General features: G+C 44.9%; 3 protein-coding genes across 3 annotated transcripts; 1 reads left to right on the top strand and 2 right to left on the bottom strand.

Annotated features, from left to right (window-relative positions):
• Positions 1-1,084: 1,084 nt before the first annotated feature.
• Positions 1,085-11,182, bottom strand: ngs (notochord granular surface). The gene is made up of 11 exons (XM_079525827.1): positions 11,097-11,182; positions 7,891-8,403; positions 6,964-7,126; positions 5,860-6,009; positions 5,370-5,489; positions 4,807-4,902; positions 3,633-3,767; positions 3,358-3,468; positions 3,012-3,122; positions 1,813-1,937; positions 1,085-1,618 (listed from the first exon to the last, which is right to left on the bottom strand). The coding sequence occupies exons 2-11, from the start codon at positions 8,106-8,108 to the stop codon at positions 1,444-1,446; spliced, it is 1,404 nt and encodes a 467-aa protein (XP_079381953.1). The 5' UTR covers positions 8,109-8,403; positions 11,097-11,182; the 3' UTR covers positions 1,085-1,443.
• A 10,769-nt stretch (positions 11,183-21,951) lies between these two features.
• Positions 21,952-22,521, bottom strand: LOC306940844 (phosphatidylethanolamine-binding protein 1-like; the record flags this gene model as incomplete). The annotated part of the gene is made up of 1 exon (XM_079526070.1): positions 21,952-22,521. One exon carries the CDS (start codon positions 22,519-22,521, stop codon positions 21,952-21,954), a length of 570 nt encoding a protein of 189 aa, XP_079382196.1.
• A 1,169-nt stretch (positions 22,522-23,690) lies between these two features.
• On the top strand, positions 23,691-47,073 carry ccnc (cyclin C). Its single transcript, XM_079525945.1, has 12 exons — positions 23,691-23,868; positions 26,390-26,496; positions 31,319-31,403; positions 31,918-31,987; positions 33,261-33,312; positions 33,723-33,778; positions 35,809-35,844; positions 37,611-37,702; positions 40,102-40,169; positions 40,471-40,550; positions 42,513-42,631; positions 43,207-47,073. Exons 1-12 carry the CDS (start codon positions 23,837-23,839, stop codon positions 43,259-43,261), a joined length of 852 nt encoding a protein of 283 aa, XP_079382071.1. The 5' UTR covers positions 23,691-23,836; the 3' UTR covers positions 43,262-47,073.
• The last annotated feature ends 25,016 nt before the right edge of the window (positions 47,074-72,089 follow it).

The following is a 72,089-nucleotide window of genomic DNA, read 5'->3' on the forward strand; positions in this document are numbered from 1 at the left end:
GGGAGGAAGGTGTGAACAGCACGGCTTGTGGGGGAGAAAGGGTGAGGGCTCTAAGAGCGGTCCCACGGACCGCAAAAGAGCAGACATTTTAGTAGAATTATGTCTAAAATCATATTTCCAAAACGTTTCAGATGAAAAAAAAAACAGAGATGGTTTGAATCGAACATTTAGAAAAAGTCATGCAAGGGGAACTTTCTCAGGACTTCATGGGCAAAGAAAATCCACTTCAAAATTTCAAAATCGGTCAGCCTGACCGCTCCGACGCGCTAGTGTTAAAACCATACAAATACAATAAGGGCTTGACCCCTTAAAAAACATACAAATAGAATAAGGGACCATAGGCCCTACAGGCCTTCCCCTTAAAACCATACAAATACAATAAGGGACCATAGCCCCTACAGGCCTTCCCCTTAAAACCATACAAATACAATAAGGGACCATATCCCCTACAGGCCTTCCCCTTAAAACCATACAAATACAATAAGGGACCATATCCCCTACAGGCCTTCCCCTTAAAACCATACAAATACAATAAGGGACCATAGCCCCTACAGGCCTTCCCCTTAAAACCATACAAATACAATAAGGGCTTGATCCCTTAAAAAGAAACATTGAAGTATGGACACCCAAGGTTTGTGCCGAACATGCAGCAACGACATACAGATTAATTCGATGCATGGACTTGTATTTTCTTTTCCGTTTTGTGTTATGTCAAATGTGTGTATATGCGTTGCATAGTACAAGGCTGCAAGACAATAAAACAGTCAAAGTACCATATCATATCATATCATAATGTGTCATTACTCATTTTCAAAGACACATTGGCAGCCCCTTCTTAGAGAGCTGTGTGTGTGTGTTGTCATGCACCAAAAAGAACCAATCTACAAGATCACAATGCATCGCACTGCGAAGCGGTGTGAGCTTGTAGATTGGCTGTTTTCAGTACAAATCAAGTAACCAAATCACCCACTTGATACTTTCATTCAAATGAAGACCACCACACTGACATCACGTTTGCTTGCAAGTTTATTGTTATTAAATGGCTTTCAAATATAATGCTTCTGACACACAGGAGGATTAAGAGGGCTAACGGAGAGGTGATAGGCTGGGAGGGAGAGGGTTAAATGCAGGCACTTGAGGATGACCTCGGAAAACATAAAAAATGTAACGTGATCTTCAGATTTTGAATTCCAAACGAAACATTGTAATAATTACGTATATAATTACGTATATGACCCCATACCATTGGAATCAAAATATAAAAGAAAGGCATCGTGACTTGCGATGTAGAGTCCGCGGCCAATTGCAAATCAAATTGGGGGTCGTTGGCATGACAAGGTTAAGGAACCACTGCGTTACAGTGAAGATGTGTTGAATTTGGGGGATGGATGGGTTGTGTGTTGGTGGTCTCCGTCGCCCGTCTGCCCGATGCCCGGGTGTCCTCTAGTCCTGTGGAGGAGGGTCGGTCTGGGCCGACGCCACCGCCGTGCCCGGTGCCAGCGGGGCGGCCTCTGCCTCGGCCGGGGGAGGAGGGGCAGCAGATCTGGGTGGTCCCTGCATCAGAGACATGACGCGCACCATGGTGCTGAGGCGGCTGTCCTCGCTGTCGATCAGCATCCTGCATGGATGGAAACACGCTTGAGCTCGAATTCTAATTACAATTTGTATATTGAAAGCGACTTTGAGTACCTGGAAATGTGCTATAAATATCTGAACTTAGCTGGGTGACCCAAAAATAAAATCCCTCAAGGACCGCTGTGTGTGTGTGCGCGTGTGCGTGCGTGCGTGCGTGCGTGCGTGCGTCGTCCTCACCTGTAGGTGGTGATCTCGATCTCCAGGGACATCTTGATGTTCAGCAGCTCCTGGTATTCCTTCAGCAGCAGAGCGATCTTCCCCTTGATGACCTTCAGGTCCACTTGGATGGTGTCGATACGCTCCTGTGGCAATACAACACTTATTATATCTAATACAACACAGTACGATACCATTATGGATGTGGTTCCATCTGTACACTCTCAGAGTTATAGAGCGTCCCAGTTCCGCCCCCGACGAGCGGCCCTGAAGAGAATTTCCCATTTATTTTTTCCAATAGACGTTTCAGAAAGTATTTATTTAAAGACCCGTAAGCCTCGGACAAAGCCAACTCGGATGGTGACAACAATAACACTTAAAGGACCACTTCACCACTTTTCAACATCTCTTCATATAATTGGTCCTCACTAATGAACTGGTGGACGGGTTTCTGAACTGCCCACAGCCTTCCTATGAGATACAGACTGAGTAGGAAAGAATGGTGGTATTTTATCATGAACATTAGTTAGGATCAATTATAGGAAGAGAAGTTGAAAATTGGTGAAGTGGTCCTTAACACTTTTTTTTGTTGTTTTTCTTCTTTCTAATTTATTTGTTCACTTTATTGTCATGGCTTACAGGTCTTTAAATAAATACTTTTTGAAAAGTCTATGGGAAAAATGAATGAGAAATTCTCTTCCGGGCCGCTTATGAAAGGGTCACGTGACGCTCTATGGGGGTCTTAAAAGGTTTAATTCAGTCTGACCAGCTAAGCAGTCATAAAAACATATCCCCCTCCAGTGGGAATAGGTTCTTCTATCCCTCCTCCCCAGCAGATCACACCCTGGTTCTAGGATTCTACGTCCACAAGGAGTTAGTTGTACAGTTGGAGGCCATCGATATTGTCCTTTTCTTTTTGCTGAGGTTTGCGTGATCTGCGCAAAAGGACAGTTAACCCATTTTGGGCGGGAACCCCTTTTGGTGTTTTAAACATTATGTTATAATTTAGCTATTGAAAAATAGCAGATCTACAAGCTCATAGCGCGCCACCGAGTGGCGCGCTACGAGCTTGTAGGTCTGCTATTTTTGAAAAATCGTGAAAATAGAAATAGAAAACTGGAGGATTTAGAAGGATTTTTTAAAATTTTGAGGTCAGGCCTAAATGGGTCAAATGATAAGGGACAATATCGGTGGCACCCAACTGTAAGTGACTTTTTTACCTTCAGGTCGCCCTCCTCCTTCTTGTGTCTCTCCAGCGTGTCGCGGATCTGAGCCTCCAGCATCTCGTTCTTCGTCTTCGCCGCCTCCAGCTCGCGTTCCTTGTTGAGGATCTACGCACGCGCACACGCACGCGCACGCACACACACACGCACACGCACACACAGACACACACACAGACACACGACACTGAATGTCTCAATGGAAGAGTAGGGAGACCACCTCCAACAACTGCACAGTAACTTATTCGACCACACAGATTGGTTGAAATAATATTTTATTCATTAAATGATGCTCAATTACTTAGCGTTATTATCAGTTGAAGAGAGGGGAGAGTCATATACTCACGTCTTTCTTATAATTTGCGATTTCCGACCTCACACCTCGGACGCTCTGGACGTGTTTGGTGGACGCAGAGCTCATGTCCTGGAACTTTGTCTTGTACCACGCGTCCATTTCCTGCAGGTATAGGAGGACAAGATATGGAGACTGACATTCAGGCCAATTCAAGACCAACTCTTTGCCACAGTCACATTTGCGGACATGATGACCCCCGAATAAATGGACTAGTTCAATGAACTGTGTGTGGTCTGTTGCTGCATCATATATGCCACCGTACACACCTGTAGGTTCCTGGCAGCGATGCTGTCATAGGTGGCCTGGATGTCTCTGACGGCTGACGACAGGTCTGGAAGGCCGAAGTTCATCTCGGCCCCCGCCGTCACCGAGTAGACCTGCTTCATCAGCTCCTCGATTTCCTGTCCCGGGAACATGGCGTACGGTATAACGCTCTGCGTGTCAAACAGGTCAAACATTCCTTCCCACCAACCGTGGTATTGTCATTTGAGGGTTTTTTCAAATTATAGTGCCCTGACTAGCTATAGCTCTTATGCAGCTGCTTCTGAACACGGGGCCTGCTCAATGATTGACAGTTCTAACACTATAAGTTCAAATAATACTGTGGGTTTGACAGTGAGAAAAAAAAGAAAGACAATTAAGATAATCATAAGAAATCATCATCATAGAAAGACATAATAATCTGACGCATATCAAACTGGGGGTCCCTGGAATTCCAAGAGAGGTTAAGAACCATTTGCCTCATGCGAATGCTGATTATTATAAATTTTACTACTGTCATCTATGATGTTTGTCACTACAGACCCTACGCCTACAGGAACTATGGGTTTGGTCATGACACATCATCTATGATGTTTGTCACTACAGACCCTAGGCCTACAGGAACTATGGGTTTGGTCATGACACATCATCTATGATGTTTGTCACTACAGACCCTATGCCTACAGGAACTATGGGTTTGGTCATGACACATCATCTATGATGTTTGTCACTACAGACCCTATGCCTACTATGGGTTTGGTCATGACACATCATCTATGATGTTTGTCACTACAGACCCTACGCCTACAGGAACTATGGGTTTGGTCATGACACATCATCTATGATGTTTGTCACTACAGACCCTATGCCTACAGGAACTATGGGTTTGGTCATGACACATCATCTATGATGTTTGTCACTACAGACCCTATGCCTACAGGAACTATGGGTTTGGTCATGACACATCATCTATGATGTTTGTCACTACAGACCCTATGCCTACAGGAACTATGGGTTTGGTCATGACACATCATGCCATAATTAGTCGCTCGTTAAAGTACGTATGGGAACAATGAACGGCATGGTGTTAGTGACCAGCTGTTGACTCACAGAAGCGGAAGAAATTGACGCACAGTCGCGCACACACAACACACACACACACACACACACATTCGGTACCTCCTTGTGAATTCTTTGCAGGAAGGCCAGCTGAACGTTGAGGTTTTCCATCTGCTTCTCCAGTCCGATACGAGCTGATGTCACTTTATCCACGTCCTGAAAGACACAAATGGTTTAACACAGTGCACAGCGTAAAAACATACCTTTACTGGTCAGTTTGAAACTCTCAATCAAATCAATCAATCAATCAATATTCTGATTGTAATCATTATATTGTGCGTGTTTGCTCAGTAACAGGGTCTCTCTGTCTCTCCAGCTCTTTAGAAAACAGAAAATAGGCCCTACATTTTCAGGCTGGGATACCACTTCTATCCAACCAGGAAGTGAAGTGAGAACACGTGAAATTGGAAGTGAAAATCTTCTGTATGTTCTGTTCACTACCAAGCTGGAGAGACAGGGTTAGAGATCCCTAGCTGTTACTTTAATTGTTATGTCAAATGCCTTTATGTTTTAACCAGAACATATCTGCTATACAGCAGCTTTTATCCATATAGCCGCTATACCTCGTTATACGATGAATAGCGTAAATAACTACGAGCTCATAGCTATACTGCTGTACTCACCGGGCGGAAGGCCTCGATCTCCAGCTCAGCTTTCTTCCTGGCCTCCACGGCCTCTTCATACTTCATCTTCAGCACCTCCACCTGGCCTCCCATGGCCTCCTTAGCGGCCAGAGCCAGGTCCTACACACACATGGATGCAAGTTGTCAGAGCCAGGTCCTACACAGACATGGATTCAAGTTCTCAGCGGTCCTGATGGACTCACCTTCTGGGCTCTGGTCTGCTCAGCGGTCCTGATCGACTCACCTTCTGGTCTGCGGCCTGCTCAGCGGTCCTGATCGACTCACCTTCTGGTCTGCGGCCTGCTCAGCGGTCCTGATCGACTCACCTTCTGGGCTGTGGCCTGCTCAGCGGTCCTGATCGACTCACCTTCTGGTCTGCGGCCTGCTCAGCGGTCCTGATCGACTCACCTTCTGGTCTGCGGCCTGCTCAGCGGTCCTGATCAACTCACCTTCTGGGCTGCGGCCTGCTCAGCGGTCCTGATGGACTCACCTTCTGGGCTCTGGTCTGCTCAGCGGTCCTTAGCAGGTCTTTGAGCTGGGCCTCGTACATCTGCCGGAGGCCTGAGGGCTTCACGTAACGGTTCCTCATGGCCTCGATCTCGACCTCCAGCAGCTTGTTGGCGCTCTCCAGGCTACGCACCTGCAGCGCCAGTCAGAGAGGAACAAACACATGTGTGAGGAACGCACAACTGAAAGGACGGATGGCAGGACGGCCATCTTCATCGACGGCATCGACATGCCGAAGAAAAGGGAACAGGAGGTAATCGCAGCTGTAACACAATGTTTCTCCCACTCGGGAAAGTGAGGAAACCAAAGATCTTTCACTATAAGCCTTAGGCTTATAGTTCAATTGCCATTGGGGATAATGGTTTCATGCAACTACTCGCAACCGTTTGGTTGCAAGGAGTTACATGGCGCATCGTTAGTGCAGTTTGGGCCTTATTAGAGCAGTGCTCCCCCCCCTAAACAATGTGGGGCTTTTTGTGTTTGTTATCTTTTAGCATAACTTTTGACTGTAGGCTAATACTACAGTACATGTACTATTAATAAATGAATAAGCAATGTGTCGCAGGCCCGTTTTTATGGGTTGCGACTTGCGAGTAAGCTCCCATTTCCTTTTTTGTATTCTTTCTAAAGATTTTCAAAAATGTTGAGCTTTTCACTAGTTTGGGTCACGGCGGAGAGACATCAAATGTCTCTTTTGGGTCTTGAGCTAAAACGTTAATTGGGAATGTCTGAGTATAGACGAATTCACAGAGGGGTGCCCTGGGCGCGGCCATTACTGAGGTGTAATCCATGGAGCAGGTGCTCCGTAGGCCAGGTGTAGCTAATCAGTGCTGCTGCACTTAATGGTACACCTCAGTAATGGCCACACCCAGGCAAGCCTCTGTGAATTTGTCTATAGGGAGACCACCTCCATCCACATTATGTTGTTTATTTTTTTGAATAACATTCTATCCGTTGGAATATGTTCCAGATTACAGCTTTAAAGGTGTGTGTGTGTGTGTGTGTGTGCGTGTGCGTGTGCGTGTGCGTGCGTGCGCGCGCGCGCGCGTGCGTGTGTGCGTGCGTGCGTGCATTGTGTGCGTCTTGCCTTCTCTATGTAGACAGCCAGGCGGTCGTTGAGGACGATCATCTCCTGCCTCTCCCCGGTACGCGTGCTGATGAACTCCTGGTTCTCTGCGGACGCTGCGTCCAGGTCCAGCTGGGGCCCGAGGCCCATGGACATACCGAAACACAGCGCCCCCATGCTGGAGCTGCTGGTATAGGACAGGGAATGTCATGTAACCACCCTCACTTGTAACCCATTAACCCATTTTGGACTGAGGTCGATTAAAAAAAAGGCTTCTAAATCCCAACATTTTTCAGAAAAACCCATGTTTCTATGTCAGTGGTACTCAACCTTTTTCATGTCAAGGACCCCCAGAATTATCTCTATTGGGCCACGGGACCCCCATCTCAAAATATGTAGTTCCAGGGACCCCTCAGAAGCCACTATTTTAGTTAAAAATGTTCGCCACATTTTCACGACTTTTCAAAAATAGCAGACCTACAAGTTCATAAAATAGCATGTGTTAGAACAATAGAGTGTTTTGAGCTTGTAGATCTGCTACTTTTGCCATTTTTCAGTTTGAATCATGAAAAGTAGGCCTAACAGTTTTGGACATAATAGATTTCCACCTGACAGATGAAATACTGTACTTAAGTAACATTTTTGTTACAATCTCATTGGCGGATATTGTACTTACTCCACTACAATTATTCGACAGCTTTAGTTACTACAGTTTCTTTGCAGATTTAGGTCATTATTACTGCAAAACAATAGGCTATAGGCCTACATAACCTACATTAAATTACACTATAATATCAAACAAAACAAAAAAGTTCGGTAACGTGGCTGCCACAATATTCCTCTGCTATGCAGGACATAAATCACTTTAAAACACTTTTTGTTTTAACAAAATAAAAAACAAATATCACTTGCATACTAATCCTCAATAGAACAGGGCAGAGCACCTACCTAGTCATACGGGACTTGTTGGACAGACCCCCGGCCCCAGCCCTGCGGCCCAGGGACCCTCCGCTGCGGGAGTAGCTGGCCGAGCGGTGGCGAGCGGCGTCCCTCCGGGTGGGGGAGGGGCTCGACACCCGGACCTGGTAGACGGCAGGTGCCGCCGCCGCCGCCATGCCCTCGAAATGACGGCGGTAGGAGGACATTCTTTCTGGACTGCGGCTCATGTTGTTGTTGGCTCCTGTGACAGACGGTTGACAGTGTGTGGATGGAGGAACTCAGTGCTGCAGGGAACAGCTAGATCATTCACATCCCCGGGGCCGGCCAGCGGCGTTTAAATAGGCCTGTGATGATGATGATGATGATGATGATGATGATGATGATGATGATGATGATGATGATGATGATGAGATGAGCCCTTCCCTCCTCTGGGATGAAGACGCTAGTGACCAACAGCACAGGGTGGCCAGGAATGTTGAACCTCCCCATCCCACCACGGCTGATGATGGTCCAGGCAAATATCTGTCAATGCTCCGTGAAGAGATACTGATTAAAACACATGGATGACTTGTAATACTTATTTAATTATTCCCCATAACAGGCCTGGACATGTTTCCTGACTCAAAAGGCTTTTTGTCTCCACCAGGCCGAAGGCATGGGGAGAGAGTATGTTTTGCACTCCGTCCGTCCGTCCGTGTGTCCGTGTGTCCGTGTGTCCGTGTGTCCGTCCGTCCGTCCGTCCGTGTGTCCGTCCGTCCGTCTGTCTCTGGCTAATCTCTGGCACCGTTGGCTTGATCGCAGCCATACTCTGCACACACACTCCCTGGATGCCAGAGCTGAACCTCTGCTCCAAAGTTTTCACATTGGCCTGTTATAGCGCCACCAGGAGGCCGCTTTGTGCAAAACAAATGTTTTGACAGTACACCTACAGATTTTGTCCGAACATTACGCAAATTGGTACACAGTCTCTCTAGAGCCATTCAACGAAACGGGTCCTTCAGATTTTTCAGACTCCATCCTGATTGGCTACGATTGGCTTCCAAAGTTCGCAGGAGTGCTCCGTTTCAAACAAAATGCTGCAAATCATGAACACATCGTGTGATTTCTGTGAAAATTTGCACGCACATTCCAACTAGGCCGAGGAAGAAATGCCACTTGAATATTTTCAACTCAGCCTCATGGTGGCGCTATAACTGGCCGATTTGTGTTTTTACCTATAACTTCACCGATCTGTGTAAAACCATGTATGCACACTCCCTAGAGGCCAAGGAAAAACCTTTGCCTGGAATTTTTCACATCTGCTCTTTATAGCGCCACCAGGAGGCCGACATATGTAAAACACATTTTCTAATATTACTCCTTCAGATTTTATCCAAATTTCACGCAAATCGGTACACATGCACTCCATAGTCATGTTATCATGTGATTTGTTTGATTTCTCATAATTATCCATCCTGATTGGCTACGATTGGCTTCTAAAGTTTTCAGGAGTAGCCCGTTTTGTACCCATTTTGTACAAATCGCCACAACTCCTCAACGCAGTGTCCGATTGCGGTGGAACTGTGCATGCCTATTCCCACTACTAGGCTGAGGAAGAAATGCCACTTGACAGTTTTCAAATCAGCCTCATGGTGGCGCTACAACAGGCCAAGTCGCGTCACACACACACACACACACACACACACACACACACACACACACACACACACACACACACACACACACACACACACACACACACACACACACACACACCAAATAAAATTTATATTACTCCTAAACTTTTTTCCAAACATCACACACACTCCTATCCTCCTGGTGGAGACCTGTGTTTGACCTCAATCTAATTGCAAAAAAAAAAACTCAGCTGATTTTGCATCTTCAATATATCCTGAATAACAGAAAAAAGTTGCCTGGAATTGTCTGAGGGGAAAGTGTTGAAAATGGCCTGTACAGTATGGCCACCATTGACATCCAATTATAAGGCAATATTTTCTAAATTTCCTTTTGCTTTAAGTAGCATGTGACATGTCAAACTAGGGGGTTTTCATGATGCTGAATCCATTCCAAGCATTAGTTTTGCACAAAAACACTCATTGGGCTAAATGTGGCCATAGCAACTTGCCCAAATGTGCTGACATCATCACATTTGGGCCCAAAAAGCAATACCATAAGATATGCCTCATTATATATGCAAAATCTGTGAAAAATGTGGGAATTGTTAACACAATTCCAATAATGCCAATTCTCCTGCACCAAAGACGTAACACACCAAAAGGCAGATACAAGCCAGCCAGCTACTGGTGGCCTTGCACGGCACCATATTAATCCACCAGCAGCCAGGTGTCTGCACGGCTGTACTGAATGAGGGTGATTAGGGGGGCGTCGTGTCACATAACTAGGGATAGCAGGGGGGAAAATAAACTCAATCCACTAATATACAATAACTATCAATAAAGGCAGAGAAGCCCAACAGATATCTGAAAAGTTTTGCATTTGTTCACCAGATTATAAGTAGCAACATGGTGACATAATATACGGCATCTACAGTTAATTGACGTATAGAAAACACAACATTGTGTGTTTTCAGCGTACATTTGTACAGAGATCAGCAGAGAAGCAGGTGTTCTTAGCAGGTTCTTGAAGGTTTCGCGAATTCACGCGTGTCATTTCTGGTCAATAACAAGCATGATGTACACCCTGCTCTGTCTGTGACCACATCCTCTGCTCTAGTGCTGCTGTCGTTGCTGCTGTGTTGATTAGTGACATGTCAGCTCTTCATATCTCTAAGTTCATCCTCATGTGGTTTGGATGTATTCACACCTTTCTTGTTGACAAAAAGCTAAAGTTCCTCCTGCACTACATAGTGAGTGTTAACTCTGACGGTCTGCAAGCAAGTGCACACACACGCACACACGTCTCACGCACACACATGCACACACACACACACCCACAGATGGAGTGGGTGTAGGTGGGTGGGTGGGCGTGCGGGCGTGTGGTGAGTGCGTGCCTGTGTGCGTGCGTGTGTCTAATTGTCCAATTACATCTAAAATGGCTGAACAATGCAGATTAAAAGAGTGAAGTGAACTGCACCTGCACCAATAAACTGCTATCAAAAGCAATGGAGAATCTTTCTGCCGAGAGGCTATTTAGCATGCGTGAGCACTTAATTTGTTCACCAGCCATACAATCAGTATTAAAAGCTACTGCTGTACCTGCCAATCGGCCTACTACTGGGAATGTTGTCATAGCACCTGTTTTAACTATCTGTCTGTGTCCCACATGGAGATCTCTGTATTTGTCTGTCTGCCTGTGCCTGAAGAGTGCAAACTGACTGTGAAAAGTGGACTGGTTAAGTAATCAATTGGCAGGTGTGGGGTTAATTGGCTGGAAATTGCACAGGTGAGGGGAGTTGGGCTCATTAGGTCCACTGGCAGAGCCTTTTGTGGTGGTTCTGGATAACGCTGCATGCCACCGACTCAAGGCCGGGCACTGCACTCCCTGTGGGGGTGTGGAACGCGTGTGTCAAATTTGAAGTCAGTGGGGCAAACGGATCTCAAGTTACGTGCACTACAACCGTACACACGCGCGCGCGCGCGCACACACACACACACACACACACACACACACACACACACACACACACACACACACACACACACACACACACACACACACACAATGATTTTCAACTACTTAGTTTGCACAATAACAAAACAGACACCCAAAACAACCTCATCAAAGAAAGAAATAAAGGACAAAAACTGCAGGGGCACTGATATCTTTGTAATAAAACAAAGATAATATTTAAAACAAACATACAGGCCTGTTATTATCACACCATCACCAACATATATACCTATATTTGACCTAATAGTCCATACAAAAAATTCTCATCAAAATATATTAAAGCATTAAACTCTTCTTTAATGTTAAAACATCACAACACATTTTAAACATCAGGGGGGGGGGATATAAAAAGCAATACCATAAGATATGCCTCATTATATAGGCAAAATCTGTGAAAAATGTGGGAATTGTTAACACAATTACAATAAGGTTCAGGTTCAGGTTCATTTATTTGTTTGTCCCCGAAGGGCGATTTGGTTTACAACAAGGCATAACAGGCAGACACATGAATCACATAAAACACAGTAAAAAGAGCATGGTACACATAGAAATAAAATAAACAGTTCAAGGTTTCAGTGTAGCAAAGGAAATTCATAACGGCGACAAAGTTACCTCCTCCTCCTATCGTCATTTAAGGCCTGGATGGACACAGGCACGAAGGATAATTTATACCTGTTACTTTTTGCCCCAGGAACCTTTAGGCGAAGGCCGGAAGGAAGCAGCCTGTACTCAGAGCTGAGAGGATGGGAGTTGTCCGAAGAAATGGACTTGGCTTTCTTAAGCACCTGGTTTTTAAAGATATGATCCAGGCTACTGAAATTTACTCCTGCTATTTTTGAGGCCGTTCTCACAATCCTACTAAGCTGGTTTTTGTCCTTTAAGTTCAGGTTTCCGTACCAGCAAATAATGGAGAAGGATATAATTGACTCAATAAAAGCACTGTAGAACAGTTTCATTAGAGATTTATCCACCTGAAATTTGGCGAGCCTCCTCAAACAAAAGAGGCGTTGTTGGCCTTTCTTACACAGCAGATCACAGTTGACATTGAATTTCAGCTTGCTGTCAAATGTGGTGCCCAAGTATTTGTAGGTGGTCACCAGGTCAACCTGCTCACCATGGACAACACTGCTCTGTGGTACTGGGGGGGATCTTCTGAAATCAACACACATCTCTTTGGTTTTTGAGACATTTAGTTGGAGAAAAGCATCCCCACACCAAGAGAGGAAGTCATCAAGTATTTGGCCGTGGCCAACTTCATCATCATCAAGCAAGCTGACTATAATTGAGTCGTCAGCGTACTTGATAATAAATCTGTTGGCGTGGCGACTCACACAATCATTTGTGTATAAGATGTACAAGAAGGCAGACAGTACACAACCCTGTGGTGAGCCGGTCGAGGATGTTAGTAGGCTGGATAAGATTCCATTGACTTTTACCTGTTGAGATCTATTTGTGAGAAAGTCTAGGATCCAGCCTACAAGACCTGCATCTAGACAAAATAGATGTATAAGTTTTTCCGCCAACACATGAGGCTGTATTGTGTTAAAGGCTGAAGAGAAATCTACAAAGAGCAGCCTGGCATGCTTCTTACTGCCTTCTAAATGCTTATATAGAAGGTTCAATAAGGTCGATGAGGCGTCTTGCACACCTCTCCTGGTTCTGTAGGCAAACTGAAAGGGGTCTAACATAGACTCAGTTTTAACCAGGAGCTCAGTTTTCACCAACTTTTCAAACTGTTTCATAACCAGAGAGGTCAGGGCAACAGGTCGGAAATCGTTTAGTTCCATTGGTTTCTTTATTTTGGCAACAGGTACCACTATGGACTGTTTCCAGAGAGAAGGCACCTTCTGCAAGGAGAGGGACAAATTAAAGATATAGTAAAAAATGGGGCCTAGCTGGTCAGCACATGTTTGTTTAATGCCAATTCTCCTGCACCAAAGCCTAACCTAACCTAACACACTAGAAGGTAGACACAAGCCAGCCAGCTACTGATGGCCTTGCACAGCACCATATTAATCCGCCAGCAGTCAGGTGTCTGCACGGCTGTACTGAATGAGGGTCATTAGGGGGGCGTCGTGTCACATAACTAGGGATACGCAGGGGGGGAAATAAGATCAATCCACTAATATACAATAACTATCATCAATAAAGGCAGAGAAGCCCAACAGATATCTGAAAAGTTTTGCATTTGTTCACCAGATTATAAGTAGCAACATGGTGACATAATATACGGCATCTACAGTTAATTGACGTATAGAAAACACAACATTATGTTTGTACAGAGATCGGCAGAGAAGCAGGTGTTCTTAGCAAGGCTCAGGCTTGTGGTCGGCTTGAAGGTTTCGCGAATTCACGCGTGTCATTTCTGGTCAATAAGCATGATGTACATCCTGCTCTGTCTGTGACCACATCCTCTGCTCTAGTGCTGCTGTCGTCTATGTGTTGATTAGTGACATGTCAGCTCTTCATATCTCTAAGTTCATCATCATGTGGTTTGGATGTATTCACACCTTTCTTGTTGACAAGAAGCTAAAGTTCCTCCATAGTGAGTGTTAACTCTGACGGTCTGCAAGCAAGTGCACACACACGCACGCACCGTGCACGTCGCACGCACACACACACACCCACAGATGGACACACGCAAGCACACGCACACACACACACACACACACACACACACACACACACACACACACACACACACACACACACACACACACACACACACACACACACACACACACACACACACACACACACACACACACACACCGTATTATGTGAAAATAAATACAAAATAAGTATTAAATGTGTGTGTGTGTGTGTGTGTGTGTGTGTGTGTGTGTGTGTGTGTGTGTGTGTGTGTGTGTGTGTGTGTGTGTGTGTGTGTGTGTGTGTGTGTGTGTGTGTGTGTGTGTCTAATTGTCCAATTACATCTAAAATGGCTGAACAATGCAGATTAAAAGAGTGAACTATATCAATGTCGGCATTTGGCTGCACCTGCACCAATAAACTGCTATCAAAAGCAATGGAGAATTTCTGCAGAGAGGCCATTTAGCATGCGTGAGCACTTCATTTGTTCACAAGCCATACAATCAGTCTTAAAAGCTACTGCTGTACCTGCCCATCGGCCTACTTGGAAACGATACATGTCCGTTGTCATAGCACCCGTTTTAACTATATGTCTGTGTCCCTTTTGTGCCCATACTGTATATGGAGATCTCTGTAGTATGCAATACCCATTGTCATAGCACCCATTTTAACTGTCTGTCTGTGTCCCACATGGAGATCTCTGTATTTGTCTGTCTGCCTGTGCCTGAAGAGTGCAAACTGACTGTGAAAGGTGGACTGGTTAAGTAATCAATTGGCAGGTGTGGGGTTGCCATGGCAATCAATTGGCTGAGGCAGAGGCTGGAAATTGGACAGGTGAGGGGAGTTGGGCTCATTAGGTCCACTGGCAGAGCCTTTTGTGGTGGTTCTGGATAACGCTGCATGCCACCGACTCAAGGCCGGGCACTGCACTCCCTGTGGGGGTGTGGAACGCGTGTGTCAAATTTGAAGTCGTACACATGTCGTACACACACACACACACACACACACACACACACACACACACACACACACACACGCACACACACACACACACACACACACACAACCTCAGCAAAGAAAGAAATGAAGGACAAAAACTGCAGGGGCACTGATATCTTTGTAATAATATAAAGATAATATTTAAAACAAACATACAGGCCTATAGGAAGCAATGCTTTCTAAACTAGAAAACATGAATATTATCACACCATCACCAACATATTTGACCTAATAGTCCATTAAAATATTTCTGAATGAGGGTGATTAGGGGGGCGTCGCGTCACATAACTAGGGATACGCAGGGAGGGGAAATAAGCTCATTCCACTACATATGCATTCACTAATTCTGCATATTATATTCTTGACAGAAAACAACATTGTGCGTGTTCAGCGAATGTTTGTGCAGAGATCTGCGGAGATGGTCGTTGCAGAGAGGCAGGTGCTTTTTGCAAGATTCAGGCTTGTGGTCAGGTTGAAGTTGTCACACCGATGTACAGCCTGCTCTGTGGTGACCACCACCACCACCTGAACCCCCCTCCCACACACACACGCACACACGCGCACACACACACACACACACACACACACACACACACACACACACACACACACACACACACACACACACACACACACACACACACACACACACACACACACACTTTTATCTACCACCAAAATGCACAACCCCCATCATATTTAGTCAACTGTCATTTCTGGAGAGGAGTGAGTGAATGAATGAATGAATGAATGAATGAATTACACTACAGTAAGGGTATGTTCACACTACCTATCTTTTATGAATAAAACAAAAAAAATCAATTGTTTTTATTTTATTTATTTTTTTTGTTTGGCCATCATGCGATTCGCCAAATATAAAAATCATCGTATTAAACTAGTAGGTGCAGCATGTGAATGTAATCAACATTGAGCAGCTGTGTGGCATATTCATCACCTCAAATGTAGTGATCTTTTATAGACAAGCTGCCAGAAATGAGCACCGGATCTCTGTGTTAATTGTTTGTCACCCCCCCAGCCTGTCAGTCAGCTGCTTTGCCTAGCACTAGCAGTGCCTTCCGGCCACGGCTGCTGCTGTGAAGGTGTCTCAGTGACTGATAGCAGTGCACAGCCAGACCATCAGCTCAGAGGAGTAGCTCTGTATATTTGTGTACATTCCACAGGCCACATCTATCAGAAGTCAATTTATCATACTATCATACTATTTGCTATTCTTTTATAAGCACTCAGTTTGACCAGAAAAATGTTAAAAAAATAATAATAATAATGTTGTGCCTGTTTCTTCAAAGGACCGTAGTGTGTACACTACCTAAGGCCTGATGGCAGACTGTTTGTGTCAGGCTGTCATTATGTAACTGTAGACGTCCTATAGGCACTGACTGGTTGTTGAAGACCCTGCACGTCCTCTTTGCACCGTAGATGAAAAGCTCTTTTAGCCCTGTTGACTCTCAACCCTTTTCATTGCAAGGACCTCCGGTTTGATATTCGGCTATGAACCCCCATTTACTAAACGCCAAAATATCACAGCATTGGAGCACAAAGCTCTAGAAGAACTTAGTAAAAATGATAAAATCATTATTAAGTCTGCTGATAAGGTCCATTGTTGTCCAATATACCAAAGATTATATTGATTTTTGAAAGAACTTATGTGGATGACTGCTCTGGCTGAACCGTTTACCACTGATCACAGTGGTAGGCCTATACAGGGCTTCAACCCTGTATGAATTCCCTGGTGATGTTTGAGGCGTCTATTTCTTCTATAGATATGTTTGGGTTGGGCAGGATCATCTGGGATGGAGAATAAGGAGAGAAAAATCATATTTTTTTTTAAAATAACATGCAAGCTGCATGTGTTGTATTATCAACTGACAATGTTCAAATTGTAGTCATGACAGCAGCAACTACCAGGCAGAGATTGGCCATTGGAACAGTCCTGGCCTGCCTGATGACTTCAGCTCTGTCTGTCTGTCTGTCTGTCTGTCTGTCTGTGCACACGCGCACGCACGCGCGCGCACACACACACACACACACACACACACACACACACACACACACACACACACACACACACACACACACAGCTTATCAACAGTTGATTTAGTGGTAGGAGGACGCATTACTCTGTTACTCCACCGAGTAAACTGACAACATTTCTGTACATCTGCTTTCTGTTGAAGTCAGATGAAATAAAAGTGTACAGTTGTCATAACAACATGCACTTACCTATTCTGTGTAACTTTAACACAGGCTGCTTCAGCATGGCTTCCTGGTAGATCTGTTCCTTCTCTATTCTGTGTAACTTTATCACAGGCTGCTTCAGCATGGCTGCCTGGTAGATCTCTGGCTGTCTTTTTTTTATTTTTTTTATTGATTACTTTATTGAAAAATACATTTCAAAAGGATAGAGTCACAAGAAAGCCGTTAGGCTTGTTTCCGTTGTGGTCCTCTTGGGGAAAGGGGAAGGGGAGCAACCTCCTCTGTCGCTCCTCTGATGCAGCTGAAACGCTGTTGGACTTTTTTACGAAACCCAAATAGTTCATCTCCTTCGGTCCACTTTGATGGTCGACGACATTTGAGGCCTGTGTTTACCGTTTGGGATGTGACTTTACTTGTAGACATTTCGTGCTCTTGACCGAGTGCTCAGCTCCGCTTCCTGACTAAACTATCCCAGATCAATGACAGAACAGTGCTTACATAACCAGGACCAACCCACTCTCCTCCCACTAGTACTCGTTATGTCTAAAATGTATTAACAAAAACATTTGTAAATAGCAGATCTACAAGTACACAACATGTTGCATGTCACAATGTGGTGTGAGCTTGTATATCTGCTATTTTCATATAGGCCAATTTTAAATAGGGCTCAATTGGTTAAATCTATACAAAGTAACTAGTAACTGAAGTTTTCAAATAATTGTAGTGAAGTAAAAGTACAACATTTTTGTCTCTGGAGTAGAAGTAAAAGTACAGAATATAGCTGCAAGCAGCTATAATGCAGCCCATTCAATTAACAAATTAGCATTTTAAATAGGTAGGCCTAAAGAAAGAAAAACAGGTGGGCTTCATGGAAACCGCCCTTGGTTGAGGCAGTGGGTTCTCATGTAACGCCCGGGATTCGAACTCGGGCCTCCTGCGTGAAAGTCCAACATCTTAACCACTAGACCATCCCTCTGGACTGGGGGAGATAGACTTTTGAGGCCATCAGGCAGAGGCTCTGAGCCACTGCTACACTCAACTCCCTTTTGACCTCCTCCCACAGGGAAACCCAATCCGGGTCACGGCACCAATGTAACGCCCGGGATTTGAACTCTGGTCTCCCACGTGAAAGTCCAACATCTTAACCACTAGACCAAAGGGATATCCCTCTGGACTGGGGGAGATAGACTTTTGAGGCCATCAGGCAGAGGCTCTGAGCCACTCCGCTACACTCATAATATAGCTTTGAAAATAACTTAACTCATAAACCAACTAAGTGGAAAAAGCGGCACTCCAAAATAAAAAAAATGCACGACTGGCTCAGATGCTATTTCTCATGTTTATTTAAGAACACTGATACGTTTCGGCAGAGCCTTCTTCAGAGCAGACTACAAAGTGATACTGGGGATGTGGGTTCCTCTTTTAAAACCAACATTTTGATCATCCCCACCTGTGTAGAGGGGAGGTCCTTACTTATTATCAATGATCAATTTTAATCAATCAATTGTAATCAATTACAAAGCATCACAGTTAGAAGTTCACAATAAAATCAGTACAAACATCACAGATCATATAAGTCAGACATTTTCTTTTTTATACATTGCATATTAAATACAATATAGGCCTACAAATATAAATGTCTAGTGGCACAGAAAACCACATCAGGGACTCAGAACACACAGAAACCTTAAATACATTAGGCAGATTAAACATCAGGAACTCCAAGAACAACAAAACCTATTACAAAAAGGAAAAGTCATCTGTGGTTGCATAGTGCTGAGCTCATAAATCCAGAACATTTCTCTCTGAGATAACAACCCCTACAAAGCGCAGAGATGAGGGTGAACCATATCTAGCCTCAAGATATTGTTCAGCCATGGGCATTATTCAATGTTGCCTGTGCGTATAGCAGTTTTGTGTTCAGATAATCTTGTTGTTGTCTCCACCAGGCCGAAGGCATGGGGAGAGAGTATGTTTTGCACTCCGTCCGTCCGTCCGTGTGTGTGTCCTTCCGTCTGTGAACAGCTAATCTCTGGCACCGTTAACCCGGTCGATGTCAAATTTTGCACACACACTCCCTGGATGCCAACGATGAACCTCTGCCCCTCTGCCCCAATTTCCAGAACGGCCTGTTATAGCGCCACAAGGAGGCCGCTTTGTGCAAAACAAGTTTTTGGACAGTACACCTACAGATTTTGTCCAAACATCACGCAAATTGGTACACAGTCTCTCTAGAGCCATTCAACGAAACGGGTCTTTCAGATTTCTCAGACTCCATCCTGATTGGCTAAGATTGGCTTCCAAAGTTCGCAGGAGTGCTCAGTTTCAAACAAAATGCTGCAAATCATGAACACATCGTGTGATTTCCGTGAAATTGTGCACGCACATTCCCACTAGGCAGAGGAAGAAATGCCACATGAACATTTTCAACTCAGCCTCATGTTGGCGCTATAACTGGCCGAAAAGTGTTTTTACCTCTAACTGCACGGATCTGTGGATAACTTTGTATGCCAACTCCCTAGAGGCCAAGGAAAAACCTTTGCCTGGAATTCTTCACATCTGCTCTTTATAGTGCCACCAGGAGGCCGACATATGTAAAACACATTTTCTAATATTACTCCTTCAGATTTTATCCAAATTTCACGCAAATCGGTACACATGCTCTCCATAGTCATGTGATCAAGACGGGTTTGTTTGATTTCTCATAATCCACCCTCATTGGCTACGATTGGCTTCTAAACTTTTCAGGAGTAGCCCGCTTTGTACCCGTTTTGTACAAATCGCCACAACTACTCAACGCAGCGTCCGGTTGTGGTGAAACTGTGCATGCATATTCCCACTAGGCTTTGGAAGAAATGCCACTTGACAGTTTTCAAATCAGCCTCATGGTGGCACTACAACAGGCCAAGCCGCGTCACACACACACTCACGTTTATATTGCTCCTAAACATTTTGCCAAACATCACACACACACTCCTATCCTCCTGGTGGAGACCTGTGCCCAGAAGGGCACTTTTTCTAGTTTTATATATATACTGTGTAGGCCTATAGGCAACTTTTTATATTCTCATTGACATTGAAATTAATAATTATACAGAGACACAGAACCGTGATTTTTTGGCAATTAGTGTCAATAAAAGCATTATTTCGTATACGCCAGTATATAGTCAATTTGATTTAAAAATGGCGCGGCACTTTAGCACTGACGCGCCACCCAAGCGCCGCAGCCTGGCACAGAATTCCGCCAGGCTGGGTGGCCTATACCAGGGTTGTGTCAGTTGTTGTGGTGCAGCCGCCAGGACACGAGGAAGCTGCGAAGAGCACTATAGAGTCTGAACCACAGACTCAATGCAACTGTTGGCGTTTGTGGAACAACCTATAGAGCGTCGCAGTCCCGCCCCCTACCATGGACCAGGAAATTATTCTCCGTTCATTTTCCTCATAGACATTTCAGAAAGTATTTATTTAAAGACGGTTACGCCGCGGACAAAGCCAACTCGAGTCGTGACAAATCATGACAACAAACACAATTTTTTGGGCCGAAAAAATAATTAGAAAGAAGAAAAAAATGGGTTACAACACTTTTTTTGTTGTTTTTCTTCTTTGTAATTATTTGTTTGGTCCAAAATATTGTTTGTGTTGTCATGAGTTGTCACGACTCGAGTTGGCTTTGTCCGCGGCGTAACCGTCTTTAAATAAATACTTTCTGAAATGTCTATGAGGAAAATGAACGGAGAATCATTTCCTGGTCCATGGTAGGGGGCGGGACTGCGACGCTCTATACCCATGGGGAACAGAGGTTCAGTGTGTGTCTTTCTTGCAGGCCGAAGGAGCCGGGGATTGAATAGGGAAACCGTCCGATTCCAAGATGACTCCATGCAGCTCCTGAGCCAGTGGCACGCCGCCCTAGTTATCTCCGCCAGGCCAGAAGGCAGAGATTATGTTTTTTCCCCCTGTCTGTGTCCACCAAGGTGCCACACATTGTAAGCTTGTGTATCAGCTATTTTCAAAACATTTTGACAAATCTCTTATTGGATGTCCCTGGCACAAAATCTTTCAAATGAGGGGCACACTATATATAGTCATACACTATAACTTTGGGGGTCCTTGACACGAAGCAAAACTCTTTCATTGTTATATTTTTGACTTTTTGAGTGGTGCATGTGTGTGTGGCTGGGTGCCTGCCTGGGTGCCTGGGTATATGAGCACGAAAATAGCATGGTTGTTTTTCACCAGCTGTGTGCAACCTAACACACATACAAACACACACGCACATATTAACTGTGTATATGATGATTTCGGGTGTGCCAGTACAGTACAGTGACAGTGCAGTACAGTACAGTAGAGGGACCCCCACACGGTAACTCTGTCATTTCTCAACCGATTCGGACGTGAGGCGGCTCGCCGGAATCGGCCCGGCCCCCTGGGCACGTTTCTGGGGGTCTGGATGTTCCGGGGACCCCCCTGAGGACTCCCCTGGGACCCCCAGAGACCCCCACATGGTAACTCTCATTTCTCTACCATTTCGGACGTGGGGCGGCTCGCCGGAACCGGGCCAGCACCCTGGCCGTGGTCCTGTGGGTCTGGAACTTCCGGGGACCCCCACACGGTGTTGTTGGGGGTCGGTCGTTGTTTTTACTTCCCTGCCAGTTTCTTGTACAGTTTGGGGACATAGTCGTCCCACTCGGCCTGGTAGCAGGTCCCGGCCACGGGGGCCCCCAGCCCGTACTTCTTCCGGAAGGCCTTGATCTTGAACTTGCCGCGGTTGTCCCCGGAGCTGTCGGGCAGGACGCGCTCCGTGCAGGCCAGTGGCGCGCCCGCCGGCTGCTCGTACGCCAGCCACACGTAGCGGTGCAGCCCCGTGCCTTTGGGCGGTCCCGAGCCCACGTAGTGGGACAGCACCGTGCCGCTCGACACGTCGTTCCCCCTCACGTTGACCGCCAGGAAGTGGTGCCACTCGCGGAACTTGGGGTCCTTGCGGCTGGGGGCGTCGGGGTCGGTCAGGGCCAACGTGTAGAGCTTGTCGGGGTCGCAGCCCTCCCACTGGACGGCGGTGGGCCGGTTCTGCACCTGCGTGGGCGTGAGGACCTTCCCCAGGCTGTCGACGGCCACCGGGCCGTACGCGACGGTGAGCGCGCGCGCCGGCTGCTCTTCCACCTCCGTCAGTTTGAGGGCGCCGCTCCACTTACTGACGTCCACGGGCATGATGAGGACCGAGGAGGATGTTGTTCACCTGCTAGTACAAATGATACGTGTCGCTCTTGTTCTGTTCTGGTCCCGTTCTGGTCCTGTCTGTGGGCTCACTGCTAAATGATGTTTCGTTAATTTGACAATTCATTTTAAAGGATTTGGTTGTCATGCCAACGGTGTCTGTTAATTAGACCCCTGTCTTATCGTATCTTTCTTAAAATTGGCAGACATTAGACATTAGGCCAACAGATGTTATGACATTTTTGACATGACATCCGCATTTGATTGGCCAAGCTTGGCGTGACATAGGCAGTGATCAGAGCTATAGATGTTCAGGCTGAAAGGCGGCCTCAACATTTTGTAAATTATTTTTGTGTCTTAATTTGTTTCACATTTTGTGACTTCATATACCCAGCTGCCTCAGACCTACCAAACCACTATAAATCAGTCTAAATATGGAGCCATGTGACCCTCCATATAGGTATGGACATGAATATGACATCATATTGATGACGTCAGAGATGACCTGGCCTACATGCTCCACTAAACACACCTCTACAGTTTTCTCTTTCAGTTTTCTTAGACCAGCTGTCACAACTGGTATAGAATGATTTCCATGGCAGAATCTGAATGGTCGCACGCACGCATGCACGCACGCACGCACGCACGCACGCACGCACACAGACACGCACACAGACACATGCACACAGACACACGCACACACACACATAGGCCTATTTTCATGCCAGACATAAAAAACTGGATTGATTGATTGATTGATTGATTGAAGTAGCCCTATGATTGAAGTAGGCCTATGTATTAACATTTTGCAGAATTACATTTCAAGCACAACTCAATACAAAAACTGTATAAATGTGTAAAAATGCTGCCTCGCCATCCATCTTCCGTTCGCTGAATTTAAAATATCAATATGCAATGTTAAATAATATGAATCTACATCAATGGCACATTTGGCCATGCCCCTCAAGGCACAGCTACTTTTGGGAGGTGGAACCATTCAAATATTTGAAAGAGATGGATGGATTCTATCACAGATAGAGTGTTTATACCGGAATTCCCTATATTTTGTTTAGTTGTATTATAATAATAATAATAATAATAATAATAATAATAATAATAATAATATGCAGTAGCGGAACGGACGTTTCGGGAGGAAGTGGAACCATTGTGCCGCTTTCGCTGTTCTGCCCGGTACGTTTAGCGCGTCGCACTCACTAGTGATTATTTTACTTTTCTCTTGGAAATCCTCTTCTTTATCAGTGAATTATCTTCGTTATTCCTCGTCCTCTTCTACCTCAACCAACACGACATGGCAGGGAACTTCTGGCAGAGCTCCCACTAGTGAGTACAGACCTGAACACGGACGGATCAGGACTTTATTTCATAAAGATCTTATGTTTTGAGGCTCTATTTTGAGGCCTACCGCCGCTCCGCTCCGTATCATTATGGGACATAAAAGTCATCAAATTGAATCTTTTAATTGGATCTCCAACATAAAGAATCGCCCAATGATGTGTATTTGACCGTGGACCCCCAGTTGAAAAGATTAGATTCCAGCCAGAGACCCCCCACAAGAGAGAGAGGATTTGTCTTCATTTCCCCCCCTCGAAAATAGCTGATCTACCAGCCCACAACCCGTCGCGATGCGATGGGCTTGTGTTGTGAGATCAGCTATTTTTGAATAGCTGAAACTAAAATGGTTAAACTTTTCCTCGCTTTTCTGGGGACGCCCTGGAACCCCTTCGAGGATTGTTTGGGGTCCCTGGACCCCATATTAAGCCACAGTGACATTATAAAGTCTTCATATTGAATCTTGACTGGACGTGCGTTGATTACAAGTAGATCAACATTCTCATCCAGTTTCTTTGTTTTTGTCTGAGCAGATACTTAAATAATCCAAAGGTTTTGCTGCCCTTAAAATATTCAGTGTTAACCCTAGCCCATGTTATGTGCCCTCTCCCTACGCTCATTCTGTAGCTCCGAGATGAGGTCACACACAGGGCCCCTCCCACCCCGTTCAGAAACGGCGCATGTTTCCACAATTCCACGATTCTTACCCTTTTCTAAACGCCACTTCACGCGTGAAGTGGCGTGAAGGGTTTACACTAATTCAACGTCAACAACGCCAAAGAAAATCCAACTTTAAACGGTTACACGAGCGTCTAGCGGTTGTTTAGCATGTTTTTCAAGGAAGTTGAAAAGCTTTAGCGCCTCCCCGGCGCCTCCCCTGGTCGAAAATGTCCTACTGACTTCAGTTCACTCGACATGCACGCGCACACGCATGAATCCCTTGATAAACATGGAAGCGGCTGACTAAACCAACCGCTGTAACGCTCGTAACCGTTTAAAGTTGGATTTTCTTTGGCGTTGTTGACGTTGAATTAGTGTAAACCCTATACGCCACTTCACGCTTGAAGTGGCGTTTAGAAAAGGGTAAGAATCGTGGAATTGTGGAAACATGCGCCGTTTCTGAACGGGGTGGGAGGGGCCCTGTGTGTGACCTCATCTCGGAGCTACAGAATGAGCGTAGGGAGAGGGCACATATGGGGCTATGTTAACCCTAGCCCCACATTTGAGAGTTCAAATTTTGGGCTATGTTAACCCATTGAGACCTGAGACTGGCCCCCGTACAATCTGAATCCCCCCCCCCACCGCCCCCCCCCCTTTTCCCCTCACTGTATATGTTTCTTTTCCCTTTTTGAGTGGTGTAAACCACTCCTACAACTGGCTTTGTTAGTGCAGAAAAATGAGCATGGTTCTGGTTGCTATGTTCACCCTGTTCATTTGAGTGGTGTAAACCACTCCTACAACTGGCTTTGTTAGTCTGTGCAGAAAAAATGAGCATGGTTGCTATGTTCACCCTGTTCACCCGGGTGTGATTTCATTACGTCAGACATGATTTCATTACGTCAGACAGGCTATATAAGACCTTACACCACTCAGTTCACACGGGTGTGATTTTTACATTATGATGAATTCCTGTTCTGTTCTTTGTCTATATAGAAGTGTCTATTTGTATGTCTCTAAATGTTTTGATGAATTGAACATGGTGGACCCTGTTGTAAACAAGTGTAATGCTTAATTGGGTCGTCCACTCACAGTTAACAGCCTTTGTATTGAGTTTGTGCTTGAAATGTACTGTAATTCTGCAAACTGTTAATACAATTTTCAATCAATCAATCAAAGACCAGATTCTGCAAAATCAATGTCTTCAGAGACAGTTTTTTGAAACACCTATGTTTCTATATCAGTGGTTCTCAAACTATTTCATGTCAAGGACCCCAAAATGTATATGAAACTCGCCCGCTGACCCCCATCTGAAAATGTGTTGTTCCAGGAACCCCCCTGAAGCAAATATTTGATTTAAAAACGTTCGCTGTGACTGAATATATGTTCAAAGATTTGCACACATTTTCACGAAATAGCAGATCTACAAGCTCGTAACGTGGCACTCGGTGCCGCACTATATGAGCTTGTAGATTTGCTATTTGTCAACAGCTAAAGTTTAACATAATGGTTATAAGCTATAAAGTGACACAGATCAAACAATACATTAGTATTTTATCTGATCTGTATTCTGTTATCATGGTAATGCAGTGGTTGGAGGTGGTGCTCTCCCTGACATTTAGACCCTGGTGTTGGGTAGGACATTGGTTCTCAAAGTGGTGTCTGGGTGGGAACTGCCAGGGGTCCTTGAAGGGGTTCCAGCCCAGGGGGTCCCCAGATAAATGATGGATAGTTATCAAATATGTGACCCTTATGTTGATTGTCAATGGCAAATATTGAGACGTGTGGGGACAAGATCTAGCGGACATTTGGCCTGAATTCCAACGTAAAAGCATGAATGTGTCGTCTCTTGCAGTCTGCAGTGGGTCCTGGACAAGCAGGACCTGATGAAAGAACGACAGAAGGACCTCAAATTCCTGTCGGAGGAAGAGTACTGGAAGATCCAGATCTTCTTCGCCAACGGTACCAACATCATATTATTTTATACTGTTATACGTACAGTATAGAGCGCCGCAGTCCCGCCCCCCCCTCGTGAGACCCGGAAAAGAAATCCCCCGTTAATTTTCCTCATAGACTTTTCAGAAAGTATTTATTTAAAGACGTTTTACGCCGCGGACAAAGCCAACTCTTGTCGTGACAAATCTTTCGGGCTGAACAAATAATTAGAAAGAAGAAGAAAACGGCAGGTTACAACACTTTTTTTTTGACGCTTATAAGGTCTTTCAATAAATACGTTTTGAAATGTCTATGAGAAAAATGCATTGGAAACTATTTCCTGGGCCTGGCGTCGTCATGAAAGGGGGCAGGACTGCGATGCTCTATAGGGATGGGAATTTTAGATTAATCATTGCTGCTAACATTATCGATCAATTAACCGGTGAGTTGATATAAAGCAGCATTTTCTTTTTTATCTGAGAATCTTAACATCCCTCAATGTCTTAACATAAAAATATTTTATTCCTTACTCAAATATTTATTTGACCATTTGAGATACAGGGCCAGGCAGTGGCATCTTTGTATGAGGAATTAAATGAAAAGTGCACTGTCTTGTCTGTCACATCACATGCAAAAGCAGTGATGTTTCTGTGGCTACCAAGGTGGGGGGTAGGGTTGGGATTTGTTAGGATTTTAACGATTCCGGATCCTTACCGGATCCCTCTTAGCGGTTCCGGTTCCTAACGGTTCCCTTAATGGTTCCTAATATTTTTTTCCCCCCCTTTTTTTCTGACATATATTATGCTTATATTATAACTAACCTAACCAAGTACTTAATAAACACAAATTAAATTATTGTATGCACTTTACAATTATGAGGTGGCACTATTATTTAAACTTCACCACCACCAGCTAGCCACCACCATCATTGTTGCAATTTACTGTACTGTGTACTGTATATTACATATACAGTACACATTGCAATAATGATATTGTTGTGGTGACAAATGTTGTGTCTTTAATGTTCAGATTAATTTAATATGAAGGACCCCAGACAGTTACCCTAATGGAAACAAGCCAGTGTTTTCTTGGGTTATAAAATCCTCTTAGCAGACCTTGTATTGAACTGTAGGCTACGTTCCTGTGCTATTTTCTGCAAACTGTTTATAAAGTAATCAATCTATGGAGGTATATATGCACCTAAAGGCTGGGCTCTCAACAGTTGCGCGATTAATTTAGAGCCAAATCAAAAGCAGTTGAGTTGCTTATAAGTTGTAAAAATAAGTGCAGACAAATAGATTTTTATTTAATTCATGGCTCTATAGACGTCTAAGACGTCGAGTCATTGGCGTTCTAAATTAACACCATTAACAACAGTTGTACAATAAGCCTAATAAAAAGCTCTGTAGAAGTTAGTAGTTTTTATTTTCTAACGTTACTAGCCTGGGGAAAGTGAACCAGCCTTGCATCATCCTCGTCCCCCGCCGGCTGTGGTGGAGCTGCGGGGAGTGGGGGCCATGGCTTTCCGCAGGCTCTCAAACACGATGTGCATAGATTAATCTCGTGACTCGTGTAGGCGTATTGATTTTGAGATGTGGACGTGCAACAACCTTTGCAGGAAACTATGGCATTGCATTTATTGCCTGCTCAGCCTCAGTCATTTCCCTCTCTGTTAACCACACTCGCTCTGCGGCGGTGAGCGCTCGCTGAATACACAGAACAGTGGTATCCGCCTCACTCGCTCACTCATCGCAAAGTGCAATACATGTGATGCCATAGTTTCCTGCAAAGGATGTTGTAACTTGCACCAGTTGCATGTCCACAGGAAACATCTCAAAATGGATAGATAGATAGATAGATAGATAGATACATAGAAAGATAGATTTTATTTCGGTTCATACAAGGAAAAAGGAGTACATACAGATGTACATACATTAAAATCCACTAATAACTAGTGGTACCGAAAAGGTGAAGGCAGAAACCGAGGCTTATTGCGCCTACCCTTTTTGAACATAACTCAAGTTGCACTAAGCAGAGAATATTGTCAGACAAATTGATTTTTATTTAATTCATAGCTCTATAGTTAACGTGATTCAGACAGAAAGACGTCGAGTCATTGGCGTTCTAAATTAACACCATTAACAACAGTTGTACAATAAGCCTAATAAAAAGCTCTGTAGAAGTTAGTAGTTTTTATTTTCTAACGTTACTAGCCTGTGGAAAGTGAACCAGCCTTGCATCATCCTCGTCCCCCGCCGGCTGTGGTGGAGCTGCATGCATGCACAGACACAGTGGAGCTAAATGACGACTGATGAGAACCGTTTGGCGAACCGTTAATACAAAAAAAAGATGGAACCGGCTCCGGATCGGCAATGTCGGAACTGGGTCTGAAATTCGGGTTCCGAATTCCAACCCTAGTGGGGGGGGGGGGGGGGGGGGGGGGCTTTAAAAAAAAAAACAGCCCACATGTGCGTTCCTCGGCCACACACGCGCAGACAGCATTACAGTCACAGAAAGCCGGCCTATGATGGAACCGCAGAATCTCTGATCAATTGTTTACTGTTAGGTTCAATTGAAGAAATTCATAACGATCGATGAATCGATTAAGGATTATCTATTAACATCCCTAGTACACTAGAGTTGTACCGATATCTGAAAAGCTGCAGATACTCCCTAAAATGCTGGTGTCGACGACAAACTTAACAAACCGTTCTAAAGGGTGCTGTGAGACAGCAGAGAGGGGATACATGATAGAAGGAGTCAGATTTGAGATGCGTGTATGCCAGTCTGTGCCATTACGCTACCATGTAATTTATCATCATTTATTTACACTACAGTATAAGAATAAAAGGAGTCCGTGTGTGTTTACAGTTTACACCATAACCGATGAAGTCAAAGATACGTTAAGGAGCAGTAATTTGATGTGCAGACACTAGGGCTGTCAGAACGAATTTCACAATATGAAAGAAATTCGAATATTAAAAAAAATATATATATTCGAAAGCTAAAATTGTAAAATTGCCATTCGAATGGAGCTTTTATTATTTATTAATTATATTTTATATTTTTATTTTGTTTTATATTTTATTTTATCCGCTCGCTTAATGTATGAATAACGAATCTACCGCTGTTGAATCGGTCCGGCCGCTTCTCGCCTTCCAGACTAGAGTTATAGCAGGGGGCGGTGCTTTCGTTACGTCCTCACTCTATCAAGTGGGATAGCTGCCTATGGATAGCTGCCGCTGGGCGTGAGTCAGACTAAAGCAGGAAGCAACACTGCAGCAGCACACGTGTAAACAAACAAGGCAGAGGCTCAAGATAACAACAGGGAACAGGGGAACATTTACGTTCGGAAATATCGCACCGGACAGGAGAGCACTCGCCTATTAGTTTGCATTGCACAGTGCAGTCAGTGCGCTATTTCCGAACGCCGTGATGAGTGGAAGGTGGACGGGAAAATAACATCAAGAGAAAACGTTGTCTGCAGACTATGCATTACTGGCCTGTTCATCTGATAGCCAAGCATTCTGTTAAAATAGAGAAACTATTGCTGGTGATCTGGAGTCTGGAGTTGTCCCGTCCATGATAGACTGACTAATGAAACATTATTATTATTTTTCCGTGCAAACCATGTCATGTTGAAAAAATAGCTTTGGCGTTTGGATGGGGGGGCCCTCTAGTGGACAGAACGTGCATACAAAACTTGATATTCTGTGTATAGAGGTGTTTTTCAGTAGGCTATAATGAGCTAAAATAAACAATGTAAATATTCGAATATATTCAAAAATTACAAATAATGAAGCAATGAAATTCGAATTGGATTATAGAGGTGAACTGACAGCCCTAGCAGACACTTTTTATTCTTGCACAGTGTGTGATCTTGGTCACTTTGTTACTGATCAAATGACTGATGATGAGCATATTTTCAGACAATGTGGTAAGTTGTATGCTCAAGCAAACACTATTGCCCGTAAGTTCAGTCATTGTTCAACTAAAGTGAAAGTGTCATTATTTTCAGGCATATTGCACACTGCTTTATCCCATTTTGGGGCGGGAACCCCTTTTGGTGTTTTAAACATTATGTTATAATTTAGCTATTGAAAAATAGCAGATCTACAAGCTCGTAGCGCGCCACCGAGTGGCGCGCTACGAGCTTGTAGGTCTGCTATTTTTTGAAAAATCGTGAAAATATTTATTTCAGAAAACTGGAGGATTTAGAAGATTTTATTTATTTATTTCGAGGTCAGGCCTAAATGGGTTAAACTGCTCCCCTGTGGTCTTATACGAAATCTAGTATGCAAAGGTTGCACCTTGCATACAATGATGTAGCCTCGGTACCCAGGCTTTTATTTTCGTTTCGCATTCGGCTCAAAGATGAAAGCCTGGGGGTACGAGACACATTTCCTTGGTCTAGGAGTGAACTGCAGTGCAGAGGGCCGTCGCTCGAAATAATGTTGACGTCAGTTTCTTTCCGCTGTTTTCTACCAGGGTGGGGAGGGGAGGAGGTGGTCAGATGGGTGAACCAATATTATCTAACGCTTGCGGCATTGTGGTGCTCTCAAAACCCACAATCAGCTGTTCACACTATAGGCTAAAGTTCATCCAGACTAAGGGTGCACTGGATAAAATGCCTGTACTGTATGTACTGTCTGTGGGTTACGTTTTGTACTATTTATTTGACATCCTTTTTAATGACTTTTTATTGCCCGTCCTGTTTCTTTCATGTCTATTCCTTTGTGCCTCGTGTATGGACCCCGAGTCCGCTAATAGAGATTGAATTGAATTGTGCAACGAGCATAGATTGAATTCCTTTATTTGTATCTTTTATATTTGCATATTATTATCGCAGTCATTCAGGCCCTGGGGGAACACCTGAAGCTACGGCAGCAGGTCATCGCCACAGCAACCGTCTACTTCAAACGCTTCTATGCCAGGTATGCCATGTTTTGTGTGTCCCCCCCCCCCCCCCCAAACGCTTCTATGCCAGGTATGCCATGTTTTGTCCCCCCCACCCACCCACACAGCAAAAACTTTACAGGAAATGTTTGGACCGAAAAGGTGTAGGCTGAAGCCGTAGCTTATATTGTGCCTACCCTTTTTGACTTACTTATATTACATTAATACAAATAACAAAAAAAAGCAAAGGAATACATTTGGTAGAATCATATGGAGATGGAAATGATGCATTATTAGAGGTTTATGATGATGTTTTATATTTTTCTACTATATTAATTTATGCTAGGTATGCCTTGGCGTCACTTAAAAGTGCCTTAAAACGTGAGTTCAGTGAGTGCTGGTTGTTTTCTGTAAAGTTACTTACCCAACGGTAAAAATACTCAAGAGAGTTTGAGAGTAGTTGGAGTCGTGCGAACTACTACCTACCTTGATAGTGAATGAGTTAACACTGAACTGATATGTCTTCATGTTCTTTTCGTTTTTTTCTTCCAGGTACTCACTGAAGAGTATAGACCCTGTTCTCATGGCCCCAACCTGCGTATTCCTGGCCTCTAAGGTGGAGGTGAGGCAACTCGATTACACATTGACACCCTGAACGCCCAGGACGAAGTTCTTTGTCCTTTCTATTAGTAACGCCCGACGCTCAGGACCAAGTATTGTCCAAAAGACGAAGTTTATTGATATGGGAACGGATCGCATGGCTCTATAGCCCAGGCGCGCCTGCTGGGCAATCCTCGGTGACGCGCAAGAGTGAGACGTCATCGAAAAACTCCCTCTGTTTAGCTGATGAAAACAAAAATCTTAAAACGTTCGATCTAAATCATCCCGTCTTTTTATGAAAAAAGATCCTGTGTTAGACGGCGCTCCGCGGTCCAGTCGCTAGTCTCGATAGATTTATTCTTGTCTCCCGTTGTTGTCGATCGATTCTAGAGTGGTGTGGCTATTGTTAGCTGCTACACACACACCGGAAAAGGGGTCCGTGTTTATAAATCGACTGGGCGCATGAATGTAATGGATTAAATAACCCTGGCCGCTTAAATGTGTTTAACCCATTTTGGACTGAAGTCGATTAAAAAAAAAGGCTTCTAAATCCTAACATTTTTCTGAAAAACCCATGTTTCTATGTCAGTGGTGCTCAACCTTTTTCACGTCAAGGACCCCCAGAATTATCTGTATTTGGCCGCAGACCCCCATCTGAAAATATGTTGTTCCAGGGACCCCCCCAGAAGCCAATATTTGAGTTAAAAATGTTCGCTCTGAAATATATATTCAAAGATTTGCGCTACATTTTCACGATTTTTCCAAAATAGCAGATCTACAAGCTCGTAGCGCGCCACTCGGTGGCGCGCTACGAGATCTTGTAGATCTGCTATTTTTCAATAGCTAAAGTAGAACATAATGCTTAAAACACCAACAGGGGTTCCTGCCCAAAATGGGTTAAATCTAAATCAGACACCTCATCCTCAGACCATGGTATATCATGGAATTAATTGGACTCTAATAGCAATCCAAAGCCTTTGGTTTACTTTAGCCCAAGGGTTCCTAAACCTTGAACTCTCAACATAATCATGTTTGAACTGGGGACCCCCCCACGCTGACAAGCACTTGGAATTATAGGAGTTGAGCCATTACGTTTAGTTGGACTTGGTTCCATAGATTGCAAAGATTATTATTTTTTCTCTTTCTTAGGTAAAACTGGTAGATGTTTGACAATATTGATAGTGCACTGTTGAGTGAGAAAACAATGTTGCACATTAAACAATTGGTTTAACGCCCATTGTTCGATGGTAAAAAAAAAAAGATACTAAACCTTTTTTTTTCTTTTTTTTTTGCAGGAATTTGGAGTTGTGTCCAACACTAGGCTAATCTCAGCGGCGACATCTGTATGTACGTAACAACGATCATGTTTTATTGCTCCCGATCCGATCATTTGATTTAGAGTATCTGCGATACAGATTTTTCCCAATCCGATATTTATATTTTTTATAGACTTATGCCATATCACAATAGTACAATATCCAAAATCACAGACAATAATCCAGTCTAATATCATGATATGGATATCATTTTGATACTACGGATGTCCCGATCAAGTTTTTTGTTTTTGCTCCCGATCCGATTCCGATCATTTGAAAATGACGTGATCGGCCCCGATTTTCTGATCGGATCGGTACAACCCTAACTCAGACGCAACGTGACTACATAAGTACAGCTCACTACTCCTGAATCGCATCCATGTGATGGAATTCAACAGAATGCGCATCCACTGTTTCTTTTCTCTTGGTTCTTACACACAGTGAAAACCAGATTTTCGTACGCCTTCCCGAAGGAGTTCCCGTACAGAATGAATCATGTAAGTAAAACAAAAAGCTAATCCAGTTCTGTGCTGCATATTCCATAACCACACCCCACCCACCAGAAGCTTATTTGGCCCATTTAGGCCCGACGTCGAAATTAAAAACAATTCTTCAAAATCATGACAGTTTTCTGAAAAACCTCATATTTCTTGTCAAGGACGCCCACAAATATATGTAATTGGCCGCCGACCCCCATCTGAAAATATGTTGTTCCAGGGACCACCCAGCAGCAAAGATTTGAGTTAAAAACACGCTGAAAGAATATATATTCAAAGATTTGCGCCACATTTTCACGATTTTTCTAAAATAGCAGACCTACTGTACAATAGCTAAATTATAACATAAAGCTTAAAACACCAAAATGGGTTAAATGAGGGTCGCCTAATGCGTAATAAACCGTGGGTCCTTGAAATTATAAGCAATTTGAGAATCAATTTCAATCTGGCTCCATTATTCTATTGTTCCGTCTTCCAAACTCTCTCTCCGTGTGAGCAACAAACACTCTGGCTCTGTTTGTTTGGCTGCTTCCTCTGCATAGATATGTATCCTCGCACCGCCGTGCCACCAGCGCCACTTCAGCATGTCACAGCAAACACAGGGCCGCCCGCGTGCGTGGGCCAGTGTCCTTGGGTCGCTGTCAGCCCGTTTGTCACATTCCACAGCTAACGTTCACACTCGTGCGTTGAAACTCCCGCCGCTCTGGGAGAGACGGCTTTGACAGTGGCTGACGCCGGCGTGCGCGCGCGGGAGTGCACGTACACATGCGTACGCTCGTCGTCGTCGTCGACCCGCACATTCCTCGTCGCGCCGTCACGTAATTACTTCTCGCCACCGGACGACTTATTTATCGAGTTGCCGGGACTTCCCAGCCAGGGGGCTGTCCTCACGCCTCGCCTGTCCAGATCTGTGTAAATGATTATTAATAGTCGACTGTGGAACGGGGGAGGGACGGGTTCACACCACCGAGAATAAATTAGCAGAATGATGTGACACTAGAGCCTATTTTCTTTTTTTTAATGTGCCCAATTATCAGTGGTGGGAAAAGTACTCAATTGTTTTACTTAAGTAAAAGTACCTATACTGCAATTTAGAACTACATCGTTACAAGTACGGAATTGAAAATGTACTTGAGTACAAAAGTATCGGCATCAAAATGTACTTAAAGTACTCATTGTGCAGAATATGCCATTTCACAAGTTCAAAATGTGTACAAAATCTATTGAAAATAGCCGAAATGTATAGGGTTGAAGTGGTTATTAATGTGTTTTCTAATCAAAATTAAAATCTCCAAAGTAACTAGTAACTGAAGTTTTCAAATAATTGTAGTGAAGTAAAAGTACACATTTTGGCTCTGAGATGTAGCGGAGTAGAAGTAAAAGTACTGGAAATTGGAAATACTAAAGTACAAATACCTCAAAATTGTACTTAAGTACAGTACTTAAGTAAAAGTACTTAGTTACTTTCCACCACTGCCAATTATAGAGAGAGAAGGGTGGTGTTGGGTGGTGTGGTGATGATGACTCTGCATTTTATATATATATTTTTTGTTTTGATGATAATATGCTCTCCGAGTTAAGTCATCGGTCCCCAGCGACCATTTGGGAAAAAGTTAATTAATTTGTTTTATTCCTGGAAAAGAATTTGAGAGTAGTCCTTTATAGCCACCTCATCCTGTCATACATGGACATGAGCGAGGGAGAAAACGAGAGAGATGAAAAAGGCATGCGTTTCAATCCCGCACTGTCCTGACATGACACGCTGGCGATGTTCGTAAATTGATTTGATTGAGTTATTGCGCCCCGTGTCACCCACCCCAAAACATTGTTTTTATTGGTTTAGATCTGCACGCTGCTTTGCGCCTGGTCCCGGAACACAGCTATTTTCAAAGTCTGAAGTTTTGGATGGATGGCTTTAATGTATAATCACTGTTTTGATGATAAATAAGTCATACAGAAGTGTAACATGTTATTTATTACTGTGTGTTGGTATGATCTTAACTGCTCTGCTTCTCTCTTCCTGACAACAGATATTGGAGTGTGAGTTCTACCTGCTAGAGTTGATGGTGAGTGAACACGGTTTGAGTCAGGTGATTGGCTGATTGATGGTGAGTGAACACGGTTTGAGTCAGGTGATTGGCTGATTGATGGTGAGTGAACACGGTTTGAGTCAGGTGATTGGCTGATTGATGGTGAGTGAACACGGTTTGAGTCAGGTGATTGGCTGATTGATGGTGAGTGAACACGGTTTGAGTCAGGTGATTGGCTGATTGATGGTGAGTGAACACGGTTTGAGTCAGGTGATTGGCTGCATTGTTTGAGTGGATGCTTGTGTGTATGGCGGTGGCATGCTTAACCCATTTAGACCTGAGCTCCATTCTACAAAATGTCTTCTAAATCATGACAATTTTCTGAAAAACCTGTCAGTGGTGCTCAACCATTTTCATGTCAAGGACCCGCAGAATTATCTCTATTTGGCCGCCGACCCCCCATCTGAAAACATGTTGTTCCAGGGACCTCTCAGAAGCAAAGATTTGAGTTAAAAACGTTTGCTCTGAAAGAATATATATTCCAAATTTGCGCCACATTTTCACGATTTTTCAAAAATAGCAGATCTACAAGCTCATATGAGCTTGTAGATCTGCTATTTTTCAATAGCTAAAGTATAACATGATGCTTAAAACACCAAATGGGGTTCCCGCCCAGAATAGGTTAAAGGTAGGAGAAGTGCTAAGATAAGTGTTAAAGGTAGGGTAAGTGATATCCTTGAGTGGTGTAAACCACTCCTACAACTGGCTTTGTTAGTTTACGTGTCTGTCTGTCCGTCTGTTCGTACCAAAAAATGAGCATTGTGATTGGCCGGAATGAGACATTACGTCACTGACATTACGTCAGTGACCACAGCTGATCAGGCTATATAAGACCTTGCACCACTCAGTTCACACGGGTGTGATTTTTTTGGTTCGTTGGGGTGGGTGTTTGTCGAAGGGAAAGGTTTCTGTTCCTCTCTTTGGCTACCACAAAGCTCCATATCATCTGTTGGGCATGCTGTATGTCCAAAACTCCTACTTTTCAGGATTCAAATTCAAAAATAGCAAAAGCAGCAGATCTACATGCTAAATACAAAGTGTGATTAAGCAGGGGGTTGATTATGAAAATCCAACAAAGTTGTAATATGGAGATATGAGGTTTCTGACAGCGACGATATTACAAAAAAAAAAGGTTTAAGTTTAATAAAGCAACGGGAACAGACATTCTATCTGTCCTTGCACTGCTTTGGAAATTATAATGCATAAAAAGCAGCTTCCACGACTACAGAAAGAGACTACAGTACACACACACGTACACAAATGTATTATTGACAGTGACACCCACTTTATTTCACACATGCAGTCGTGCAATTGCGAATTAGACAACAAAGTAGATTCAGAAACAAACTAAAGGTCCTTGCAGACATGGATGCGTTTTTCGGAAAACCGACTGAAAAAAACGCGGCTAAAAATCTGAAAAACGCAGCAGTGTTTAATCCATTCTGGACGGGAACCCCTTTTGGTGTTTTAACTAAGCATTATGGTATACTTTAGCTATTGGAAAATAGCAGATCTACAAGCTCATAGCTACGAGCTTGTAGGTCTGCTACTTTAGAAAAATCGTGAAAATGCGGCACAAATCTTTGAATATATATATATATATATATATATATATATATATATATATATATATATATATATATATATATATAGTCTTTCAGAAGACTTTGCATTTATTTCGACGTCAGGCCTAAATGGGTTTTAACGTGTATGTTGTTGTTTTGTTCTTCATTCCCCTGCAGGACTGCTGCCTGATCGTCTACCACCCCTACAGACCTCTGCTGCAGTACGTCCAGGACATGGGACAGGAAGACATGCTGCTGCCCCTCGCCTGGTACGGATGCTCATCTCTCGGGTTTCTTCTTCTTTTTTTCATTTCAAAGGCCCTCGAATGAATATGCATTGGGTCAGCGTGACCCCCATCTAAATCTAAATAAAGACCTGAGGCTGATTCTACAAATGCCTTCTAACCCATTTTGGGCGGGAACCCCTTTTGGTGTTTTAAACATTATGTTATAATTTAGCTATTGAAAAATAGCAGATCTACAAGCTCATAGCGCGCGCTACGAGCTTGTGGGTCTGCTATTTTTCAAAAATCGTGAAAATATTTATTTCAGAAAACTGGAGGATTTAGAAGATTTTTTTTTAAATTTTGAGGTCGGGCTTAAATGGGCTAAAGTAGTTCTCAAACTTTCTCGTGCCCCCCCCCCCCCACATTTAAACCTTTTAACAGGTTTAAATGTTTTGGGGCAGGGAAGGAGCAAGCTCACAGCATGTCGCATCGCATGCAACTCTTCCTCGTTGGAGCAAACATGTCGCCCAAGTAGTTTTTAAGCGCCGTGACCATGTGCCTGGCTAATAGGTAAAAAAGTAGGGATGGGAATTATCGATTAATTAATTCATAATTGTAAGATAAGATAAAGTAAGATAAGGAGAACCTGAATTTCCCTCAATGTCTAGCACAAAAATCTACATTTTGCTGATATACAGAGAGAATACAAAAGGCATATTATATTCCTTAATCAAAAATGTATTTGGCAATTTGAGATACAGGGCCAGGCAATGGCATCTTTGTATGAGGCATGAAATTAAATGAAAAGTGCACCGTCTTGGTTGTCACATCTCTGTTTTACTTACAGCAGTGGTTCCCAAACTGGGCGTCGCCAAATTATTTTGGGGTTGTCCGCAGATGATTGGCTTAATGTGCGACATTGTTTTCTCACACAACAGTAAACATTGCTAAACTTACAAGTTAATGACCCTTAAGAGCTTTTTATTAACAAATTAGCAAAATTGGCAAATATAATATAAGGAAGAATAGCCGAGGTGCGGAGCGTTGTGAGCTTGTAGTTCATCTATTAATTTGTCTGTGGAACCGAGTCAAACTAAATGTAATGCCTACAATTCCCAGTGCTTGAGCAGTGGTTCCCAAACTTTTTCAAGTCGAGGACCCTCAAATTGACACTCATTAGGCCGCGGACCCCCATTTGAAAAGATATGCCAGGGATGGCAGTCTCTAGCAGTGATTTTCAACACGTTTAATTTCAAGGACCCCCCCAAATGGACCCATTAGGGTTCCATTTGTACGCTCTCTGAGTTACAGACCCATAAGGGTCCATTTGGTTACAAATTATCATTTAGCTGGGCCCCCCCTGGAACTCCCTCAAGGACCCTTGGGGGTCCCCGGACCCCCTGGAACTCCCTCAAGGACCCTTGGGGGTCCCCGGACCCCACTTTGGGAACCACTGGTGTAGAGGTATAAAAGGACAGAGGGTGGACCCCCCCCCCCCCCCCCTTAAGTTATTCATTTCAATGGAAGTTGCTTAGTGACGTTTTGAAGCACCCAGAAGACTGCCGGAAGTACCATTATATAACTCAACGGCACGAGCGAGCGGAAGAGCAGCCCGGACCTCAAATTTCAGGTCTCCTTATCTTACATGGCGTCATGAACGTCCGTCCACCTCCATGAAAAGTGCTGCAGTTTCACTTCTTTTCGCCAGTAGGTAGTGGCAGCTTCAACGTTGGATAGCCTTACTGGGTGCTTGGGGGCGCGTTGCCAGTTCATTATGATTATTTTGTTTTGGGAACAGTATCAAAGGTGTCAGTTAAGAGTGTAGAAAGTGTGTGAGAACAAAGTTTATGTGTGGAGTCTCATTGCCCTCTACTGGACACATGTTGTACTGCCCCTGTTGTATATGGATGTTTTGGATTTTCTATTATTGGTTGTCTTTATTACTTTTACTGATGCTGAGGAGCCAAACTGAAATAATTGTGAGTGTGTGTTTTCACTTCACTTATAGTTTTTTGTGCAGGTCGTCATCTTAACCCATTTTGGGCGGGAATCCCTTGTGGTGTTTTAAGTATTATGTTGTACTTTAGCTATTGAAAAATAGCACATCTACAAGCTCGTAGCGTGGCACGAGTGCCGCGCTACGAGCTTGTAGGTCTGCTGTTTTTGAAAAATCGTGAAAATGTGGCGTAAATCTTTGAATATATATTATTTCAGAGCGAACGTTTTTAACTCAAATCTTTGCCTCTGGGGGGGGGTCCCTGGAAAAACGTATTTCCGAATGGGGGTCGGCAACCAAATACATATAGTCTTTGGGATCCTTGACATGAAATATTGAGAACCACTGATATAGAAACATGAGGTTTAAATGGGGTAAATAATAAAATGAAAGTCATCTACCCATGCTGATGTTGTGTAACTGAGAATGCTTGTGTCTCCACCAGGCGGATAGTGAATGACACCTACAGGACAGACCTGTGTCTGCTCTATCCACCCTTCATGATCGCTCTGGGTAAGAATCTGTCCCTGTGCACTTTCACTGCAACTATATCCAGACCACAGTAGGCCCATATATGCTTTTACAGCAGGGGAGTAAAAAACACTTTCGTGCACGGATTGGACTGGAAAATTCTCATATTCATGAAGATTGCTACCATAGGGTTAGAAGAAAATTAAAGATAAAGATTAAAGCACTCGTAAACAGCTCTCTTCGAGTGCACGGTTCTGACAACAAAACAATCAGACCACACACACACCAAACTAATGTTTGTGGTGTGTAACGTGATCAGTGTCTTCTCTCTCTTGTGTCGCAGCGTGTCTGCACGTGGCCTGTGTGGTGCAGCAGAAAGACGCCAGGCAGTGGTTCTCGGAGCTCTCTGTCGACATGGACAAGGTAAGCTTCATTACGTCACGCTGCTGTCGGATGATCTACCCGATCCTTCCCGATTCCGACACCAATGACTTGCTGCGGATCGGGTCCATACCAGTGTGTGACTTTAATTGTTTTTCCTGCCATCTACGAACATAATCGTTGGTTCGGTGTTCGGTGTGGAGGGTAAACAAAGCAACACATGAATTCCATTGCCTATCGCCGGAGGATGATGTCCAAAGATTAAATATTTTCATGTTTTTGAGCGACGCTCCTCTGCCCACTTTTCGACTGTCTCACCTCTTTGCCTGCTATCGCCATAGACAAATAACGCACTTCTGGGAAGTACGCCAGGCTGTCGCTCGCTCACTGTTAAAACGTCCTGTGAGAGTCCTCTTCCCTGAGAGCAAAGGCGGAGCTCGGCATATTCAAGTTCAGTCGAATTAATACAGCATTCATTCATGATTCACGTCGTATTATTATATTCTTTCTTACTTTAGCGTGTTTAATTAACCACTTAACCCATTTAAAGTGGTTACACCTGTACTATCTTATACCTTTCAAGCCAGGAACGCCTCTTGTGTTGTTTTTTCTTTTTGGGTTGCTATGTAGCCACATTATTATTATTATCATCATCATATTTTCTTAATAAAGATATGGTCAGGATTTAGGAGGCGTTTTTAGAATTTACCTTGGATATAAATGATATAGGCTAAGTTCACACATTTTTATAAAATGTTCAATCAAATTGAATGTATATAAGGGCAGGCTCACATTGGGGACAGCAGGTTGAAATTGGTTAATGACCATGGGATGAATTTGCGTGCCGTTGTGTTCACAGACTAGGATGATAGTCTGGCAGTCGAGGTGGACGGGTGGGAAATTTGGTATATAGTCTCTTTTTATTGGCCTAAAATATTGTCTATATACATGCATGAATCCACTTGCTGACCGGCTGTCGGTATTGGGCAATTTTTTTATAGGGGTTTCTTGTGATCCTACCATTAACACTTTAATTGTCCGGAACTATTTAATCCATTACATTCATGCGCCCAGTCGATTTATAAACACGGACGCCTTTTCCGGACGGACCGGCCGGAAGTTCATGATGTTGTGTAGCAGCTAACAATAGCCACACCACTCTAGAATCGCTCGACAACAACGGGAGACCAGAATAAATCTATCGAGACTAGCGACTGGACCGCGGAGCGCCGTCTAACACAGGATCTTTTTTCAGAAAAAGACGGGATGATTTAGATCGCGAGTTATGAACGTTTTAAGATTTTCGTTTTCATCAGCTAAACAGAGGAGGGAGTTTTTCGATGACGTCTCACTCTTGCGCGTCACCGAGGAGAGCCCAGGAGGCGCGCCTGGGCTATACAGCCATGCGATCCGTTCTCGTATCAATAAACTTTGTCTTTTGGACAATACTTCGTCCTGGGCGACGGGCGTTACTAATAGAAAGGACAAAGAACTTCGTCCTGGGCGTTCGGAGTGTATCCTGTATAAGGCAAAAAGGTCAAAAATGTCAAACTTTCCTTTTGCTTTAAGTAGCATGTGCCATGTCAAACTATTCCAAGCATTAGTTTTGCACAAAATACACTCCTTGGGCTAATAACAGCCATAGCCACTTGCCCAAAATGTGCTGACCTCATCACATTTGTTTTTAGTCCAAGGAGTGTTTTTTTTGTGCCAAACTAATGCTTGGAATGGATTCAGAATCATGAAAACCCCCTAGTTTGACACGTCACATGCTACTTAAAGCATAAGGAAAGTTTGCCTGCCATAGGATGTTAATGGGGGGGAAATAAATTGCCCAATAGTGACAGCCGGTCAGCAAGTGGATTCATAAATGTATAGACAATATTTTAGGCCAATAAAAAAGACCAAATTTCCCACTTTAAACAGAAGAAGCCTGTCGGCTGCCGTACTATGAGTTGTGTTGTGTTCACTATGGGATGAATTTGCGTGCCGTTGTGTTCACAGATCCTGGAGATCATCCGTGTGATTCTGAAGCTGTACGACCAGTGGAAGAACTTTGACGACAGGAAGGAGATGGCCGGCGTGCTCAACAAGATGCCCAAACCCAAGCCCCCTCCTAACAGGTACACGTTAACTCATTCAGTGCCTGACTAAATCATTATTTAATTCACCCAGTGCCAGTTGTTTGTCGTTTTCTTTCTTAGCTTTTAAGTAGTCACAGAATAGTTATCTCCTCTACGATTGATGCCCCCCCGACTGTTGATGATTACAGTGCCTTTCGCTGGGTGTTGGCAAAGAAAATCGTGACGTGATTTCTTGGTTCGATGGCTGAGGGTTGAGCAATTAGGGCTTCAGCGTCTGGTAGGGCATTAAGCAACTAGTCGACTAGTAAATCCACTAGTCGACCTTGTTGGTACTAGTTGATAAGAAAAGAAATAAGGTTATTTTTATTTTATTTTTTATTTTTCCCGATTTTGTAGGCCTCAACATCAGGTAGATTATAGTTATAGTCACCAATGTACACCGTTAAAAAAAAAAAAAGAAAGTTGAATGCCCTAGCGTCTGGCTCAAGGACACTTTACCCCTGAGCCACTGCTGCCCCAAAAATTGACCGTCAACTTCATTAATTGCGTAATGGTGACAGCTCTAACCCGACGGTCTCCTTCTGTGTCGTCGTGTCTTGCTCTTGTCCTTCCAGTGAGAACGACCAGAGCTCCAACGGGAACCAGAACAACTCCTACAGCCAGTCGTAGAACGCCTGCAGTTCCATAAAACACAGCTTTGATGTCCCGACGGTGGTCAGGCGACCGCCAACGCGGTCCGCGCCGTGAATGAAGCGCCCTTGCAGTCAGTGTCAGTCTGCGGCGGTATATTTTCATACTGATGGAAAGACATGGCCTTTCTCCTTTTTTTTTCCCTTTTTTTTGAGTGACACCCCAAAGACCTACTTTAGAACCTACTTTAGATGCGAAGACCTTGTCTTCAGACCTTGTCTCTGCCCCCCCCCCCCCCCCTCACTCTCTCCTCTCTCTGCGGTTATTTGTCCAGGTCGTGGCCATCTCAATTATTATTTTATTATTATTTTTATTTCAAGGACACACAGTTTTATATGCATTACGGCCACGGACGGACCCCCACAACTCAAGAGGGTGCAAATGGACCCGTTAAAAAGGTATTTGTTTGTGTACACTCTGAGTCGCAGAACTTTATGGGTCCATTTCGGTTCCTAAACAATCAGTCGTTTATAGCTGGGGGGGGGGGGGGGGGGGTGTACAGCTGTGTCTCGAAAGTAATGGATTTTTTTAATGTAGTGGTGATGATCCTGACTTCCTTGAAACAGTCTCGGTGAGCACGTCCTTTGATACGGCGCTCCGTGCGATCGAGAAAAAAATAAAAATAAATAACTTGATCATTATTACTGCGCGAACGTGAGAGTGTGAGTGTGTGTGTGTGTGTGTGTGTGTGTGTGTGTGCGCGCGCGTGCGTGCGAGTGGCCAATCTGGGAGTATTTTCATTCCTCAGGGACTAACCGTAGTCTTCTCTACTGGCGTCTGTGGCGGTGATGTCATAGTTGGTTGCGTGACAGTGCTGCGTATCGATGTGTAAGCGTGGATACTCTTTCATCAGCTGCTGCTGTTCCTTGGAGCGATGCGCCAACGACGCCCGCTGCCATGCGTCCAGCATAAAGCCATGCATCCTAATGCATATCGTATATGCCCTATGTGTATGTTTTAGAGAAGCCAGGAGCTCGCTACTCCGCAACCAAAATCAAGACTCGCTGAATTCTCAACCCGAGGATTGCTTGGCTCCTCAAACACTGAATAGTTGTATAGATGGTAACGGTAAAGTCACGCGGTCAGAGTACATATCGCTTTGTTTTAAGCCAACGCACTGCGTCTTGCTTTGGTTGTGGGAAATGCAGAATGGTGAAATTCAAATCACCCCTCAACTCTAACTGCCAGAAATATGGGGAGGGAAGCCTCGCCCTGTAGTGGCGAGGCTTGGACCCCTACCCTGCACCTCCCCCCTACTGGGCAGGGCTTTCTTCCTTTTTTACATGAGGTTGGGCGTTGTCATATTCTAATATATATATATATATATATATATATATATATATATATATATATATATATTAGAATATATGAGAGCATATTCTAATACAGACCGAATGCCCCGTCTCGGCACCGGCCTCAGTGGCGTGCCTCGCTAATCATTAAGACTCCCGATCCACTCCTCCTGGTATTGAATCCCACTTTGTGCCAAACGCAAACGACTTACTTTTTTGGCCCATTTAAAGTCGAGTTTTAGACCGCGGAGACGGAGTCTGACATACGTGGCCCGGGTTAAGACTCACCTGTGGCTTCCCTGTGAGGTTCGGGATAGGGGGTAGTAACGTCCGACATACTGTGCATCGCTATTTTATCACACTGTATTTCTGTATCAGAAATGCATTAACCCATTTCGGGCGGGAACCCCTTTTGGTGTTAGCATTATGTTATGCTTTAGCTATTGAAAAACAGCAGATCTACAAGCTCATAGCGCGCCACCGAGTGGCGCGCTACGAGCTTGTAGGTCTGCTATTTTTGAAAAATCGAAAGAACCACTGACATAGAAACATAGCTTTTTCAGAAAACTGTCAGGATGTAGAAGACATTTTTTTTTAATCTGATCTCGAGTCAAAAGGGGTTAATCAGATCTCTGTCAGAAAGGCAGTTTACCAGACTGCTTTTTCTGTCAGAACGTGGCTTCCGCGTGCGGTGCCACTCAAAAGTGACTACTAGGTTTGGCTGCTGGATGCAAAGGGGTTGGGCTACTAACTATGTCTGGCAGATAATAGTTGAGGAGTGATTTCACCATAGATATTAAAACAATAGATGCCTCATTGGCTGCTGCAGTTCGTTGGAGCCATGCGTGTTGACGGGAGGGCGGAAGAATTTACTCTGGTACGCCGGAAGAGTGGACGGCACGCTATGTCACGCCGCCACTCCAGCGACTACTGGCCAATCACAGCGCATCTTTTCCGGGACTTATCAGACCCGAACATGCGCTCTGTGACGCACGCTCAGGCTTCCGCGGGGCTTCCCAAGGAATCTCGGGGATTTGTTGCCCTCCCTTGAGCACATACGCTCCAGAGCCGAAAGGGGCGTCTACCTTCTATACGTCTATGGATTTCACCCATGTGCGTTGGGAAACCGGCGCTTCTGACACGTAGAAAGTGTGTGTGACCGTGTCCCTAATGGTTATGAAACAGAAAAAGAAAGGACCAATATGGCAGCGATGTTGACGTAGTGTGGTGGTGTGGTCAATGTATATCATGTCATAAACCAAAACATGGCAAGGACTCATTCCGAGCTTGCAGGTCTGCTATTTTAACACCGGTGCGCAACCAAGTATGAATCGGGGCTTACAGGTGCTATTGATTCCGTACTGTTAGGGGTGTGGCGTGTGATTGGTTGATGTGCGTGGTTCTGTGTAGAATGCAGTCACGTTAACGTGATTGGCTGCATTCTTTCTGAGGTCTGTGCCGATTGGTCACGGACCCTATAGCGACAGAGGAGGTACATGGGCATAGCCTCCTCAGTTAGGAAGATGTTGGACTTAATGTCGTCGTGGAATAGTCTCTCTGTACGGTAGCGGCCATGTTGGAAAGACATTGGTGCCTCTTCCTTACTTCCTTCACCAGGTCTTGCCAGTTATTATACTAATTAAGTGCTCTCTTCCATTTAGTGTAATGGTTTTAACACTTTCTTTTCCCTTGTAATTTCAAGGACCCCCCCCCCCCCCCCCAGTGGAACCACCCTTACGGGTCCATTTGGTTCCGTTTATACACTCAAGAGTTACACACTCGTACAGTAAATGGGGCATTTGGAAGGTGGAACCCCCTCAAGTAGTCACCATGAGGGTATCTCACTTTGGGTGTCTCACTTTGAGACCAACCGGAGTGTTTCCAGTGAACCAACATGAACACTATTGGCACCCTGACTGTGTTTGTCCAGAATAGAACAATTAAGGCCTTAATTTAGTATCATTGGTAGCGAGGAAGAGGCCCGGTTCCTTTCCAATATGGCTGCTGTGCGTAGAGCGCTCAACCTCGCGCGTTCCCTTCCCGTCTGTAAATATCTCTATTATTATTATTATTATTATATTAATTTGTCTTATCTTTATTAAATGTGAATAGTTTGTCTTGTCTTTATTAAATGTTGCGTAACAAGAGGGAACTCGCTACTTGAGGAAATGATTTGGGTTAGTTGATGTACTTCAGTTTGTTTTGTTTGTTTTTTGTCATGAAATATTTTAATTTGATTTAATTTGATGTATTTTTACTTTTAGATTTAGAGTATTATGGTCGTTCTAATTTTATTATTTTCTTTTTGTCCTTTTGTTTTACAAGTTTTATTACTAGGCTGTTAGTTTCCCCAAGAACAATTTGTTTTTGTTTCTTTTCTTTTCGCTGCGTGTCTTAATATTAAATCAGAATCACTCTCGATTTGTCTGCAGGTTTTCACATTTAACTATAATTTGTGTGTGCGTGCGTGCGTGCGTGCGTGCGTGCGTGCGTGCGTGTGTGTGCGCACCCGTTGAAAGAGACAGTTATGGCACTCTTTGAGGATTCAATGTTTGGAACTATACTTTACAGAAGTTTGGAACTATTGGTCTCCCGATGGCAACCATGACTTCCACATTGTTATTTCTGAGCACACTCAAATTCTTTGCAATAAATGATTGGATATTACATTAATATTTTGAATACATTTTATTTACACAGAAGAGGCCCGTCTATTATTACAATTGAGAAGAGCACATGCTTTGTGCGCGGCTCGGTTGGCCAGCTCACAGACCGTATGCGGAAGTGCCGCGTACGCCTGTGCTTTACCTCTGCCTTTCCAACCCCGCTTTGTTGGTGAAGTTTCCCTTTCCGTGACGCGATGGAGCGATTTGCGGTGAGCATGGGAAAAAAGCACGGTCAGTGGTCAAAGACAAGTCCCCCTTCGTTCAAAATGTACGCTTTGTGTGTCTCACTCGGACACACGGTATTCACAGAGAAACAACAGCAACACAGACGTGTGGCCAGACTGTTGCCTCTCGCAATTTGATAAAGCGGATGTGACGCATCCTCTCACTTTGGTGCAGTCCTATCCTACTCGTAAGCATAAGCAAAACAACGTGTCGATTGTTCTTCTTTCACTGGCCTATAGCGTTATCTCTTCTTTCACTGCTTTCGCTGCACTTTTGCCACGTGTTAATTCCATGATACTTTCATGTGTTAAATTATCCGCACACAAATAACATGAATCACGGCCCGCTCGTATGACTCTTATGCTTCCATCTCGGTTGTGTTTCCACTGGGACGGCGGTTCCGTGAGCACTGCGTCGTGACTGGTGGAATATTTTTTTCCGGTCCGAGCGGCAGAGGCGGCTTCCGTTCCTCGGCTCTTGGGAGCTGTAGTTCCAGACGCTCTAGCGTTCGGAGATTGTGGAATAGTTGTCTGGCTACGCGAGACTAGACGTGAGCTGGCGTTGAGACGTGAGACGCGAGCGTCTAGTTGAGATGCAAGATCTCTTTTAGGATGAAGCCCTGTTTTCACCCCAAGTTCATTGTTTTATGGGAGTGTTTGTTGTACATTTGTAACTCAGAGGTTATAAATGTGACCACATTGACCTGTAAGGGTCCATTTGGTGAGGAATTTACTGTGTGTGTCTGTCTGTCTGTGTGGCTGTATTGAAATCAAGGTGCTCGCTTGCCTTACATTACAACAATCAAAAGCTGCTCGTTGAAGAGCACACCTTTACTCTAACCTTCCGCTAATGTCAGTGAAGGATTTCTAATGTAGAGCCAAAGTCATACGATTTGTCACACACGTTACCGCAGTGAAATTTGTTCTCCGCATTTGACCCATCTCTTGGAGCGGTGAGCCACAGCCAAGGTGCGTTGAGCCGAGCCGAGCCGCAGCCAAGGAGCGGTGAGCCGCAGCCAAGGAGCGGTGAGCCGCAGCCAAGGAGCGGTGAGCCGCAGCCAAGGAGCGGTGAGCCGCAGCCAAGGAGCGGTGAGCCGCAGCCAAGGGGCGTTGAGCCGCAGCCAAGGGGCGTTGAGCCGCAGCCAAGGAGCGGTGAGCCGCAGCCAAGGAGCGGTGAGCCGCAGCCAAGGAGCGGTGAGCCGCAGCCAAGGAGCGGTGAGCTGCATCGGCGGAAGTAGCAGGATTTTGGCGGAAGTACTCGCTCTCTGCCTTAGGTTGTGACCAGGCTTTTCTCTTCGCAGATGAGTAAGGCTGCGGCCGAGGCTAGGTTTAAGTGGATAAGACGGAAGTCAAGGAGGCCAGTGGGACCATTGAGATGCTGACGGGCTCTACCACTACAGTGCATAGCCGAAAACGGCGGATCTACACGCTCGCAACGTGACGCAGTGCGGCACGCTGTGAGCTTGTAGATCTGCCGGCTAGACGTTATATGCCGTCGTGCAACCAAGTAGGTCTATAAATCGGGCCATATCGTCTCCATCCACAGGCTCCTGTCGTGTTTTGCTGTTCAAACTCGAGTGCATGTGATCTTGTGTTTTTCAAAGGGCTTCGCTATCACCCCACCTGTCCCTGCTAGTTCACATGTCGCAAGTTTATGGGTTTCCATCAAGTATTGCTTGAATCGTCATCATTAACGCGTCGTTAATGATGTCCATTCATATTTGATACAGCCAGTTTCTAGAGAAAATGGAATTAATGTGACCGCAAAAGCCTTGAAACTACCCAGCTGTCAACATATTGCGTTCCTGAGATTCCTCGTTGACGTAAGCTCAGCTGGTGGTGACTCGACTCGTACTAACCACGATACATTATATATCAATAAAAATTAAAATAAAATTAAAATAAACGTAATTAACGTTCAGTTTCTGTTGTGCGACGGGCTGCGGGCAGAAGCAGCCTACCCGGAAATGTAGTCTCTGGGTTGTTTGGCTCGTTTCTAACGCTTATTTTGTTACTCTTTGGGTATATTTGTACATTTCCACCTTCAGTCGATGCTTCATATCCATATGAGTGAAAAGGCCGGGGTGGTCGGTTTATTTTTCAAACACAGTTCTTATATGAAGCGACATAAAATCGCCCTATGGAGATTTCAATACAAATAAAAAACCTATAAACCTGTGTGTTGGTGCCCTCTACTGAAAGTGACGTCAGACTTCGGTGCTCTATAGGCACCAGGTAAAAAAAAAGTACAACACAAAAAATGGGTTACAAATTCATGGCGAAATAAATTTGAGAATAAAATACAGCATGGCATGAGGAAAACTTGAGAGAATATCCGTTTCCATTATGACGGATATAGTAAATAACTTTATACTTGATATTAAACCACTTGAGCCCCAGTAGCTATCCCTATTCTGCGGGGAACGTTCACCAAGAAAATAAAATGGCAGATTGGGACCGCCGTGAGCGTGTAGATCAGCTATTTTGGGGGATTTGGTGTGTAGATGGAAAAGGATCGCACCAAGTACAGTGCAAGTAATAAGTATAGAGGGTGTAAGTGGTTAAACTGAAGTTCATAATAATTATTATATAATTCATAAATTCCAAATATCAAATGAAAGAGTACATTTTAAATAGCACCTTTCATGACAAATGTAGTGCAACCCCCCAAGAGAACATTTTCACGGCTCTAGGGCCCTCTGTTTGACCTGAATTAGTCTACGGTCCTCTATATAAAGGGGAGGCGTCCAAAGGCGTCCCGTGGCGGGGACTGCCCATAGATCCGAAGTCCCGTTAGTCCGAACATGCACTGCTCCCGTGCTTGCGGTTATGTTTAGGTTAGGGTTTGAGTGAGTTAATGGCGTTTCTATCTTTGGGATAATACACATACGTAAAATCAAACTTAATTTAACTCAGAGAATGTACAAATGGAATCAGATGGACCCATTTGGGTCCATTTGTACTCTCAGAGTTACAGACCCATAAGGGTCCATTTGGTTCCTAACTATAATTTTTGAAGTATTTAGACAGGTACATGGGTATCTTGGTGGTGTATCGAATCTTGTGGACCAGACCCATTGCAAGATGCTGTACTCTGTCGTCGACCCTAAGCCATTCCACCCTGTCAAAGTGGGCAGGGGTGAGGTGGGTTCGGGGGGTGAGGCCAAGTAGGAGCCTGACCAGTTTGTTTTGGGAGGTCTGGAGCCTTGTTTTGAGGGCCTTTGAGGTGCTGTGGTACCAAGAGGTGCATGCATAGTCAACGAAACCTTGTACAAGGGCTCCTGTTAAGGTCTTCAAGGTGTTTTTGTTGACCAGTGAGGAGATCCTGTAAAGGAATCTTGTTATTTTGATTACGTTGGTGGCCATTTTATCACCGGAAAGATTAGCCTCCAGGATGGAACCTAGGTAGGTAATTTCATCTTTTCGTGTGATAATATTGTCACCCACTCTAACCAAGAAGCCATCTGCCTTTCTGAGATTACTATTTGATCCGAAGAGAATGGATTCAGTTTTTCCCAGGTGTAAGGATAGTTTGTTATCAGCGAGCCAGGTGCAGATTCTACCGAGTTCAGAGCTGAGGGTCTTTTCAACCTGCAGTTTGTTCCTGTCCGAGACCAGCAGTGCTGAGTCATCTGCGAACAGGAACAAGTTGCAGTCACAAGCTGATGTCATGTCGTTTACATATATTAGGAACAGTAGAGGCCCTAGTATGCTTCCTTGCATACTAGGTAACGCCACAGCTCACTGGGAGGGGGGGGGGGGACAGTGTTCCGTTCACCTCCACCATCTGTTCTCTCCCCTCCAGGTAGGATTGCATCCAGCTCACTGATGTGCTATCAAAACCAATAGCTTTTAGCTTGTTAACCAGTGTTTTGAGCTGGTCTTGAACTGGACTAGGCTGGTCAAACTGGTCAGGCTGGTCTTGTTGTTTGGTCAGCATGGTGAGTCAAGACGAACAGTCGTGAAAAACGTTCTCAAAGTTTTTACTTAAGTACAAGTATCAATACTGCAATATAGAACTACCGTACTCCGTTATAAGTCAAAGTCAAAATGTAGGCCTATACTTGAGTGAAAGTACAAAAGTATTGGCATCAAAATGAGTACTCATTGTACAGAATGTCCCTTTTCAAGTTTTTAAATGTGTAAAAAATATTTTGAAAATTGCAGAGCTACAAGCTCACAATGTGTCACATCGCAACACATTGTGAGCTTGTAGATTGTCTATTTTCAAATGGCCAAAATGTATGGCTGAAGTGGTTACTGTATGTCTTATAATACAAATCTATAAAGTAACTAGTACAGGTCTGTATGTGTGTAACACATGGAACCAAAAGGACCCTTACAGGTCTGTTACTCTGAGAGTGAACCATGAAATGGAGCAATGCAGCAATTCAGGTTTACATTGTCTTTCGTTGCATTGCATTTATAATATACTAGGAGTGAGAGAGACAGAGAAGATGATATGAATTCACTGTCTGTATCACACCAGAAAAAATAACCTCGCTACATGTTTTTAAAACGCAACAGCTGATCACATCAAATGTAGTCACACTGGCTCAGGTCAGTCAGGACATTCCACGTTGCCACCATCCAGCTCTTATCAAAGCACATGTCGGAGTTCTCAGACGCTCCTTTGACTTTATGCAGCGTCCTAACTTTCCACTGTGGACACGATGACGTGTCCACAATGTCCCTGCAGGCAGGACGGAGAGGATAAAAGGCGTCTGTGGGGTATAGCACTATAGTGACTCGGCGGAACGATGAAGGGTTGTGAGGCTTTGCTTGTGTTACCGTTCTGTCTGTTCGGGGCCGTCGTGGCTCAGCCTCAGGGACAGAATGTTGTGGTCGGAGAGAGACCGAGACGTGCTGAAGCAGGTACCCTCTTAGAACCGGACCTGATTATAGGTAAAGAATGTGTGTAAATGGCCGTGCCTGCGCGTACGTGGTGCCGTGCCGTGCATGCGATGCGTGGTGGAGGAGAGGTATTGTTGAGTTCCACAGCAGTTGCTGTAAACTGTGAAAATGTCAAACTTGTAGACTGGCTGTCGCCAGCCGGCGCTTGCGTCATTAACTGGACCAGTCACCGCACTGCACTCACAATATAAGGATGGTATCCATCCGCAATGAAAACGACCTGCCGCTTCAGACTGTCTGGTCTGCTCTCAGACGGCTGCCTGGGGGAAAGCAACGTATCAACATTAATTAATACAGGACAGTATTTATAGACTATTTCATGTAGTCTAATTACAAGATTGTGTCGGACTATATAGGCTACAATGGACCTGGCTCTGTTAAAGACGTACAAGAGTAACTTCTAACTTGTGTTTGTATCCTTTATTTGGGGTTGTCTGTATCTGACTTCTACAGAAACACCTGGCTATACATGGGGACACGTGGTAGCCTATTTTAATGCCCAATAGTTTTAATAATCAATCAATGAGCGCCAATGTGCGCATCTCAAGCTCAACCGAGTAGCCTATGTAGCCTGTGTGTGTGTGTGTGTGTGTGCGCGCGTGCGTGTGTGCGCGCACGTGCACGCGCGTACAGTAGCCTACAGTCGCTCCCCCCACCCACCCCATCCCAAAATCGTATAAAACAGATCACGATGATGTTGACATGATAGATTATCTCTTGTTTATAATGAGCTGTCAATCATCTCCCATGCCCATGCACATTCCTGCCATAATGGCCTTGTAGGCTGGGACAGTTGTGGCTTATGAGTGAATTAGGGTCGTTTTAACATATGGACCTTGGCAATGATGATGCTGCCAGAACTACATGATTTGTGTTATCTCTCTGTCTGTAATTGTGTTGTTTCACAAGCTAACTGGAACTGCCATCTCTCTCTCTCTCACACACACACACACAATTAAACACACAATTAACTCTTTCATTATGGTTTGTTGAACAGGTGGGAACTGAAGGAGATGCTATTGTATTTGATAATCTTAGTGAGTCTGTAATTTGGCCAAAGGAAAGCGTGTGCGAGTGGCTCCACAAACAGTTCGGTGTTGTTGACTGAAGATGAGGCCTCTATCTGCATGTAAATCTTGTCCCCTACATCGTACTCCAGTGGGTAGGAGCGTGGGTCCTTCATTGAGGTGAAACGCTGGCTCTGGAAGAACTCAAACTGGTAGGTGAAGGTACCGAAGCCTTTCTCTTCGACTTTGACGTTGCTCCTTTGTGCAGTGAAGCTCAGGGTCACGTTGCCAGTCTTGGGGTACAGGCAGTAGAACTCCACCTCCAACAGGTGCTTGCGAGTGATCAAGGCATTGACATCGTCGACGGAGGTGATTGCATTTTTGAAGATGATGTTATTCTCATCCTCCTGCATGGAAAAGTTAATATTTTGTATGACAAGTTAACTTGTACTTTAAGTAATGCAAATATTGAACAGTGCTGTTTAACATTGTTACTTGTCTGTCATTTATATATGACATGCATACATACAGACAGACAGACAGACAGACAGACAAGACAGATTGTTAGACAGACAGACAGACAGTGGCCCCCAAACATAGCAGACCTACAAGCTCGTAGCGCGGCACTCGGTGCCGCGCTACGAGCTTGCAGGTCTGCTATTTTAGACAGACCGACAGACAGACAGACAGAGGCCCCCAAAATAGCAGACCTACAAGCTCGTAGCGCGGCACTCGGTGCCGCGCTACAGACCGACAGTCTGTCTGTCTTAGCCAGTGCTTCTCAATTCGGGGTCCGGTGACCCCCAGGGGCCCTTGGGGGTTGTCCAGGGGGTCACCAGTAAAAGTAGTTTAATGCGGCATCACAGTGGTTTGAAGCACACGACCAGACAGCAGCACGCAACAGTCTGTTTTCACGTTTAAAATGACATTTATAAAAGCTGACTGAATACAAATGTTTAGAATGTATACCAGTGCTTCTCAATTCAGCACCAAAAGGTGGGTCTGATTATTTACAAACACACAACTTGTGTGTTTGTAAATGAATCAATCAAGTGACTCGCTGAGTCTGTCTGTCAGTCGGAATGACCTTTGACCTGACCTGTGGGGACCGTGTCTGCTCTCTGGGGAAATAAAGAACGGAGGTGACATCATGCAGTGTTGTGTTTTTGGCAGCAAACTCATTTCAGTCCCTTGAATAGTTTTAATTTAGTCACATTTTAGTCACCTGGAATGTGAGTGTTTTAGGCAATTTATTTAACCTTTATTTAACCAGTAAAAACCACATTGAGACTGAAGTCTCTTTTACAAGTGTGAACTGGCGAAGACAAGAGGCAAAACAAGTGACACAGCTGTGCCAGTAACAAAACAATACACAACAACAACAAAACATGACAGACATACAATGCTCATAAATACAGTACCCACTACTAAGAAGCTCAAAGGGAGAACAGGAACGTTTAGTAACGCGACCAATAAGGAAAAAACTAAGCATTGCTTAGTAGACTAAAAAGCAAGCAGACATTTGCTGTATGTATGCCTCTGTGTGTGTGAAGGGGGGGGTAACAACGGTCATTCAGTAAAATATACAGTACAGGAGGTTTCCTTCAATAAGGTTATATAAAATACTGGAGGCACTGTAGAGCATGGAAACAATTAAAAACAAAATAAAACTGAGGAAAAGAGCAATGGCTGTCTGCTGACCACTCTGTGTCACCAGTTCAGCCTGCAATATACAACAGAGCAATTAGACACCGAGCACCCATCATAAGTACTCATTATAATATAAACATAATACTGGCAAGCCTATCTTCCTACCTCCTAGGCCCAAGGCACTTATACCCAGCAGGCAGGATTCAGGCTAGCCAGGTCTGGATCCGGTCTGACATTGTTCTACCATGAAATACAGAAACAATATTAATTCCCCATCATAATAAATATGTGTATTAAAAGTATGACATAAGGTGGTTGCATGCCAAAGGGCTACCTTTCGCATGCCACCATAATCCACATTGAAGTGTGAGACTCATACCTGTGTTCTGTTAAATAGTGTGTGTGGACACTGGTTCCAAGTGTAGTCTGCTCTGTACAGCCTAGCCCCACAACAGCACCAACAGTTTCTAGAACAGCACCAACAGTTTCTACAACTCTAAATCATACTAAATGCAACAGACTACAATGTGTAAGCCTTTGTTGTAACATACCTTGGTCAATTGATTTACACGGACGCGACGGGTGCTGCTGGGCACTGACGCTACATGCACACGACAGAACGAGAACAAACGTGAGTTTCATTGATCTCACGGGAGTTTTAACATAGAGGCTCTGTCAAGCTACCGCTCTGCTCTGCTCTGGGCAGGCGGCTCCCAGGTCCTAATGTCCCACCCGTCACATATATCACCTATAGTGGCAACAGTTACAATATGAACTGTTGCCACTATACACACACACACACACACGCACACACACACACACACACAATGCAGCAGGCATTAGACAACCTGACAGCCACCAACCTGGCAACCCTGAATGAGCCAATCAGCTGCCAGTCTCTGGTGTGTGTGTGTGTGTGAGTGTCACAAGTACTGTGTGGTATCAAATCCCTTTGATGTGTGTGTGTCGTCTCGGACGAGGAGCAGGAGAAAAGAACAAACTCTACCCTAACGTCACTAAAAAGTACATTAAAACCCTTTTTCCTTTCCAAAACAAACACAACGTACATTATGACAATATTTCACCCTTTGCATTGGTAAAATAGACTATTTTTTTTTGTCTTCCCTTCCAAAAAAACAAAAAGATAAAATGACCCAAAATCCATGGTTAAGAGTATTCCACGATGGCTCAGTGGTTCTGGCAGTTGCTGATGGTGTGAGAGGACTCTGGTTCGAGACAAGTCAAGATTCGTGACCTCGGACCAAGGACTAAGGATCCAGAATAAATAAATCAAAATAAATCACTCTTTACCTTTTAGTCAACAAGTCAAAAGTCAAGACAAGGAATAAGGACCAAGGATAAATCAATCCCGGCCCCTCCATAGGGCCGGCCGGGGGTCCGCCGGGGGTCCGCGGAGGGGGTCCGCGGGGGTCCGCGGAGGGGGTCCGCGGCCCTATCTCGGCCGTCCCTTGTCCGTTTCGGACGGGGGGAATCTCGTTCGAACCGGAGGATTGAGGATAAATCAAAAATAAATCACACTTTACCTTTTGAATAAAGCACTCTTTACTTTTAGTCAACAAGTCAAAAGTCAAGACAAGACAATTTATAATTTACAATTTAGGCATTTAGCAGACGCTCTTAATCCAGAGCGACTTACATTAGGCAGGAACAAAAGTATGGGAATACATCACATATATAAAATGCATTTATCAAGAAACATGCGTAAGCTAAGAACGTAACTAGAACATATCTATATAATGACACTATACATATTAACTATACATATATACTATACTATGCTATACATATGTAGGCTACTATGATGTGCTATGACTGCAATTATTGTGCTGTCTACAATACAAGGACTAATACAAGGACTAAAGACTAAGGACTAAGGACTAAGGATGAATCAAAATAAATCACACTTTACCTTTTTGTCAACTAAATGTACAATTGAAATGTATTTAAGACGCGCCGTCCGAGTTACGTTCCGATAGGCAGAGAATAGTATATATTACTAGCCCTTAGTTTTCCATGCGCTGACAATAGTTGGAAATGACACGTCCACCAGGGGGAAACCTTGACCAGGCTATGGTGAGTATGCCAGTATGGCCACTATATGCGTGTACTATGTTGACAGCAGTGCTCCGTTCACGTTTGTTTATTATATTAGTGCTGTCTGCCCCCCCCCCCCACACCTCTTGCTATAGACAGACATGACTTGACATGACATGACATGATGTGTGTCAAACAATTGTCACACATGGATGGATGATTATCCTTGTTTATTTATTTATTTCCGGGGGGAATGAATGAATGAATGAATGAATGAATAAATAAATAAATAAATAAATAAATAAATAAATAAATAAATAAATAAATGGATGGATGGATGGATGGATGGATGGATGGATCATACTTCCGGGGGCATTTCTCTCCAGGTGAGGACAACGCCATCCAGTCAACCAACTATGGATGTCAGAAGATCAGGCATCATCTCGTATGTTGTACTACTACTACTACTACTACTACTACTACTACTACTACTACTACTACTACACACACACACACACACACACACACACACACACACACACCTCACATTTTGCTTATGCAAATTAGTGGGCTGCGTCCCACCTGCTTTGTGGGTGTGGTTTCGACTACTTTGCGGGAGTGGCTTATGCAAATGAAGGGCGTGTTTCGGCTACTTTGTGGGATTGGCTTATGCAAATGAAGGGCGTGGTATGCAAATGAAGGGCGTGGTATGTAAATGAAGGGGAGTGGTATGCAAATGAAGGGCATGTTTCGACTACTTTGTGGGATTGGCGTATGCAAATGAAGGGCGTGTTTCGGCTACTTTGTGTGATAGGCTTATGCAAATGAAGGGCGTGGTATGCAAATGAAAGGCGTGGTATGTAAATGAAGGGGAGTGGTATGCAAATGAAGGGCATGTTTCGGCTACTTTGTTGGATTGGCGTATGCAAATGAAGGGCGTGTTTCGGCTACTTTGTGTGATAGGCTTATGCAAATGAAGGGCGTGGTATGCAAATGAAAGGCGTGGTATGTAAATGAAGGGGAGTGGTATGCAAATGAAGGGCATGTTTCGGCTACTTTGTTGGATTGGCGTATGCAAATGAAGGGCGTGTTTCGGCTACTTTGTGTGATAGGCTTATGCAAATGAAGGGCGTGGTATGCAAATGAAGGGCGTGGTATGTAAATGAAGGGGAGTGGTATGCAAATGAAGGGGAGTGGTATGCAAATGAAGGGGCGTGGTATGCAAATGAAGGGGCGTGGTATGCAAATGAAGGTGCGTGGTATGCAAATGAAGGGGAGTGGTATGCAAATAAAGGGGCATGGTTCCGGCTACTTTGTAGGATTAGTTTATGCAAATGAAGGTGCGTGGCATGCAAATGAAGGTACGTGGTATGCAAATGAAGGTGCGTGGCATGCAAATGAAGGTATGTGGTATGCAAATGAAGGTGCGTGATATGCAAATGAAGGGGCATGGTATGCAAATGAAGGAGCATGGTATGCAAATGAAGGGGAGTGGTATGCAAATGAAGGTGCGTGATATGCAAATGAAGGTACGTGGTATGCAAATGAAGGTGCGTGATATGCAAATGAAGGGGCATGGTATGCAAATTAAGGTGCGTGGCATGCAAATGAAGGTACGTGGTATGCAAATGAAGGTGCGTGATATGCAAATGAAGGGGCATGGTATGCAAATGAAGGTGCGTGGTATGCAAATGAAGGGGCATGGTATGCAAATGAAGGGGAGTGGTATGCAAATGAAGGGGCATGGTTCCGGCTACTTTGTGGGATTAGTTTATGCAAATTAAGGTGCGTGGTATGCAAATGAAGGGGAGTGGTATGCAAATGAAGGGGCATAATATGCAAATGAAGGGGCGTGGTATGCAAATGAAGGGGAGTGGTATGCAAATGAAGGTGCGTGGTATGCAAATGAAGGGGAGTGGTATGCAAATGAAGGGGCATGGTATGCAAATGAAGGAGCATGGTATGCAAATGAAGGGGAGTGGTATGCAAATGAAGGTGCGTGGTATGCAAATGAAGGGGCATGGTATGCAAATGAAGGGGAGTGGTATGCAAATGAAGGGCATGTTTCTGCTACTTTGTGGGATTGGCTTATGCAAATGAAGGTGCGTGGCATGCAAATGAAGGTGCGTGATATGCAAATGAAGGGGCATGGTATGCAAATGAAGGGGCATGGTATGCAAATGAAGGGGCATGGTATGCAAATGAAGGGGCATGGTATGCAAATGAAGGGGAGTGGTATGCAAATGAAGGGGCATGGTTCCGGCTACTTTGTGGGATTAGTTTATGCAAATGAAGGTGTGTGGTATGCAAATGAAGGGGAGTGGTATGCAAATGAAGGGGAGTGGTATGCAAATGAAGGGGCATGGTTCCGGCTACTTTGTGGGATTAGTTTATGCAAATGAAGGTGCGTGGTATGCAAATGAAGGGGAGTGGTATGCAAATGAAGGGGCATGGTATGCAAATGAAGGAGCATGGTATGCAAATGAAGGGGAGTGGTATGCAAATTAAGGTGTGTGGTATGCAAATGAAGGGGCGTGGTATGCAAATGAAGGGGAGTGGTATGCAAATGAAGGGGAGTGGTATGCAAATGAAGGGGAGTGGTATGCAAATGAAGGGGCATGGTATGCAAATGAAGGAGCATGGTATGCAAATGAAGGGGAGTGGTATGCAAATAAAGGTGCGTGGTATGCAAATGAAGGGGCATGGTATGCAAATGAAGGGGAGTGGTATGCAAATGAAGGGCATGTTTCTGCTACTTTGTGGGATTGGCTTATGCAAATGAAGGTGCGTGGCATGCAAATGAAGGTACGTGGTATGCAAATGAAGGTGCGTGATATGCAAATTAAGGGGCATAATATGCAAATGAAGGTGCGTGGTATGCAAATGAAGGGGAGTGGTATGCAAATGAAGGGGCATAATATGCAAATGAAGGGGCGTGGTATGCAAATGAAGGGGAGTGGTATGCAAATGAAGGGGAGTGGTATGCACATGAAGGGGCATGGTATGCAAATTAAGGTGCGTGGTATGCAAATGAAGGGGAGTGGTATGCAAACGAAGGGCGTGGCGACACCCACTAATTTGCATAAGCGACACCCACTAATTTGCATTTTTTTTTTAATTTGCACCCACAAAGTAGCCGAAACAACGCCCTTCACATTTTCATAACCCACTCCCACAAAGTAGCGGGAACATACGTACATGTCCCCCACATGATGACGTACATGTTCCATTCGCGACGACGTACATGGTCCCTCCACGATGACGTACATGTTCCCTCCACGATGACGTACATGTTCCCGCCACGATGGCGTACATGTCCCCTTCACGATGACGTACATGTTCCCTACATGATGATGTGCATGTTGCCTTCACGATGACGTACATGTTTCCTCCACGATGACGTACATGCTCCCTCCACGATGACGTACATGCTCCCTCCACGATGACGTACATGTTCCCTCCACGATGACGTGCATGTTCCCTCCACGATGACGTACATGTTCCCGCCACGATGACGTACATGTCCACGTCACGATGACGTACATGTTCCCTACATGATGGCGTACATGTTCAATTTACGACGACGCGCATGTTCCCTCCACGATGACGTACATGTTCCCTCCACGATGACGTACATGTTCCCTTCACGATTACGTGCATGTTCCCTCCACGATGACGTGCATGTTCCCTTCACGACGACGTACATGTTCCCTACACGATGGCGTACATGTTCCCTACACGATGACGTACATGTTCCCTCCACGATGACATACATGTTCCCTCCACGATGACGTACATGTTCCCTACATGATGATGTACATGTTCCATTCACGATGACGTACATGTTTCCTCCACGATGACGTACATGCTCCCGCCACGATGGCGTACATGTCCCCTTCACGATGACGTACATGTTCCCTACATGATGATGTGCATGCTGCCTTCACGATGACGTACATGTTTCCTCCACGATGACGTACATGCTCCCTCCACGATGACGTACATGCTCCCTCCACGATGACGTACATGTTCCCTCCACGATGACGTGCATGTTCCCTCCACGATGACGTACATGTTTCCTCCACGATGACGTACATGCTCCCTCCACGATGACGTACATGCTCCCTCCACGATGACGTACATGTTCCCTCCACGATGACGTGCATGTTCCCTCCACGATGACGTACATGTTCCCGCCACGATGACGTACATGTCCACGTCACGATGACGTACATGTTCCCTACATGATGGCATACATGTTCAATTTACGACGACGCGCATGTTCCCTCCACGATGACGTACATGTTCCCTCCACGATGACGTACATGTTCCCTTCACGATTGCGTGCATGTTCCCTCCACGATGACGTGCATGTTCCCTTCACAACGACGTACATGTTCCCTACACGATGGCGTACATGTTCCCTACACGATGACGTACATGTTCCCTCCACGATGACATACATGTTCCCTCCACAATGACGTACATGTTCCCTACACGATGGCGTACATGTTCCCTCCACGATGACGTACATGTTTCCTCCACGATGACGTACATGCTCCCTCCACGATGGCGTACATGTTTCCTCCACGATGACGTACATGTTCCCTCCACGATGACGTGCATGTTCCCTCCACGATGACGTACATGCTCCCTTCACGATGACGTACATGTTCCCTCCACGATGACGTACATGTCCCCTTCACGATGACGTACATGTTCCCTCCACGATGACGTGCATGTTCCCTACACGATGACGTACATGCTCCCTCCACGATGACGTACATGCTCCCTCCACGATGACGTACATGTCCCCTTCACGATGACGTACATGTCCACGGCATGATGACGTACATGTGCCCTACATGATGGCGTACATGTTCAATTTACGACGGCGCGCATGTTCCCTCCACGATGACATACACGTTTCCTCCACGATGACGTACATGTATCCCTCCACGATGACGTACATGTTGCCTCCATGATGACGTACATGTCCCCTTCACGATGACGTACATGTTCCCTTCACGATGACGTAAATGTTCCATCTACGATGACGTGCATGTTCCCTTCACGACGACGTGCATGTTCCCTCCACGATGACGTACATGTTCCCGTCACGATGACGTACATGTTCCCTCCACGATGACGTACATGTTTCCTCCACGATGACGTACATGTCCCCTTCACGATGACGTGCATGTTCCCTTCACGATGACGTGCATGTTCCCTCCACGATGACGTACATGTTTCCTCCACGATGACGTACATGCTCCCTCCACGATGGCGTACATGTTTCCTCCACGATGACGTACATGTTCCCTCCACGATGACGTGCATGTTCCCTCCACGATGACGTACATGCTCCCTTCACGATGACGTACATGTTCCCTCCACGATGACGTACATGTCCCCTTCACGATGACGTACATGTCCATGTCATGATGACGTACATGTGCCCTACATGATGGCGTACATGTTCAATTTACGACGACGCGCATGTTCCCTCCACGATGACATACATGTTTCCTCCACGATGACGTACATGTTCCCTACACGATGGCGTACATGTTCCCTCCACGATGACGTACATGTTTCCTCCACGATGACGTACATGCTCCCTCCATGATGACGTGCATGTCCCCTTCACGATGACGTACATGTCCACGTCACGATGACGTACATGTTCCCTACATGATGGCGTACATGTTCAATTTACGACGACGTGCATGTTCCCTCCACGATGACGTACATGTTTCCTCCACGATGACGTACATGTTCCCTCCACGATGACGTACATGTTGCCTCCATGATGACGTACATGTCCCCTTCACGATGACGTACATGTTCCCTTCACGATGACGTAAATGTTCCATCTACGATGACGTGCATGTTCCCTTCACGATGACGTGCATGTTCCCTCCACGATGACGTACATGTTTCCTCCACGATGACGTACATGCTCCCTCCACGATGGCGTACATGTTTCCTCCACGATGACGTACATGTTCCCTCCACGATGACGTGCATGTTCCCTCCACGATGACGTACATGCTCCCTTCACGATGACGTACATGTTCCCTCCACGATGACGTACATGTCCCCTTCACGATGACGTACATGTCCACGTCATGATGACGTACATGTGCCCTACATGATGGCGTACATGTTCAATTTACGACGACGCGCATGTTCCCTCCACGATGACATACATGTTTCCTCCACGATGACGTACATGTTCCCTACACGATGGCGTACATGTTCCCTCCACGATGACGTACATGTTTCCTCCACGATGACGTACATGCTCCCTCCACGATGACGTGCATGTCCCCTTCACGATGACGTACATGTCCACGTCACGATGACGTACATGTTCCCTACATGATGGCGTACATGTTCAATTTACGACGACGTGCATGTTCCCTCCACGATGACGTACATGTTTCCTCCACGATGACGTACATGTTCCCTCCACGATGACGTACATGTTGCCTCCATGATGACGTACATGTCCCCTTCACGATGACGTACATGTTCCCTTCACGATGACGTAAATGTTCCATCTACGATGACGTGCATGTTCCCTTCACGACGACGTGCATGTTCCCTCCACGATGACGTACATGCTCCCGTCACGATGACGTACATGTTCCCTCCACGATGACGTACATGTTTCCTCCACGATGACGTACATGCTCCCTACACGACGACGTACATGTTCCCTACACGACGACGTACATGTTCCCTACACGACGACGTACATGTTCCCTACACGACGACGTACATACCACTCCCCTTCATTTGCATAAACCAATCCCGCAAAGTAGCGGAAACATGCCCTTCATTTGCATACCACTCCCCTTCATGTGCATACCACTCCCCTTCATTTGCATACCACGCACCTTCATTTGCATAAACTAATCCCACAAAGTAGCCGGAGCCATGCCCCTTCATTTGCATACCACTCCCCTTCATTTGCATACCACGCCCCTTCATTTGCATACCACGCACCTCATTTGCATACCACTCCCCTTCATTTGCATACCACGCCCCTTCAGTTGCATAAACCAATCCCGCAAAGTAGCGGAAACATGCCCTTCATTTGCATACCACGCCCCTTCATTTGCATACCACGCACCCCATTTGCATACCACTCCCCTTCATTTGCATACCACGCACCTTAATTTGCATACCACTCCCCTTCATTTGCATGCCACGCCCCTTCATTTGCATAAACCAATCCCACAAAGTAGCCGAAACATGCCCTTCATGTGCATACCACGTACCTTCATTTGCATGCCACGCCCCTTCATTTGCATAAACCAATCCCCTTCATTTGCATGCCACGCCCCTTCATTTGCATACCACGCACCCCATTTGCATACCACTCCCCTTCATTTGCATACCACGCACCTTCATTTGCATACCACGCACCTTAATTTGCATGCCACGCCCCTTCATTTGCATAAACCAATCCCACAAAGTAGCCGGAACCATGCCCCTTCATTTGCATACCACTCCCCTTCATTTTCATACCACGCACCTTCATTTGCATACCACTCCCATTCATTTGCATGCCACGCCCCTTCATTTGCATAAACCAATCCCACAAAGTAGCCGAAACATGCCCTTCATTTGCATACCACTCCCCTTCATTTGCATACCACGCACCTTTATTTGCATGCCACGCCCCTTCATTTGCATAAACCAATCCCCTTCATTTGCATGCCACGCCCCTTCATTTGCATACCACGCACCTCATTTGCATACCACTCCCCTTAATTTGCATGCCACGCCCCTTCATTTGCATAAACCAATCCCGCAAAGTAGCGGAAACATGCCCTTCATTCGCATACCACTCCCCTTCATTTGCATACCACTCCCCTTCATTTGCATACCACGCACCTTCATTTGCATACCACGCACCTTCATTTGCATAAACAAATCCCCTTCATTTGCATGCCACGCCCCTTCATTTGCATACCACTCCCCTTCATTTGCATACCACGCCCCTTCATTTGCATACCACGCACCTTCATTTGCATACCACGCACCTTCATTTGCATAAACAAATCCCCTTCATTTGCATGCCACGCCCCTTCATTTGCATACCACGCACCTCATTTGCATACCACTCCCCTTCATTTGCATGCCACGCCCCTTCATTTGCATAAACCAATCCCGCAAAGTAGCGGAAACATGCCCTTCATTTGCATACCACGTACCTTCATTTGCATGCCACGCCCCTTCATTTGCATAAACCAATCCCCTTCATTTGCATGCCACGCCCCTTCATTTGCATACCACGCACCCCATTTGCATACCACTCCCCTTCATTTGCATACCACGCACCTTCATTTGCATACCACGCACCTTAATTTGCATGCCACGCCCCTTCATTTGCATAAACCAATCCCACAAAGTAGCCGGAACCATGCCCCTTCATTTGCATACCACTCCCCTTCATTTTCATACCACGCACCTTCATTTGCATACCACTCCCATTCATTTGCATAAACCAATCCCCTTCATTTGCATGCCACGCCCCTTCATTTGCATACCACGCACCTCATTTGCATACCACTCCCCTTAATTTGCATGCCACGCCCCTTCATTTGCATAAACCAATCCCGCAAAGTAGCGGAAACATGCCCTTCATTCGCATACCACTCCCCTTCATTTGCATACCACGCACCTTCATTTGCATACCACGCACCTTCATTTGCATAAACTAATCCCACAAAGTAGCCGGAGCCATGCCCCTTCATTTGCATACCACTCCCCTTCATTTGCATACCACGCCCCTTCATTTGCATACCACGCACCTTCATTTGCATACCACGCACCTTCATTTGCATAAACAAATCCCCTTCATTTGCATGCCACGCCCCTTCATTTGCATACCACGCACCTCATTTGCATACCACTCCCCTTCATTTGCATGCCACGCCCCTTCATTTGCATAAACCAATCCCGCAAAGTAGCGGAAACATGCCCTTCATTTGCATACCACGTACCTTCATTTGCATGCCACGCCCCTTCATTTGCATAAACCAATCCCCTTCATTTGCATGCCACGCCCCTTCATTTGCATACCACGCACCTCATTTGCATACCACTCCCCTTCATTTGCATGCCACGCCCCTTCATTTGCATAAACCAATCCCGCAAAGTAGCGGAAACATGCCCTTCATTTGCATACCACTCCCCTTCATTTGCATACCACGCACCTTCATTTGCATACCACGCACCTTCATTTGCATGCCACGTCCCTTCATTTGCATAAACCAATCCCCTTCATTTGCATGTCACGCCCCTTCATTTGCATAAACCAATCCCGCAAAGTAGCCGAAACATGCCCTTCATTTGCATACCACTCCCCTTCATTTGCATACCACGCACCTTAATTTGCATAAGCAAATCCCACAAAGTAGCCGAAACATGCCCTTAATTTGCATACCACGCACCTTCATTTGCATGCCACGCCCCTTCATTTGCATAAACCACTCCCACAAAGTAGGCGGGGTGACACCCACTAATTTACATAAGCGACACCCACTAATTTGCATATACCACACCCACAAAGTAGCCGAAACCACGCCCATCAAATTTGCATAACCCACACCCACAAAGTAGCCGGAACCACGCCCTTCATTAGCATAAACTGCTAACACAAAGTAAGTTAGCGAGAAAAGTCGCGAAATTCGACAGAACAAATCCGAGACCATTACCGCAACCGGGTCGCGGCCCCGATCGCAGCCGTATAGGGTTTGGGCCAAACGGACATACGGTCGCGACAGTAGCCCTGCACGAAAGCCTCGAAATTTGCGACTTTGACGCGAAAGTCGCAGACCAAATCCGAGACCATCACCGCGGCCGGGTCGCAGCCCCGATCGCAGCCGTATAGGTTTCGGGCCAAACGGACATACGGCCGCGGCGGTAGCCTTGAACGAACGCCTACAAATTGCCGACTTTGACGCGCGACAACGCGCCAACGATAAAACATCACGGTCCGACGTTCGGATATGTCGGAGAGCCAGCCGAGACGAACGGTTAGGTGTCTCGGACGTACGCCTCCGACAGTCGTACAAAACGTCCTTCACTTTGGCTCTGTGCATGCAGACACGTCATAGACCCATAGACTCTAACAGCGTCCTGGCTGAAAAAGTGAAACGAGACCGTGCCTCTTAGAAAGGTCGCCCGAGGACGTTCTATAGATCCATGCGTGCGTCTCCGGGAGCTCTATAACATATCCGAAAATCATCCCGGAAGGCTTCACCGTCGTGGCGTTCCAGTGAAGCAAAGTTTGACGTTCACGCGCGCCTACGCCGACGATCGTAAGTCTGTTCGGGATGGGCCGAACACCTCTGCGATCACGGCGACGAGCCGATCTTCGTGATGGTCTGAGTTTTTTTCTGCGACCTCGGGAACCTCAAATCTGACCCGAGGCCTAGCATTGCAGTGTAGTTCCCTTTATCGGACGCTTGTAAGAGTCCCACAAAATCGAGACCAACGCCATTTTATTCGCCATGGCCTGAATATGGATATTCGGGGGTGTTACATATTTAAAAAAATATCTATCAATTAATTGTTAAGGCATTTGGCCCAAAGGTCACCGTGGCAGTCTTTCGGCTGACCTTTGACCTTTGCAAACGTCGTGGAAATTCGAGACCGGTTCCATTGGATTCGACATGTCCTGAATATGGATATTGGAGGTTCTTACATATTTTTAAAAATATATATCACCCCGTTTTTTTAAGAATTTGGCCCAAAGGGTCACCGTTGCAGTCTTTTTGCTGACCATTGACCTTTGCAAACGGTGTGGAGAGCCCAGACCGACGCCATTGGATTCTGCATTTTCTAAATATGAATAAAATGTCTAGTTTGTGAAGAATAACATTAATGAACATGTTGTGTTTTGTGTTTTGTCTGTTCATTCAAAAAGAGAGGAGAGGAGAGGAGGGGAGAGGCATATGCCTTCATACATGTGGATGGGCTGTGGCGCTGTTCTGAATTCCACTGGCAGATGACGGTCTTTTCTTTGATTCGTTTCTCTGACTTCCTATGTAGTGCTGCTATTAAAATGCTTACTTTAAAAAGACTAAAATAGCTAAAATACAACAATTCATGGTCATAAGTTCATAAAGCATAATTCATAATAATGATACAATAATACATATGTGGTTCATAATTGATTTCATATGAGGTTAAAAATGTAAACATGATGTGATGATAACTTTCTGAGGCAGAACCAAGTTCCCTGTCTGTCAGTAGCAACACTGGACCATGATTGATTGACTGATTGATGCATGATTGCCTGGCATTGCACACAGGTGGTACAAACATTTCTCTCACTCATTCAGACTCTGGTCTGCACAAGGAAGCACACTCGCAGCAGAGTAGTGTGTTTGAACTGTTTAAAGTTATTAAACACGGTCAAAAGGACATTCAAAGGACTGTATGAAACTCAAGAAGCATCAAGAACCTCTTTACACAACAAGCGGCCAACGAGGTATTATTATTTGAGAGTTATCTTTGTTGTGTTGTATTGTGGTGTTTTGACGTTCACGTTCACCTGCGCATCGCGCATTTCTACATGTTTTGTATTTCTTTGTTTGATCAATATTATGTATTGCGACGTAATTTGTTGATTGTTTATGTGTTTATTATTTTGTGTGAACATAGTTCTCACGGCATGGAACAGCAGAGGGATGAGAAGAATGCCCAATAAATGCCCGTTTATAAAGAACCGACCTGTGTCGTCAATGTTGTGAGAAGAGCTACATCCTACGTGTGTGTGTTTCGTGTCGTGTCATTCATCATCACTTTGTTTACTTTATCACAGCTAACAGTCACATCAAGGTCTGTGAAATAGTTAGTAATGAATGAATAGCTGACTCTGTCGCGATTTTGGCTTTTATGGTGAATGAACATGTATTATTCAACTTTGGCCAGTAGTTGTACAAAGCCATGGGTCTGAATGTAAACAAAGTATATGACAACGTTTTATTTTTATATTGAGTGGTGGTGTGATTTGCATGTTATGTAATGAGTCCGAGTTTGTATTGTGCTAAACCAGTCACCAGAATACAGTAATGTTTATTATTGATCTAAAAACGGACTAAATGAGTGATATGGTATAAGTACTGTAGCATGGATAAGAAGCTAACTATGTGTGACGGGTGGGACATTAGGACCTGGAGCTGCCTGCCCAGAGCAGAGCGGTAGCTTGAGACCCGTGAGATCAATGAAGCTCACGTTTGTTCTCGTTCTGTCGTGTGCATGTAGCGTCAGTGCCCAGCAGCACCCGTCGCGTCCGTGTAAATCAATTTACCAAGGTATGTTACAACAAAGGCTTACACATTGTAGTCTGTTGCATTTAGTATGATTTAGAGTTGTAGATACTTATTGTTGTTGTGCTTCTAGAAACTGTTGGTGCTGTTGTGGGGCTAGGCTGTACAGGGCAGACTACACTTGGACCCAGTGTCCACACATACTATTTAACAGAACACGGGTATGAGTCTCACACTTCAATGTGGATTATGGTGGCATGCCAAAGGTAGCCCTTTGGCATGCAACCACCTTATGTCATACTTTTAATTCACATATTTATTATGATGGGGAATTAATATTGTTTCTGTTTTGATTGATTGATTGAAGAATTTATTAACAGTTTGCAGAATTACAGTACATTTCAAGCACAAACTCAATACAAAGGCTGTTAACTGTGAGTGGACGACCCAATTAAGCATTACACTTGTTTCCAATAGGGTCCACCATGTTCAAATCATCAAAACATTTAGAGACGTACAAATAGACACTTCTATAGACAGAACAGGAATTCATCATAGAAGGAGGTATTTCATGGTAGAACAATGTCAGACCGGATCCAGACCTGGCTAGCCTGAATCCTGCCTGCTGGGTATAAGTGCCTTGGGCCTAGGAGGTAGGAAGATGGGCTTGCCAGTATATGTTTATATTATAATGAGTACTTATGATGGGTGCTCGGTGTCTAATTGCTCTGTTGTATATTGCAGGCTGAACTGGTGACACAGAGTGGTCAGCAGACAGCCATTGCTCTTTTCCTCAGTTTTACTTTGTTTTTAATTGTTTCCATGCTCTTCAGTGCCTCCAGTATTTTATATAACCTTATTGAAAGAAACCCCCTGTACTGTATATTTTACTGAATGACCGTTGTTACCCCCCTTCCCCACTTCTAGTGTGCTTTTACCTTTTGACTAACAGTCAGCAAGTGTTTTGTGTGCGCAACATAAGCCGCAGTGCCATGATGGTTGCAGTGATGTATATCTTATTCTCGTAACAGTTTGCAGTGACTTATATCTTATCTTAACAGTTTGCTGTGTTTATGAGAAGTGCTATATTGTCCCTCCGGTCAAGTAATTTAAATACAACATTTATGAAGGTTTTGCTATCTGTATTATGTGAAATTGTGAATAAAGTTGATCTAGTGATTGTACACAGAAAAGCCTCTGTCCGTCTATAAAGTACTTTGCACGGGGATTTTGGTTACAAGAGTAAATACTGAATACGGGTCTCTCACCCATTGAGAGTGGCGTAGTCTTAGTCTATGAACTTGGTTCTTATTCCAAAAGTATCATCAGTGTCCATCTGGTCACATTTGCTAATCGGAATTAGCATTAAGCTAACTGCATCCACTATAATGTTACACATTATATTAATGTGCTCTGTGTGTTCAGCCATGGCCAGGACGTCGAGGCACGACCGAGAGATGGCGCTGGACGCCAAGAGACGTCTGTGTGTGAGTTCAGATCCCGTGGAGAGGCTGAGGCTGCAGTGCCTGGCCCGAGGGTCGTCTGGCATCAATGGCCTGGGCAGGTGAGTGTGTGCGCGTGCGTGTGTGTGCGCGTGCGTGTGTGTGCGCGCGTGCCTCCCTCAGGCACAGCAGAGGCGTACATACAGACAGTTGGACTGTGAGGTGACGTGGCAGCCCTCCTCCTCGCCATCACTCAGGAAGCCTTGGAGGTGTCGGCCGGTGTTGCTGGGCTCTATAACATATGAAAATCAGACCGGAAGGCCTTACCGTTGTGGCGTTCTACAGAAGCAAAGGTTTTAAATAGCACATCTACAAGCTCGTAGCGCGCCACTCGGTGTAGTGGAACGTTCGCGCGCGCCATGTCGACTAGAAAGGTCGCCCGAGGACTTACTACAGTTCCACGCGTGCGTCTCGTGGAGCTCTATAACATATCCGTAAATCAGACCGGAAGGCCTTACCGTTGTGGCGTTCTACAGAAGCAAAGGTTTTAAATAGCAGATCTACAAGCTCGTAGCGTGCCACTCGGTGTAGTGGAACGTTCGCGCACGCCATGTCGACTAGAAAGGTCGCCCGAGGACTTACTACAGTTCCACGCGTGCGTCTCGTGGAGCTCTATAACATATCCGTAAATCAGACCGGAAGGCCTTACCGTTGTGGCGTTCTACAGAAGCAAAGGTTTTAAATAGCAGATCTACAAGCTCGTAGCGCGCCACTCGGTGTAGTGGAACGTTCGCGCACGCCATGTCGACTAGAAAGGTCGCCCGAGGACGTACTACAGTTCCACGCGTGCGTCTCGGGAATCTCTAACATATCCGAAAATCAGACCGGAAGGCCTTACCGTTGTGGCGTTCTACAGAAGCAAAGGTTTAAAATAGCAGATCTACAAGCTCGTAGCGCGCCACTCGGTGTAGTGGAACGTCGCGCGCACCATGTCGACTAGAAAGGTCGCCCGAGGACGTACTACAGTTCCACGCGTGCGTCTCGGGAATCTCTAACATATCCGAAAATCAGACCGGAAGGCCTTACCGTTGTGGCGTTCTACAGAAGCAAAGGTTTAAAATAGCAGATCTACAAGCTCGTAGCACGCCACTCGGTGTAGTGGAACGTCGCGCGTGCCATGTCGACTAGAAAGGTCGCCCGAGGACGTACTACAGTTCCACGCGTGCGTCTCGGGGAGCTCTATAACATATCCGTAAATCAG

This window comes from Electrona antarctica (assembly GCF_951216825.1).
Source record: "Electrona antarctica genome assembly, chromosome: 17".
Lineage (NCBI taxonomy): Eukaryota > Metazoa > Chordata > Actinopteri > Myctophiformes > Myctophidae > Electrona > Electrona antarctica.

Excerpts from the sequence above, each read along its gene's own strand:
- ngs (XM_079525827.1), bottom strand. The coding sequence starts at position 8,108 with ATGAGCCGCAGTCCAGAAAGAATGTCCTCCTACCGCCGTCATTTCGAG. Across the intron at positions 7,127-7,890 it reads AACAAGTCCCGTATGACTAG|CTCCAGCATGGGGGCGCTGT; the intron begins GTAGGTGCTCTG and ends CTATACCAGCAG. Across the intron at positions 3,768-4,806 it reads TGCAAAGAATTCACAAGGAG|GAAATCGAGGAGCTGATGAA; the intron begins GTACCGAATGTG and ends TTCCCGGGACAG.
- ccnc (XM_079525945.1), top strand. The coding sequence starts at position 23,837 with ATGGCAGGGAACTTCTGGCAGAGCTCCCACTA. Across the intron at positions 31,988-33,260 it reads TCCTGGCCTCTAAGGTGGAG|GAATTTGGAGTTGTGTCCAA; the intron begins GTGAGGCAACTC and ends TTTTTTTTGCAG. Across the intron at positions 35,845-37,610 it reads TCTACCTGCTAGAGTTGATG|GACTGCTGCCTGATCGTCTA; the intron begins GTGAGTGAACAC and ends ATTCCCCTGCAG.